Source organism: Arachis ipaensis, chromosome B10, assembly GCF_059453495.1.
Source record: "Arachis ipaensis isolate K30076 ecotype BB chromosome B10, ASM5945349v1, whole genome shotgun sequence".
Lineage (NCBI taxonomy): Eukaryota > Viridiplantae > Streptophyta > Magnoliopsida > Fabales > Fabaceae > Arachis > Arachis ipaensis.
Genome location: NC_142435.1, coordinates 7,435,166 through 7,507,254, shown reverse-complemented (window position 1 = coordinate 7,507,254; position 72,089 = coordinate 7,435,166). Strand labels below are relative to the sequence as shown.

At 31.1% G+C, this 72,089-nt stretch overlaps 4 protein-coding genes and 2 long non-coding RNA genes across 13 annotated transcripts in view; 2 read left to right on the top strand and 4 right to left on the bottom strand.

Annotated features, from left to right (window-relative positions):
- LOC107622361 (MADS-box transcription factor 23) overlaps nt 1-7,906 on the top strand; it is a 10,464-nt gene extending 2,558 nt beyond the window's left edge. For 2 of the 7 annotated variants that reach the window (XM_088504982.1, XM_088504980.1), the window contains exons 3-9: nt 4,450-4,528; nt 6,103-6,155; nt 6,789-6,888; nt 6,987-7,028; nt 7,115-7,195; nt 7,345-7,499; nt 7,589-7,906. In XM_088504982.1, coding sequence (XP_088361108.1) covers nt 4,450-4,528; nt 6,103-6,155; nt 6,789-6,888; nt 6,987-7,028; nt 7,115-7,195; nt 7,345-7,499; nt 7,589-7,604 — 526 coding nt within the window. In that variant the 3' untranslated portion in view covers nt 7,605-7,906. Of the gene's footprint in view, nt 1-4,449; nt 4,529-6,093; nt 6,156-6,788; nt 6,889-6,986; nt 7,029-7,114; nt 7,196-7,344 lie in introns of all 7 variants that reach the window. The other 5 variants (XM_088504975.1, XM_088504977.1, XM_088504962.1 and 2 more) reach the window with 3 other exon arrangements.
- Nucleotides 7,018-7,558, bottom strand: LOC148579074 (uncharacterized). The gene is made up of 2 exons (XR_015905193.1): nt 7,424-7,558; nt 7,018-7,320 (listed from the first exon to the last, which is right to left on the bottom strand). It is a non-coding gene; the product is annotated as an uncharacterized LOC148579074 (long non-coding RNA).
- A 5,392-nt stretch (nt 7,907-13,298) lies between the features above and the next one.
- LOC107622362 (uncharacterized) lies at nt 13,299-17,036 on the bottom strand. The gene is made up of 3 exons (XR_002356638.2): nt 16,898-17,036; nt 16,685-16,773; nt 13,299-13,421 (listed from the first exon to the last, which is right to left on the bottom strand). It is a non-coding gene; the product is annotated as an uncharacterized LOC107622362 (long non-coding RNA).
- A 3,386-nt stretch (nt 17,037-20,422) lies between these two features.
- Nucleotides 20,423-26,815, bottom strand: OPT4 (oligopeptide transporter 4). The gene is made up of 6 exons (XM_088504956.1): nt 26,155-26,815; nt 25,134-25,231; nt 22,503-23,069; nt 22,001-22,253; nt 21,694-21,876; nt 20,423-21,199 (listed from the first exon to the last, which is right to left on the bottom strand). The coding sequence occupies exons 1-6, from the start codon at nt 26,767-26,769 to the stop codon at nt 20,585-20,587; spliced, it is 2,331 nt and encodes a 776-aa protein (XP_088361082.1). The 5' UTR covers nt 26,770-26,815; the 3' UTR covers nt 20,423-20,584.
- An 18,701-nt stretch (nt 26,816-45,516) lies between these two features.
- LOC110267401 (uncharacterized) lies at nt 45,517-55,533 on the bottom strand. 2 transcript variants are annotated; one of them, XM_088504940.1, is made up of 7 exons: nt 55,337-55,533; nt 47,785-48,175; nt 47,046-47,280; nt 46,756-46,971; nt 46,563-46,655; nt 46,364-46,465; nt 45,517-46,096 (listed from the first exon to the last, which is right to left on the bottom strand). In XM_088504940.1, exons 5-7 carry the CDS (start codon nt 46,572-46,574, stop codon nt 45,677-45,679), a joined length of 534 nt encoding a protein of 177 aa, XP_088361066.1. In that variant the 5' UTR covers nt 46,575-46,655; nt 46,756-46,971; nt 47,046-47,280; nt 47,785-48,175; nt 55,337-55,533; the 3' UTR covers nt 45,517-45,676. The 2 variants fall into 2 exon arrangements, with proteins under 2 accessions (XP_088361066.1, XP_088361077.1); XM_088504951.1 differs by having other exon boundaries at nt 55,243-55,497.
- Nucleotides 49,640-50,914, top strand: LOC148579073 (uncharacterized). The gene is made up of 2 exons (XM_088488392.1): nt 49,640-50,374; nt 50,460-50,914. The coding sequence occupies exons 1-2, from the start codon at nt 49,723-49,725 to the stop codon at nt 50,912-50,914; spliced, it is 1,107 nt and encodes a 368-aa protein (XP_088344518.1). The 5' UTR covers nt 49,640-49,722.
- Nucleotides 55,534-72,089: the final 16,556 nt, after the last annotated feature.

The window sequence follows — 72,089 nt, the reverse complement described above, 5'->3', positions numbered from 1 at the left end:
CGAGATATTAAGTTTATCAAATTTTGATGGTAATATCTCTTGATCAAATCCAAAATCATTTCCTCCCACGATAGCCAAGAGATTCAAACCCAAGACTTAATACCATTAGTTTGGATCAAACATTTACTAATAGTTTAAAAGTTGTAGTTTTTACAAGCTTGTATTTTTTTTTTAAATAGTTTTCTAAAAGGTGCATGCTATTACATACACCATAAACCAAAGGTGGAAATTCAAGTGCAGTCGACTTCACGTGAAATTGATACTTGAGAGCCGTTAGATGATTTGACTGATTTAACTAAATTTTCATCTAACGCTCTCAGATATCAACTTCACATGAAGTCGATTTCACCTGAGTTTTCACCTAAACCAAAACGTTAAATATCAAATGTTACAAGTGACATTAGTGAAATAAAATCCCAATAAAAAAATTAGAGTCTGATTGGTTTTTTTTTTTTTTTTTGTTATTAGGATTTCGTTTTTAGTATTTTTTTAAAAAAACTTTCAAAACAGAAGATATTAAAAATAGAAGTAAAATAAAAATAGAAATCAATTAGGCTTATGTTGATGAGAATTTGAGATGATTTTATATATAGTTCGAATGGAGTGATAAAAACATATTAGCTAGTGTCTCAACATTCATAGCTTAGTTAATAAGCACCAAACTTAAAGAATTTAGATTCTCTAAGTAAGAATTTAAATTTTTTAAAGTCAGAAAATTAGTAAAACAATAAAGTGATGAATTAATTACTATTAAATTTAATTTGTAACTTTTATAAAATGTATATTCTATTATTTTAATTCAATAATAATTAACTTCTCACTTTATCGTTTTATCAATTTTTTTTTTTCATTTTAAAAGATCTTAATATGTTAAGTTACCTTTGTTTCATTGAATACAGCAATTTATTAGATTGTTTTCCTTTAGAAAAATTCTATTAACTAATTTTATTGGTATGTAAACATCTTAGAAAAATTATTTCTTTCATTCTCAAATTTTTTTAAATTATTCTGTGTTCTTATAATTTTATTAAATTTGTAATTAAATTTTTATAATTTAAAAATTTTCAATTGACGTAATTACATTTTTGTTATAATAAAAATATTAGAATTAATAGAATATTTTTTTTTAAATTGAAGATACCTACACTTTAAAGACTAAATTCTTAAATCTAAATGTCCTCTTATTTTTAGAATATTTTATTAACTCAAATGTTTTCGGCATATGACAAACCTAATTATAAAATTCAAAACGGTGTAAGAACCTAATAAAAAAATTTAACTATAGAGACTTAATTACAAATTTAGTAAAATCACATAAATTGGTCGAGTAATTTAAATATTTTTTTCAATAATCAATTTTTTTCCAAAAAAAAAAAGGAAAAAGGAAGAGAAGAAAGCTAGATACAACTAACTTATATCAAGGTAGTAAGTTTTTTTTTTTCTAATAAGAAATTTTTAATCTTACTTTTTGTGGCAAGCTTTTGTATTAAGTCGAATTGAATTATTTGAATTGATGATAATATAAAGTTTAGATACAAGATATTCTATTGAGATCAAAGGATAAAGGAAAAAAGAAATATTAATGGCGATATTACATGACACGCCTTTAAACAAGTTTTAAGGTGAAATATGATAATGACACTCTCTAATAATCCATATAATTACTGGTACCATCATCTAATGTTGCATGTTATTATTGTTGTTGCATTCGTCACCAACCTTCTCATTAGCCAGTGTTGACATAGACGACATAATTGTTGATGATATCAATTTACATAATTCAGAAAATAATAATAAGCACTTAAAATGATTCTTCCCTGTGCTGGCTGGGCGCAAACACTTAAAAAAGATATTATTAATGCATGCAATGCAAGTCATTATTCTTTCATATCTGAAGCAGTGAAAGAAAGTGGTGAATTGAGTCAACAATCTGGTGGGTTATGCTGCCTCATCAAGTTCGTTATTTATAGGCTAACTCTATTTCATCCATTAGTGGGTTTTGCTCGCTTTAATTTTATATTTCCCCCTTTGTTTTAATAATATGTATAATTAGGGCTAAAGAGGCCACTGTAAGTCTGTAACAGGTTAAATTAAAAGTTTGAGTAAGAGTTAAATGTTAGAATGAAAACAAGGTTCCTGTTTTCCCTCTGTTAAAGGGAAACATTATTTAATGCATTTACATTCGACAATTTGTTTGGATGCTTTTATGGACTGATAGTGTTTTGTTTGTCTATGATTTTCTTGCTGAATGCTTGTTGCTATGAATGTTGAGTCACTATGTTGATGGCTTAGGTTCAACAATGGTGATACTTAAAGCTCTCTGTTCAAAGTTATATATATTGTATCTTTAACCGTTGATCTTGCGTTATGGAGCTCATAAACATAATTGTCACACAAGATCAATAGTCAAGGATATGTTATATATAAATTGAAACCAACATTTTGATATTCAAATACCATTGCTTGTACCAATATAATAGTAAGAAGTAGACAGTGAGTTAGATCAATTTTGAATTGGACCAACATAAATGATAAAGTCAATTAAGACAATGAATTCATATATAATTTGATACAAATATTATGAAAACCAAATAGGATATTAAATTAGTTATAAAAATAGCAATTCAAGAAAGTTATTAGTTGCTTTTTAAAAGTAATAATACTCAACTTGTTTATTTAAAATTATATAAAATTATATTTTTCCTTTGTGTGAAATAGTGAATAGATAGGATTCTGAATGAGTAAATGTATCTTCAAAAACTATTTTTGACTCGGTTAATTTGAAAAGCTACCTACATTAATCTCACAAGGACATCAATCGGAAGTTATGCTAAAAATTGGAGGGTGTAACTGAACTAATCAAATCCAAACACTTCATTATGTTGTGTTTTTTAGAAAGGTGTTTATATTTTTTAAAAGTATAAGTATTTTATTTTGTATTTGATAAAAAAAAAAAACATGTATTTTTCTTTGTAATTTTAATAAATTGCGAGTACTTTTCAAAATTTGCTTGTTATTATCAAAACTAACACTCTAATGTAACCTTGTATACAAATAAATATTTAAATTTATTCTTAATTAAATTATTGATGTCAAATTCCATTACGATCAATTTTTTTAAAAAAATATTTATTATGATTATTTTAAATTTTAAAAATTATTTTATCAAATACAATCGTTATTTTTGTGTTTAATTAAAACCAGTTTTAGTTCGATTTATCAAACACACGTATTATAACTATTAGAAATTTTTTTTTTTAAAATTAACTTTGATAAACTATTCATAAAAATAAAAAATTTTATCAAACCAACGTTAACTAACTTATATGAGCTATATAACTTGTTGAAACAATTATGAAAATCCTAATTTATCAACCCTAAAAAATTTTGTCCACCTAACTCAAATTCAATTATGCTAAATGAATACAATAAATCAAACACTTGTAAGTCACTATATAAATTAAAATACATAGTTGATGTTCATGAAAGGATTGGATTATTTTGATGGTAAATTGTTTGAGTTAGAAAAATATATAAAATATGTATAAATATATACAAATAACTTCTTCTTTTTTTTTTTTTTTTTTGTTTATGAAGCATTTTTTTTACTCACATTTGCTAAGATTCCGCAACTTATGGTTTGAAGTTTAGCTTTTGACTTCATGGTGTGGCAAACAGGAGTTAAGAGTGAGTCAAACTAACCAGTAAACTACACTTAATCGAACAAATCAATAGCCGAATAAGCTAATTAGATAAGCTCAAGTTGACAATTAAACCAAGGAGTTGAGCATGTTTATTAAACTGAGTCGAATATTTCCAACCTTAGAGCTCGATCGTGAGCAACATCTATATATTTGGAATTCTGAAAGTATCCCGTACCCCTTACATGCTACTAGCGATGAGAGAAAATTGCTAATCCAGTTATAATCGCCTTTAAAGATAGTTAGGTTGATCTTTCGACTGATATTTTCTCTGAACTCAAGTCTTTCTTGTAGTATACATATGCTACTATGCCCCATTATTTGTAGATATTTTATATGACCTTTCTGGTCTCCCAAGTCCCAAATCTTTGTTCTCTTCGTAATATTTAGTCTATTTGCTCAGTTATATTTAGTCTTGTGGTATTTGTGAACAATATATTATTCTTATTATCATTTTGATACATAAGAATGTATCCAGATTCCAGTGGGAAGAGCGGTTTTTGAAAAATATAATACAAATAAGAAACAAAATCGTTTTGCCATCAGTGCTCTCAGTATGACAAACACAAGAACTGCGTGTGAAATTACTAATACTGTTAACACAATTATACGAGTGAATAAGTGATCTTTTTGTTCATTTTGCACTATAATCTTTGCTGTTTCAGTGTGGATTATATTTGCTGAAAATTCTCCTTTTCACTTAAAAGTTGCAAATATGCTCTTGTACTGAACTTCACGTGTATGACAGCATGAAATCAATTATTGAACGCTACAACAAGCTTAAGGAAGAACATAATCAGCTGATGAATCCAGCTTCCGAAGTCAAGGTAATGGCACACGCACCTCTCTTCCAGTAGCATTCAGCAGTTCAAACTTTTGCTCCTCACTATACTAAATTTCCTTCTTTGTTTCCTTATTAGATATGTTAGACTTGAAATACTTTCCAAGTTTCACATAATAGGCAACTCAAGACGCATTTCATATATTGGAAGGAAAAGAAGAGGCTAAAGAAAAGGAGTTGTTTTAACAAAAGAAAAGAAAAGGAATTACCAGCTGAACTAAATAATAATATCAGTTGTTTACTTCTTGGCACACATATTCTTGCTCAAATCCTAGGTACTTTGCGAACAGCAATATCACTGTTATTTTGCAGGAGAAGATACAAAAAGCTACCAAAGAGACTAATAATGCCCACATACCACCACCTTTGGCAAAACTCTCCTTAACCCTAAACCTCACAAGCTTTATGACAAATTGGCAGGGGGTAACATTAAACCGTAGAAATATGACTTAGGTAGTACAGCATGCATTTAAGTTATATCATGGATTCATCGCCTTGATGTCCCCCAATAGAATGAGAGTCATTATCATGTCTCATGCCCACATATGGAAGTGTTTCAGAGACCCTAAACGGCTATACCTGATATGACACTGCTATCTTGATAAAGCTAAATACTAGTGCCATTTGATAGTAGCACCTCACATGCATATGCTCAGTCTTAGCTTTAGTATGCCAAGGATTATCTTATCCACCTGCATGAACCTCTCAACAGATATGATTAGCTGCACAAATCAAGCATTACTGTATTTGCAGACAAATAGCCCTCCCCGGTTATATAGTGAGTATTATAAACCCTCACACACGAAGTCCTGTCAAAATCTCAGCCTCCGCACACATATAGTGTACTCATAGCATGGCTCATGACAGCACTAAGGAAAATGCAGGTTCTCTTTTGATTGGTCAAGAAACACAACACAACTTTTGAGATCCTCCTGTTAGGCATCCAACCACCATTACTGCACGTAGGTTTTTATGTAATTACCATAGAAAATTACATACTTTCTGAATTGTAATACATAGTTAACCGACTTGATATATTACATGAGAAATCCATTAATGGACACATTTTGACTCCTTATATAGGAACACAATTAAATTGGTGGAATCGGTAAACAAGCAAGTGTATTAAGCTGATAATATTCACTTTTATTGTATGCCTAACCATGAGGTGTTAGACTTATAACCATACAAGAACATCTCGGTTGGGGTTACAAGTTCAGAGAATCCACTTGACAAAACACATAAGAAGCGTAGATCATAGATTTTACTCTGATTGAGCCAATAATGAATCTCCTACAAGGTGAACACCAATACTTGGGAAGTTAGAATTCACTTACATTACAAAGTAAGCAAACCATAGATTGCATTTCTACTAAAAAGAGACCAGCATCCAACTCAGGCTTAGATTAGTTTTGCCTGAAGAGCACTCCGTTGTTACTTCTCCATATTTTAGTCCTCACATTTACTACCTAACAATTCTCGCATTCAAAATATTCCATTTTTGTAATAATAGTACAATATACGTTTGACATCTGTATTTCTACTTGCTAGTTTTGGCAGAGAGAAGCTGCAAGCTTGAGGCAACAACTGCAGCACTTGCAAGAATGCCACAGGTAACAAACAGTCAAATAATATAGATAATACTTGAAGCAAGAAAAAATATACGTTATACCACATTTTCCGGCAAATAAAAACTTCACTAGAACATTGACACAATTACTGATGTCATCGGCCTTTCCCAACCCCTTCCTAAACCTCAACAAAAATAAAAAACAATATCCATCCTTGCTTCCTATCCGCTACTCCCTCCCATGCATCCCCATGCATAAACTTTGCACCTATTAGAAAGTATCCCTAGTAGTCTTTTAATTAGTAAGTCAAATACCTCAGCAACCACACAAATCAATAATTTAGAGGAGGTTCAATTAGTCCCTAAGGAAAATACAATAAATTAGAAGCAATTTTGAAAGAATATTATATTGATAATAACTAAGTAGTATAATATTCCACATTGTTTCTTAGCTATGATGAGATTCTAACACTCTTTTGAACAAAATGTTAATCAATAGCACGATCACAACAGATAAAATCTTATGAAACTGTCAATAAAACCACTATATTGAAATGTGTACTGCTAATCCAAAAACTTAGTAAATTCAATAACTCTAGCTAGCAAGAGTCCAAACCTTATGAAATTTTCCAAAAACGAGATAAGGCATTTCATATTTTCTTCTTGGTAAAAGCAGGAAACTGATGGGCGAAGAGCTTTCTGGACTGGGTGTTCAAGAACTACAAAATCTTGAAAACCAACTGGAGATGAGTTTAAAGGGTGTTCGCATGAAAAAGGTATCATGAGTTGGTGCAAATAATCTCTCTTCAATTAGTTTAAAATTTCACCTTTTTTGACTGCATGTTCAAGACCTTACATCATTATTTCCCTGTAGGATCAAATTTTCACAGATGAGATTAAAGAACTACACCAAAAGGTTTCAGATATTTCCGATTTTTTCTCTTTGCATGCCTTGACTTAGGCTTTCCCAAATATGACAAACTTCCATTAACACCATTGTAGGGAAATCTCATTCATCAAGAAAATGTAGAACTCTATAAAAAGATGGAATTCTTACAAAAAGAAAATGCAGAGCTAAAAAAGGTAACTGACGAAGAAACTCTGTTCATAATTTATGAATCTGTTGTTCATCCAAAACAGATTCCAGGCATTTCTTAGGCGAACTATTTATCTTGAAGTTAACGCCTTCAGCTTCACTATAGCTAAACCTAAAAAGAAGATTTTCATGTCAGGTTTATGAAGCAAGGAGTACAAATGGAGAAAATGCAGCATCCAATCCTCCATACACTATCGGAAATGGATATGACTTACTTGCACCTATCAGTCTCCAACTAAGCCAGCCAGAGACTCAATACACTGAACCACCTGCCAAAGCAATGAAACTGGGGTATTTCCTCACACCAATAATAACACAGTTCTTTTCTATACATTTACTTTATAATTTCGTTAAAATTAGAAACCAAATTTCTGCATCAGACTGCAGCTGCAATAACAAAAACTGTTCAAGAATCGTGGATGATTACCATTTCTGAGCTGCTGTCAACAACTTGTACTACTTATAATGAAGCTTTTATCAGTGAGATCTTGTACTTCAACAATCACATTTATTTGATGCAACAATACAAAGCATATTGGTATGCAATTATCTATCTAGAAGCTTGCATTGCCTTCAAGGATCAGACAATGACTACCTATGTAAATTTTATGCAATAAAGATATCAACCACTGTGCCTGGTAATGTTTTATATAATTTCTACATTTGTTAAAATCAATGGAATGGAATTCCAAACACCACCACCTGTGCCTATACCTTCAATCAGCAATATAAAACATTAACAGAAACTATGTAGGCCATAGTTGTTTTTGTTTTCGCATCAAGTAATAAGTATGAATCATGTCTTTTCAGAACAAATTTTTAGCAGTACTGATAACTACAAAGAGGGAGCCAATATCCTGAATCAAACACAATAATCTTGTATAAACCAACCCCATTACATAATGCAAAAATAGAATTCCTGAAGAAATAAAGGATTCAACTACAAACATCAACTCAGCACAGTTGTCTAAAAGATAGTAGGAAAATCTCAGAGACAGAAGCACACAAAAACATATATTCACATTTTTTATTGAAGACTTTTTACCATTGATTCTAAACAAATTTAAATAGATTTTAGGCACCTTTTAAAAGCAAGGTATAAACCTTTGCTGGGGCAAGCATAAAACACATGACTCGAGTATCAACAATTTCTCATATAGATGCAAGATAACTGATGTTACAAAAAGAGAAGGAATAGTTGCCACAACTACATACCTACTCTGCTGCAGATTCTAAAGTAGAAATAAGGGATGAAAAACAATTCACCAATCCACACATGATGCTGTGGGTCGCAGAGAAGCTGTCATTTCTGACATTCATCCAGAACATTTGCATTACAGGAGGCAAAGCAAACTAGCCATATGGTGAATCACTACTATCATGATAGCAACAAAGATAATCATAATCTTTCTCTGTTATTCTTTCTTTCTTTTTATTTTTTATTTTATTTTTACTCTTTTTTTTTTGGTGACCGCGGGGGAAGGGTGACAACTGTGCATGCACACAGTGGATCATGGCACACAATGAATTTTCTTAACCTTAAGTCAGAAAATATTTGGCATTCTACAAGCATGCATCATATGAGCTTCTGTTTAAAGTTTTGCAGACTTCCTAATTAATTAGACTTCTAATGTTAGAGCTACATGTCAAGTGCTGAAACTCACACGAGAGTGAGTATAAATTATAACAAGACAGAAAATTAGAAATGTCTTCTAAAGGTTTATCACTTAGCATCACAAGCATGCAACATATGAGGTTCTGCGTCAAAGTTTTTCAAAAGGTTTAGCACTTAGAATCATTCAAATCAAGGGCTAAATACAACCATATCGGAACTAAGAAGAGAAGTGGCAAGACAAATTACTGGATCCACATGGTTTATGAATTATTCGCAACACAAATTGAATGCAATTGCCATCACTAACCTAAAACTTCTTCTTGCAGATGAATCAAGAGTGCAAGGAGCAACATGGAAAGATGATATGCATCAACCCTGGATAAGCTATAAAGCTCTATTCCACAAAAAAGCAAACTTCAAGCAGGAACACTCAAGATAAGGCACCACGTAAGAAGAATTCCCAAAAAGGAACTTATAATATGAGCAACCCACAATTTTGTGCGTACCTGTTACGCCAATTGAGATTGTCAACCGATAACCCTCAATTACAAAAACTCCTAATATAATTACTTGTATGACCTCAATTGACATTTCACGCACGGAGCAGAAACAAATTATTGATTTGTCAGTGCCAAACTCTCAACAGTAGACACAAATATTCACATTATTCCTATGCCTCCTGATGATTGTAGAACAGTATGAGCTTTGGAAGTAAACACAGAAAGTATCCCTCACAGCATTAAGCTATTAAAATTACACATTTTAAAATGATATTAATCAATGGGACCGAAAAAGGTTAGTTAAGTTCAAGTCCTCATTAGAATTTAGGAAAAAGCAGAAGTCCAAGAGTAAATGGAATTCTAACTTTATGAAAAATTCAAGACTGGGGACTTGTGAACAGGGGACAGGCAATATAAAGCGAACTTTATATGTTATGCTAATGTGAGCAGGGAAAACATTGAAACTTGATCAATACACAGCAGGTTTTTCCTTTAAATAAAGCACAGTTTTCAAAATCCAGTTTGTTGGTCCTCAATACTTCCTGCCTACCATCTCCACTATTATGTTTATAAAGGACAATGTTGTAGCGAAAATTGTAATTATAAACAGCTGATCTGAGGATATATATAGAATAAGGCAACCAAAAGCATGTATATCAAGATACAAATCCTACAAACACCTTTCTCATAAAGACTACATTTATTTATACACTAAAGTGGAAAAGTACAATATTAAGTTGTATAGGTACCGGTATGAGGATCAGACAGAATACAATATGCACAAAAGGAAAAAGAAAGAAAAAAAAGAAGATAATCTAATCAAAAGAAAACACATGTAGAGGGCAAAGATTTTCTGTTTTGAGAAAGGTAAATATATATATTTATATGCTATTTTCCACATATAGTAATACTACTCCATCCACTTCATGATATCTGTTACTTTGGAGAGGGTAATGATTTGCTATTTTGAGAAAGCCAAAAATGCAAGAATGAGAATGTGCCTCGCCACCAAACATAATGATTTCCTCAAATAGTGAAATTTATCAAAAATTATAGGGACATACGAAATGCAAAAGAATTGTGCAAGTCTACAGATGCATCACATAATTTGGAGTGTGAGCATGATTGAACATTTCAGTGTACCTAGAAAGTCTTGCTGCCCAATCATTGTCAACTCCACAAAGACTTTGCCAACAGTCAAGAAACTATGCTAGGCTATGCATGAACAGCTTCTCTTGCCCAACACTAACAAGCTTCATTAGAGAAGCCTATCACTCTAAATACTCTAAATGGATTTAGTTGCATTGATAGAAAACTACATCTTGATCCTGGACCACAAATTTACATAGCCAGAGACACAGGCTACCTACCCAACATTTGGAAGCATATTTACTTTTAATCCCAAACTGAAAGATGGCAGCCAAGTGCACGAGACTTCCACTTCATATGGTCTGAAAAGGGAGTATGTAGATAGCCTTATTCTCACAAATAGAGGATATTTCCAAGATTTGAACCTGTGACCTCCAGGTCATAAAGTTACCTTATGGTTAAACAAAGACCTATTCTCCAAGACTCCATGAATATACATTTGATCTGATTTCCTTACCAGGCCTCTACAAGTCTTCTTGCTACATGTGTCTGAACTACCTAAGATGATATTCCAACATCTTATCTACAATAGGGGCTATCCCAAATCTCTCTAAGGCACTCCTTCCCGATCATACCCTTAAGCTTTAATGATGCTTCCGCCAAATGCAATTGTATATATGAAATATAATATATCTAAAACCCTGAAAATATGCATTTTATATCCATTTAATTTACCAATTATAAGCTTCAGCCATTTAAGACTGGAAACCACAAATAATCTATTTGTTAATTCTTGATACATAGATAATTCAATTTAGTTTAACTGGTCAAGAGCTTATCACAAATTGTGGTTCATCAACCTTCCTTTCTTGCTATATAGATAAAGTTTTAGAAACTGTCATGCCATTAATAGACAAAACTGCTGGCATGTGAAGGTAAGATCCTTACCATGTTGTGATCACGCAGTCTTTCTTGCTATATAAAGTTTAGAACTGTCATACCATTAACAGACGAAACCACTGACATGTGAAGGAAAGATCCTCACCATTGTTGTGATCATACAGCCAGCCAACCTGAAGACAACAATGCAACTCATAATGAATCTTTTCTGCAGTAGAATAAAAAGAAGGGGGATCATAATTTCTTATCAATGATTATAATATAACTAAATATTAAAATTATAGATATGAAAAGATGCACGAGCTAGTAGATGAGCATAGAAAAAATCAGACCCTAGAATGTAATTTCTCTTTTGCAATAAAAAGAACTATTACAGTTAGATCAGAGCCTTAAGAAAATAGGAATCAGAAAGCAATCGCTTAAGCACTAGACGGAAGCTATGTTTCATAGCAAGGGTTCAACTAAATTTGTTTAAAGTTTTGATATTCACATTCAGCATAAAAGGTAACACTGCACCTAGTTAAGGCACCATAGGACAGGATATTGATCCTATCGCACGTTAAGGGTGATACTTGCCAAATAAAATCCAACACGTATATGCAATAGAGTGGAAGTATGATTCCTTTTCACCCTTCATTTTTTTCCCCTACAACAATAAATCATAATTTTGAGGATGTGGAAGGATTATTTATAAAGAAATGGAATAAGTTTCTTCCCATACATATCAAGATTTCCCACTATGCAATAAAGTCTTTAATGTGATTGACAGTAACAGCTGTAAGCAGTTTGACGAAGATCCTATTTTTAGAGAAGTAAACATCAAATAAAAGTTTGAAGTACTAGAGGCATAAGTGATTCAAACCCCGGTCCTCTTTTCTTTCTTTCCTCTCTACCCTAATAATTCTCAAAATGCACTAAATGGATACATGAATATAAATTTTAAGATTTTAACCAACTAAACTAGCAGTAGCATATAATCAAGAGTCAAGAGTATGGCTCAACTATATAATTGCACTATTGCACTGTTATGATATTACACTTTACTTATGCTCTATATCATTATTGAAAAACCACTTAACAAAATGATCAATTAATTCAAACTTAAAGACTACAACTCGTAATAGCAATGCATACACCAAAGAACAGCTGCTCTTAGGGTTGTGTGACTTTGCTCATGATGAAAATCTACTGATTCAATTAAATAATCCACAATCCATATGAATAAAGCTCAGAAGCCAACCAAATTCACGAAGCCATGCACTCTAACAAGTAACTACCGAATTTGATTCCGCATCTGCTTATTATTCCAACCGTGTTCATTAACCTAAGCACCTCAAATTCAGTACTTCAAGCAACAACTCAACAAACACAATTTATATCGCCGAAAAAGACAATCATGCCACCACGACACACACGCAGGCACAATTATTACAAAATAACATCATCAAGCTGGATCACCTTCAAGGAGCGAAAATTAAAATATGAAAAACGAGGAAGAGCGAGCGAGAGATTAAATCACTACAAAACAACGGCACCTAAAGTCATATTACCAATTCGATGAGTGGCTTCACATAAAATGTTGATTGAAAAGAGCAAAACCGCATAGAATTCATATGAATAAAAACAGAAACGAAGTGCAACCAGCGGATAAAGAATAAAATAATCAAAACCTAGCGAGAATCAATGCATGTTAGGCAAGAAGAATAATAGCTTACGTAGAGATCGCGGCGATGAGAAGAGCTGAACATAACCATCACCGTGATCTGGTGAAAAACGAACGAGAGGTGGAGGAGCTACGCTGAAGGAGGAGGAAGAAGAAGTGAAGAGAGAACAGCTCGCGCGCTGGAAAACGTGAAGAGGAGTAGTTTGTTGGGCTTTGGGAGGAAAGAGGAGAGAGTAGTAAGCAGTGACGCACCCACTGCCGGCAGCCCACAACTTGCCACGTCACTCTCGCTCGCACCAAATATGTCTTTTAAGACGAAGGAAGGGGTTCTTACTTCTTAGCCAATCAGAGCGCATGAAGAGGGTAATTTTGTCAATTCATCAAGCGCTACCAGACGGGCACCGCCCAATCGCCCATTGCTCTCAAGTCTCAAGTCTCAACACTTTCTGCACGTGGTTGGCACGCATCTAACAATTACTTTTTGGTACACTTGGAAGTTTTAAGGGTACTTTTTCTCCCTAAAATTCCACACAAATTTTAAAAATATTCTTAAATTTCTTCTTGTTTTAATTTTATTCTAAAGATTTGTATCAAATATATCTTAACAGTTAATTTTTTAAAAAATTTAAGATTAACTAAACAACAATTTTATAATACTAATCTCTCAACACAAGTAAATTAAACATAATTGTCATGCATTATTGTTATATTGGTCTTAAATTTTTTGAAAATTTAGCCGTCAAGAATATATTTGATACAAATTAAAAACTTTTAAGACAAAATTAAAACAAAATAAAACTTAAGAGTATTTCTAAAATTTTTATCAAACTTTAAGAAAAAAAGTATATTTTTTGCAAGAATTATTTTTAAACTTATATTAAAAGAAAAAGATTTAATTACTATATTAATTTTTATAATTTATTAAATTTTTAATTAAAATTTTATATTTTTTAATTAAAGTTTATACCGTTTTAATTTTGTAACTAAATTTTTTATATTAAAAAAATTAAAATTAATAAAATATTTCTTCTAATAATATATATAATCAAATATTTAATTAAATTTTTAATTATAAATATTTTTAATTTATAAAAAAATATTTAATTAATTTTAATATTTTTTATATTAAAAATATTTAATTATAAAATTAATATTAATATAAAAATTTAATTAAAAAAATATAAAAATTAATAAAACTATAAGAACCAACCGATTATATATATATATATATATATATAGGAACAAATTGGAAAAGAAAGATAGCATCTTCATCTATTATTTAAGATGAGTTATAATTTGACTTTAATTATTTCTTATTTTAAATTTATAATTGATGAAGTTAATTACTATTATTGATTTAATAACTAAATAATTGTAATATTAATGTCATTTTTTAATCTTATATCTATAAAAAGTAAGCATTTTTTACATCTAAATAAGAGAGGTCATATGACAAGTTTTATAAATTTTATAATATCTAATATTTTTATATGAATTTACATCTTTTAAATGAAAAGGTTTGTAAAATAATAAATACCATATTAATTACTATTAATTTTATATATCTTATAAATTGTTCAATAATATTTTATATTTATGTAATTATTATATCTCTTAAATATTTACTAATTTTGACATCGGATACCTTTTGCAAGTACTTTAGAAATATACCTAGCAAGTTCGACTTCATCAAAACAAATAAAATATCTAAATGTCAATTTAATAAAAGGAAAAATATATATAATACAATCATTTCAAGCATATCAAACTTGTTTCTTATTAGAAATAGTTTGTTTTTAAGATCGATGTGCTAATAGAACAATAGAGAAATCATTAGTTAAACTGTTACAAGCTAGAGATGATTTAGATCAAATAAGAGATCATACATGTTCACTGACTCTCAATTATTTAGACATATGTGTGCTAAGGATATTAGTATTAATTATCATAAAATCGTCCTTTGATCTGTAAATAAAGATTTTGTGAAAAATGTCAATCGTTGTATATTTATGTATATAGTAGTAGGTAATTAACTTATTAACTTATATAACCAAATAATGAATCTAAAAATCATCATCTGCTAAATAAAAAGGCAAAACTTAAAAATCAAGGTAAGGAAAGATAATCTAATATTTTTATTGATTTAATTTTTATATTTTTTCCTAAAATTGTCAATATAAAAATATTTTATACAGACAATTAATCATGTATATTAGTATATTACTACATTAATAAAACAATTAATTATAAAACATTATTTAAAAAATTATTTATACACATAAATTTGATTAAATAACGGCATGCATACTAAAATTAAATTTTATTTTTATGTTAAAATAACTACATTGTATAGTATATAGAATATAGTATTATTGTAACTTTATAGTTAAGTGATTCAAAATACATGAATTTAATTTTGATATACTAACAGTGTAAAATATTTTATATAATAATAATTATTTAATTATATTTATTCTTTTAAGTAATTCTTTATGTGATCAAATATAAAATATAATTATTTTTATTGATACAGTAATACATAATTAAATATATGTATAAAATTATTTTATATTAAAAATACATAAAAATTAAATTCTAATATATAAGACAAACTTGCAAAACCGCAAGTATAGTGTAAAACTTAAGAGAAGTACATATAGGAACAATTAGTGGTTCATATATGCAGATCCATATGTAAAAGTTAGTTGTTGGACAATTCTCTTTTTATTGTATGTGTTAAACTTTATATTCTTTTGTTATTATTGTTGGATTACTTTAAATTACTTATATAATACATCTCAAAACTTATGTGGTTTAATTTATTTAATAATGATAATAACTAAATGTTTTTGTACAATATGTATTTTACTTCTATATGTAAGAATGAAGAGAATAGAAACACAACATTAATAACGTTGATAAACAACTATTCATCAATAACTATATCCAAGAAAAAGGAAAATTAAAAAGTACATGTCTCAATTTTTTTTTGTCCGTCAACAAAATAAACCTGTACTTTACCCGACAAGATCCAGGCTTAGATCGCCTCTAAAGCGATGATGAACTTGGACAGCTTATTTCTTTAATTAAATCGTCTAGTTTTAATTACCAGCAAATTTTTCTTTTCTTTTTTTTTTTTAGAAATATTAGAAATCATAATGGTCATCATTTTTAGTCATTAATTTAATTCTTTTTAATTTAGTAATTCAACAGTATATTTTAACTCATATTTTTAAATAATAATAATTAATTAATCACTAAAAATAATAAATTTTAATGGTTCTTTATCGATTCGTTACTCTTCCTTTTATGTATGTTTAACTGAAAACGCAAACCAAAAACCCACCACCGAAGCTTAGTTAAGTGACTATACTAATACTAACAATATCTAAAATGAACGACGACGATCCCAATCAAACACAATTGAAGAGGATCCTAGCTAGTAGCTACACTCTCTAAGCATTTATATCTTAATACACAACAACGTTATTAAAAATATAGTAGTGTTTATAGAAATATATTGGCCTCAACATATGGATTTACTCTAAGATACTACGATCTAAATAAATTTAAAAAATCAATTAATATAAGAATAATAAATGAAGCCAATTAAAGAAAGACTTGGACAAAAACTACACATACAATAGCAAACCCTATCCAGAAAAACGAGACATGTAAATATAGAGTAATTATCATGAGTATTACTTACTAATGAAAAGAAAAACGAGATCATTTTCCATGTATGTAGTATTTTCTTCGTTGATCTCCGTATAATATAATACCAGCATCTACATGAACCTGTTTCAGAATAAGCAAATAAAACCGTAAGCTTAGAGGACAGAAGAAAAACAAAGAAATTAGGAAGGTTGATAGAGTAGTTGAAGTAGGAGAGAAACAAAGCAAGAAATGAATGGTTAATTACTTTGTTCAATATTCATGTGTGTGTTGAGCTTGAGCATTATATTGATTGAATTGCACAGCGTTAACTTTGGTGTGGTGTGAAGAAAGGCATGATGAGGGGGGTTGCAAATTGCAATAATAGAATGTAAGGAGGCGGCAACGTGGTAGAGAGAGAAAAAAATATCTAAGTTAGAATGCATTAAATTATTAGCAAATAGGAAGCGGAGGGAATAACTTGTCCCTGGACAGCTGTCGATTCTGGATTCGCACTCACCATACATTGTATTTTTCTTAATAAAATAACCATCATGTTATATGATTAAATTATTTTGATAATTAAATTTAATTAAGTTAATTCAATAATTTGTTATTTTAATAAAAATTAGTTAAAAGAATACGTAAGAAGAAAAAAATTATTAGACTTTATTAGTTTGTTCACCTAATATTTTTCATAAAATAATTTAACACAACTTTTTTTCCACAAGAAGAAAGAGAAAAATATATAATTATGTAGCTCAATGTTATTATTAATTATTTTTTAAATGGTTTAAAATTTTTCAAACAATTTAATCCCAAATTATCATCTTACAAACTTTAAAATTTTCTATCTTAAATATCCTTAACAAATGTATTTATAACTAGTCAAAATGTTCACTTTGCTATTCCATCCTTCTCATCATCTCTTGAAATGAAATAAAATGATACCATTTACATATTTTTAATTTATTTTACTAATAATTTTAAGATATATTATTTTCATTATTATATGCATTATTTATTCATTTATATTATATTTTAATATTTGAAAAAGGTAGGACATCTTACATCGATCATTATATCATGCCTTATATTAGTTTTAGTCTTCAGATATTCATATTTCATAAGCACTAATTTTGGAATTAAAAATAGTGTGGTATGTTAGTTTTTTCTATTATTTTATTATTATGTGTGATGCTACATTAAGCTTTAAATTATATACAAAATAAAGTTAGTGTAATCTTTGTGTGAACCCTGTCTATATTTTTTTTTTAAATAAAAGTTTGTCACTGAATATTTTGATGCACAAGAGGCCTTATTAAATGGATAAGGTAAACTAACATTATAAAATAATAGTATATCAATAGGTATTTAGTGTCTATTACTTCATTCTTTTATTTATTAAATATGTATAAAATTATGAAAAGGGAATCATTTGAGTTAGGGGTGTCCGCGGATCGGATCGGATCGGATCGGATATGACCGAAAATTCGATTCGATCCGCACAATTTCCATCGGATCAGATCGGATATGATATCCGCACTTTTTAATGCCGGATCCGATATGCACATTTGCGGATCGGATCGGATATCGGATATATCCGCATAATGAAACATTCTCTTTTTAATCATATTTCTATATAAAAGAATTCGATAAAAATATTTCTTTCATACTTTTAAACTTATTTATTCCTAAAATATTTTTAATCAAACTCTCTCTAAATAACAAAAATAAAATAATACAATATATGAATAATAATTACTAACTAAAACATACAAACAAGTAAATATAATACCAAATATATATATATATATATATATATATATATTTTTAATTATTATAGTTCGGATTTGCGGATTCGTGGATCGGATACGCGAATGTAGAGTAGATATCCGCGATCCGATCCGATCCGATCAATTTGCGGATCGGATCATATCCGCAATTTTCGGATCGGATGCGAATATTTACCGCGGATCTGCGGATACGATCCGATCCATGGACATCCCTAATTTGAGTGGCTTAAATTTAATCAAAAAATTAAGTTCAAGTCTTAGAAATAGTAAAAAAAATTTTGATGAATTATATATAACAAAAATTATTTTAAAAAATAAAATTAGACATTAATTTATCTTATATTTTCAAATTATTTATAAAGTTATTATATTATTATCCAATTAAGTATAGCAAAATACATACCAATTATAAGACACCCTTGAAAGATATAAAATAGAAGAATACTTGCTTATTTTGACATGATTAATTTAATATTACGGTAATATTAGGGAAATAATATTTACAATTATTTTATATAATGTAACATTTATAATTCTATATATACAATACAACATTTGTAATTATATATTTATTATATATAAAATTATATAATTATTTTAACGATAATTAATGAATATTAAATAAAATAAATTTAAATTAATTTTAATTGTTTCTTAATTATTATTATTATTATTATTATTATTATTATTATTAATATTAATAATGGTTGAAATTTGTGCAATTATTTATTCATAATGGCTTCTATAGCTGAAATAGTACCCAATAATTATTAATATGTGTCATCGTTTGGCATTTTTTTATATGTGAAAACTTAGGTGCAGTCGACTTCATATGAAATTGATAGTTGAGAACTGTTAAATAAAAATTTAGTCAAATCAATAAAATCATAGAGCTATAAACTTCACGTGAAATCAACTGCAGTTGGGTTTTCACCAACTTTATATCAACTTAGTAACTTTAATACGGATGATTTGGTAACGCTCGCGTGTGTAAGAGAAATTAGACAAAATCAGCTGTAATGTAACAAGGGACAGATTCAGAAAATTCAGAATATTATTACCTTTTTACCCTGCTGTTGCTTGTACTGTGTTTATGCAACGATGTCGTTGCAAGTGGGCAGCTTGTTGCATGGGATTGGTGATTTGTATGTGGACCATAATTAATTAATCTTTGCGCGTTGGACACGAATCATATGCTGCTTTTCACTGCTCCATATTTCTTCTTCCTCATCGAGACTTTTCTTCCCACTTGTGTTATCCAACCATGCATTTCGATAATCTTCATCAATTATTATATATAATACACCAATTTGCTGATATATCTTTTTGGTCATGCAATTTGCTGATATATGAAGAGAGTTATTTTATCCCCCTTTCTTTTTGTCGGATGTTATTTTATCCCGTTTAGTAATTATTTTGTAATTTCTGGTGTTTCTTTCATGGGCTTTTTAAGCCCCGTTCTATTCACGAAAAAAATGTTAACTCGGTTACCCAAAAAATAAAAATGATTAAATTGCCATTACATAAAAAAATTTGATCAAATTTAAATTGAAATAACTATGTTAACAATAATCCATCAGCACATGTCAAATTTGTTAATTGCAATAATAATAATACGCATTATTAAATAGGATTACTAAACTAAGGAAAAGTATAGATAGATAATAAAAATATTAAACAATGCGAATAATGGATATATCGGATGTTTAATTAACTAGGTGTACGGATGGTTATCCTAATATTAAAATTTAGATGAATAATTTAGGTGTGCAGTGTATTTTTACTTTATTGGGCCAAATTTAAAACTCATTGTTCACAAAAACCATTATACCTAGCAAATCCGCTAAACTAATTACTGCATCCTCTTAAACTTTAATTGTATGTATTATTCAGAAATGAGAAGCCTCATTTGTTTAGTCCTTATTCCTTTATCATACATTCCCTTCTCCATGAACAAATTGAGAGTCATTTTAACATTGAGACTAGCAAACAATATATAACACCAACTATATTTCCTTTGCACAATAGATTCTGTTCAGCTTACTATATATTACATTGACTTAATTTGCAAGTTTCATTACATAATTTGAGTGCTATTGTTGCTGTGAATAGAAACAATTAAGGGTCACATTATTACAGTGATAATAAGAACCAATTACTTAGTGTGTTGGGCAACCATCAACCACAATGCCTTTGGCTGTTGGACAAGATGCTAATGGACAATGTTCACCATCATTTCCCCACCAACTAATACTCTTGTTCTCCAATCCCAGAGAAAAGAACAGCAGCACAGTCATAAACGCCACCCCGGCATCAAGGGCGGCCGATAGGACGTAGTTATATCTCTGCCACCAACCCTTCCTGTATCGGAACACAAAGAAGTTGAAAATGGTTCCAAAGAAAATCCAGGCATTGTAGTTCAATGGTGTCGCGGGTGGCATCATCCCGGTTGCTCCAAGGAGAACTGGGAGGTTGATGAAGGGTATCCATGATTGTTTAGGGAATGCCTTGTGCAATAGCCAAACAATAACTGGCCCTATTGCACCACCAAGGAAGAACCAATTCATTGCACTGTAGTTTCCTTTGGAGCCAAAGATTCTCTTTGGTCCTACCAATCCCCAGATTACTGATGCATCAAAGAATACACGGTCACCGGGGCATGTCCAGGGACTCCCTTCTGGAAGGAGATCATCATGGCATATGTTTTTTATAGAGTTTAGCAACCACCATGCTACCCCTATGTTGATAGTTCCAGCAAGCATTGTACCTATGAACTGCATATATTTATGAATATAATGGATTAAGAATTAGAGAGAAAACACAAAACATAGGACACTTGTAATACCATTAGAGTTGGATTTTACATGGCATGATATATTCAATTACCATCTACAAATATTTAGTATGTCAAAAAGTCTCTTTTCATTGAGAAAATCTGCTTCTATGATTGCATCCTTAACAAGTCCTATAAAATGATAGAGCTCTTATACTTCATTCAAATTTAGATAATAGATACTGTGATTATTCTTATCTTGAATGTAGAACTATATATATGGGCAATATAATGCAGAACTGAATCAATATCTCCCTACCTATGCAACAATTAATATCAGCTTATGTGCATGCATTTTTCCTTATGTGTCATTTCTTCTTTCTTGTTATTTTTTTATTGGATCACAGTAAATAAACAATTATAATTAAACTAACATATGAACTCTGCAAAACTTTTTGATGAGGAAGGGACTGAAATTGTTCATAAAGAATATACCTGCACCAAGAACATTGATCTTGGGGGGATTTTCATGTAGTGTCCAAGCTTGAAATCACTGAGAAACGAGACGGCTTGAGACATGCTGATGTAGCCATAAGTTTTGAAGCAAACATTTGCAATTGGTCTTCCAGGGTATATGAGACCAAAGACATACTCGGTGATGATATTCAACCCTGGTGTCTGTTCAAAGAGCATAAACATATTTCAGTTATGTCTCTTTGCTTAATAAATTAAACTTCTCCAAATAAAAAATAATTGGTACTTAACAGTTTCCCTGTTCTTGGGGAGTGAAGATTTAACTCACCTGGTTTGTGGTGGCAGTAATGATGCTAATTGGAAGGGTAAATCCAAAGGCTAAGACCGCGGCAAAGAGAAGTCCCCACCATGGCATTTGAACTTGGTTTTTTAAAAAGATGCATAGTGCTAGAGAAACCATTAAAGCAACACCTAGTAACAAATGAAACCACCAAGATGGTATGTCTTTGTATGTCTTCATCAGTTTTGTGTGGATATCTTCTTTGCCTTTGAATGAAGCACGATAACGTTCCATAATCTCCCTGCATTTTTTTTTTTTCGGAGATCAAAATTCCAACTTCAAATAATTTTGAATTATAACTAAGAGCTATGGAAATTTACATTGCAAAGTGATGAGAAAATAATCTAGAACTCCATCCTTGAATGTTAATTATTCATTTAAACACATTTATCTTTTGGAAAACCATAATAGTGTGTGGAGTTTGGAACATATTGCTGCATTAAATCAAACATGGTTGCAAATTAAGATAACATAAGCAGCATTGTATTACCTTCCATAGAAGCAAGCAACGTGTGTGATGGTAGATGCAATGGTAGCAAATCCAAAACCATAAGTGAGAGCAAAAAAGACACTAAGATTGATTCTTCCTTGCTCTTGATACTTGGCAATATCCAACTCAAACTTGTCATTAACAATAGCAGATATGTTATAAGGTTGACCTTGAGATGTGAACAAATGTGATGAAAAAATAGGGAATCTATTTGCATTATACACATTCAAACCCCAATATGCAATAGGAATAACCACATATACTATCATTGCATAGCCAACAAAGACATTGACAATGGCGAAAAAGGGCGAGATGAGAGGGCTGAACAAGAACGATGCCACGGCGCTCCAATCAAGTGTGATGGCTCCAAGGCCTAAGCCTCTCATGCCTGAGCCTAGTTGTTGAGCTGTTACTGATTTGGAGAACACCCAACAGACCCATGAGATGTTTGTTAGCGTTGTGAAGAAGAATCCAGGTACCACGTACCATGAAAAACTGCACACTAGTGCAATGAAGAAGAACTTTGCCCGTGAAATTCCATGGCTGTTGTCTTTCTCATGCAAAGCTCTGCATACCAACAAATGTTTATACGTTAAACGTCATCATCATATGAAAAATGTTTTGACATTTTGTTTTTTAATTTGAGTTTAATTTTGATGTGGTAAAGAGTTATCCACTTCATCTATTTGAATTTATAGATTTTTAAGTAGTAAATTTAAAAATTCATTATTTTTATCATATAACACTATGTGATTAGATATATGTAATTTTTTTTTACACAATAAAGAATTTAAATTCTTTTAATTTAATTGAACTTATCTATTTATCATGGTATAATAGTCAAAATAGTATGACTCCTGTTTTAATTTAGTGTTGTAGATGCTTCAAATTGGTTTGAATTATGAGGTGTCAATTAAAAAACTAATTTATTGATATTTTTTATAGACCAATTTAAAACGTTTTCTGTTGTTTTTTTATCACTCTGATTATTAACCCTTTTAATTGGTAAGTATTATATTTTATACAATTTTTTTTCGATTCTTCCATATACTTTTTTTTCACGTTACATCCTAACACACACATCCTCTCCCCTTCTCATGAGTTTTATATAGCAACTTCTTAGTCATAGTTAAGATTTGAATCTGGTATAGTTTTTAGCAAGGTAAATATATAAAAATTTAATTTAAGTTGACAAAAAATAAATCAAAACATGTCCCAAGCGCAATATTTTTTTTGGGTCAAGACCCTAACATAGTAACATACACACTTCTTTTCTTTTGTTTTAAATTTCATATAACAACTTTTTAGTTATAACTAGAATTTGAACTCGAATGTACACCGCTACAGGCCTTGCAGTGCAATAAAGTTAATATTATCCTGAGTCATTTACCAGTATACAAGTCAAACCTGTTTAGTAGTCAACAAGGTTCTGGCCCATTTTTTAATGCCCCAGATATGACCTCTTGTTTTTTGTGTTGAAGATGCAATTCAGACATTTTTAGTAGTCAACAAGGCCTGGCCCATATTTTAATGCCCAAAATATGACTTTTTGTTTTTGTTTGAGGACCCGGAACAATAATTAACGGATCATAGCCAACTACTTTGTGCAGTGTGAAGGGAAAGCCTTTTTCTTCTTTCTTTCCTTGTGGTCTGGGTGTGAAAGGAGATTTTAAATAGTTGATATTAAGTTATTAACTCTCTCGTTATTATTGAAGTCAACTGGGTTTGTCGGACTATAAGTCTTCTCTTCCTTTTTTTTCTTTTCCACAAAATACGCAAACATACTTATCAGTTATCTCCTTGTCCCACAAGGTCACAGTCCCCTATTTTTTAGACTTCATATGAGGAGAGAGAACGAAGGTTCGGCTATTTCGATGCACAATTTTTTTTATCTTATATCAATCAGCTGATTATTGTTCACACAAGTCATTTTTGAGTCAGTTCTACTCCATTTTCTAATATATTTAATATTATTAAAAACTTAACTCTTAATTGACGGTTCATGCCATTTGAGAATGGTGATTGCCACTATGTCTAAAAAATAATATTTAATTTATTAAAAAAATTAAAAATAAATAATTTTTAAAATTTATTATAAAAATAAATTAAACAAAAATTAAATATTGAATAATAACCACCATAAAATTGACTTTTGAAAATATCTTTCAATAATGCAAGTCAAAGTTACTTTGCAAGTAACTGGATAACAATAATGTAAAAAAAAGTTAACTCATATTTTAATTGATCTGTCATTAATTAATTGCTATACCGAATTTTATAAGAGCTTGATATCTAACTTTCAATTTATTTAGTCGCCCCTAATAGTTGACGTAAAATCCTAGGGTAGGAATATCCTAACAAATTAAGCCTCTTAATAGTATATCTTTTGGACTTTTTTCTAAAAAAAAAATATAGAAAGTCAACATTTTTATTAAAATTTAGTTAGTATTTAATTAATAAAAAAAATAATTTTTTATTATTAGATAAAATCTTACACTATTAAAAATATTATTGATAATTAATTAATAACTATAAATTACAAAATCTACTGATTTTCTAATATTTTTTTTTGTCTAAAATAAAATATAAATAAATAAATAAAGATAATAAGAAGAAGAAAAAAGTGAATACCGGAAAAGTGAGACTTGAACGAGAGTGCCAGGCCACCACATATGAGCTGGTTCCACAACGTACTTCCTAAGCAACCCAGCCCATCCATAACCCAGAACCTATATAGTATATACTCAATATTATTATTATTATTATTATTATTATTAATAAGTGAAAATTCTTAATTTCATTTATATAACTGCAGTTGAAACTTTATTTTACCTTATTATTATTGAATATTATAAATCAGGAATGTTAGGAGGCCAACATTTTTGTTAAATTCTGGCGATCACTTAACCATCAAAAGAAAATTGAATGATTCTATACCATTAAATGCAATCTCACACCATTAAAAATATAATTAATGACTAAAAATTACAAAATCTACTGGTCCCTAAACTTAATTTTTCTACTATAAATTATTCTTTTCCGAAAGCCAAATAAAAATTATTACAACAATTGAGAATAAAAATGAAAGCTAAGGATGACAAAAAAAACAATCACGACATAAGCATGGAGCAAGAAAAACGCATAAGAATTCCTGCTTCAAACAGGAATCTATCGAAACACAAGAATCGTGATCTCTAAATAGCTCTATATATCTTTTAAAATCAAGTTTCACTACAAATAACTAATTAAATTCATTAAAATAAGCAAGTACGTGCATACACATACATACATTTATACTACAATAAACCAATAATAGAGTTAGGTTGTAAGTTGTAACTATCAATCATCAAACACAAGAATATAATACATCAACCGCAATCTAGAGCAATAAAAAGTATAAATCATTCATAGATAGCTCAAACTTGTCATCATTCACAAAACACAATTTAATAATTGGGAATTGGCAACGACAATCATGAGACTTTGACAATTGACATCACCATGAACCAAGGTATATATATGGCAAATAAAGACTTAAATCATATTTTATATAATTATTTTTTTAATTTTAAATTATAATAAGATGGATATAAAAAGTAATTATTGTTATTACTAATAATGAAGTGGATAATTGAAGGAGGAAGTGATTAACCTGAGTAGTAATGATGAGAAGCCAGGAAGCAAAGAAAGAGATGCTGCGTCCATAAAAGGCCTTAATTATGTTCACAATACCCACCGCATAGGGCGACCCGGACCCGAAAGCGCTACCCGCATTCGCGAATATGGTTATAAGCACGTGCTCCTTCATGTTAAAGGGGCCCGGATTAAACGACATCGTTTTGGATCCGAGGCGAAACTTTGTAGTTGGCAGCACCGCCGCCATGAAGTGACCGATGGGAAGTGTGGCGACCTGAACGGTGATCTGAGTTATGATGAGTGGCTCCGTACGGTAAGCGAAGAACTGGTTGAGGAAAGATAATAGCGCGCATGAGATTAGACCTAAGAACCACATTCTGAAGGTCCACACTGGTTGGCTTGGATCGTCACTGTTCGAAACCGTTAGTCGCACTTCTTCAACCGGCGACACTTCTTCTTCTTCTTCTTTTTTCTCTTCGTTCTTCTCATAGTCGAAGCTTGTTTCTAATTTCAGCTTCTCTGCCGGGTCTGTGGTAGCCATGGGAGAGAGAGAGAGAGAGAGTGGTGTTTTTGGTTTTGGCTTTGGGGTGTTTTTGAAGAGAGGTGTTGTTGTGTGTGGTTTTATTTGCATTAATGGATGGAAGGTGAGGATTTTGGCTTCATGATCAGATTATTCTAAAGCCTTATATTTAAGATTATAAATTAAAAATATACAAGATTTAAATTATTAATTTATTTAATTATTTTAAAAAATTAAAAGATTATTATTATTATTATTATTATTATTATTATTATTATTATTATTATTATTATATGCGCTTAAATATTTTTTAGTTAATTTTTTTTCTTTAAATATCACCAATTTCTATGGTCCTGGAATTAAAAATGTTTGATAACTAAAGAAAATCAACAAAAAATAGTCCTAATTTATTTTATTTAACATTTATTAATTGTTGTGACAATTAATTAATATTAAATAAGATAAGTTCTGACTATTTTTTTGCCTGGTGAGCATTACCCTGAGCTGTGAGGTGTGTTTGTTGTGAAGATGGTAATCATAATTAAGTTGCTTAAACGTATGGGGAGTCTTTAATTTTGTCCTTTCATTCATGATTTGTGCACAGTATTGGATCCAAAGGATAGGTAAAATAATGTTTCTTTTCAAAATAATAACTATCTTTTAATTTTTTAATGTATTAAAAAATTAATATATTTTTGTACAAAAGACATAAATTATTGCTACTAGCGGATATTCAGCTATTTTTTTTTATACTGAAGATTTGGTGTATAATATATAATTGTTAAAAGGTCAATTTTATAGTGTTTATGAGTTTGTGTCTAAATTTTATCTAATTTATTTTTTATAATAAATTTTGATTTTTTAAAAATTATTTATTTTTATATTTTTTAAATTAAATATTAATTTTTAATTTTTTTTAATAAGTAAATACTACTTTTTAAGCACTATAATATTAACCTTGTTAAAAAGATTGGTATTTTTTTAATATAAAATTAGTTCTTTTTTAAATTATTATTGAACAAATTGGATGTTCGGATTTATTAAAAAAAAGAGAAAAATAAAATATAAAAATTCAATTTGAGTAAGATATACAAATTTAAGAGTTAAATTTGTGTTTGAAGCGATAAATGTGATGATTCAATTTGTACTTTTTATATTCTAATTAAACACATCATATTTCAATAATGTTATAAAATATTATGTTTTTTTTCCTTATCAAAAATAAAATGTGTAAATAATAAATATTCATAAAAAAAAAAACAAAAAGTAGTATTTTGTGAGTACGTGACAGATGAATTTGTGTAATAAACAAATTTTCTACGGAAAGGTTGAGTAATAAAAAGTTCTCATAATGTTAAGAGGATGCCTCGGTTGAATTTGTGATGAATTGTAGACTTAAATAGTTAAATTTGGTATTTAGATATTTAATTTATAATGTATAATAAAAAAAATATTTATTTATAGGCTCAAAATTTAATATAATTTAATCATAATGATAAAATTAAATTAATATAAAATCATAACAAGATATAAATGTCATATTCATCTATAATATTCTAAAATAAATTTTAACAATAATTAAGTTGGTTAAACATTGGTGGGAATCTTTAATCTTGTTCGTCATTCATGATTGTGCTTGTTGTGCACTTTATGGGATCGAAAAGGTAAGTCAAATAGTAAAATACTGCTATTATTAACCTATCACCGAATATCCGTTTAGTTCAGTCCCAATAGTTCAACTTAATAATATTAATTAACCATAAAAGTATAAGTATGGTTCCAAGGCCACGACGTTTGAATCAGATCACTATTTTTTAGAGTAAATGTCTAAAATGTCCTTAAATTTCAAATCGTTATTCAATTTAGTCCTCGACTTTTTAAAATAACCAATTAAATTCATGAAATTCAAAAAAGTGTATCTTTGTTAGTCTTTTGCAGAAGTATCGTCTAAACGTTGATGATGCGGCATTCCAATTGTATGCTGATGTGTACCAAACTTGAATTTTATTCAAATTGGTATCTGAAATTGCTTAATAATATCCAAATTAGTCCATTTTCAATTATAAAACCCTAATCCCCAAATTATTGTCTTCTCTTATTGTTGGGTTGGAGAACTCTCGACCACCGGAGAGATTTTGGGGAGGAATCAAATGAGATAACATAAGATGAGAAGACACCACATCCAACTCAAAATCTTAAGGTAGTAAGTTAATGGGTCTCTCATCTTATAAACTCCTCACTCTTCCTTGCTTTCTTTGATGTGGGACTAAGTTCAACACTCCTCACACTTGCAACACTAACAATCTCCCTCTCAAGTGTGAGCCTCCACATCAAGCATCAACTCCCCTCTAGCTCTTCCACCACATATGAATATTCGTCCATCACACCGTCGCAAAACACCGCGGGACACGCCGCCCGAACCACCTTTGCCGGAAAGACTTTCGATGCTTCACCTTGAATACCCCTTAAAACCAGACTGATTAAACCATCGGCTTTGATACCATTTTGTTGGGTTAACTGTGGAGAGCTTTCGACCACCGGGGAGATTTTGGGGAGGAATCAAGTGAGATAACATAAGATGAGAAGACACCACATCCAACTCAAAACCCTAAGGTAGTAAGTTAATGGGTCTCTCATCTTATAAACTCCTCACTCTTTCTTGCTTTCTTTGATGTGGGACTAACTTCAACACTCCTCACACTTGCAACACTAACACTTATGGCAGCAAAAGAATGTGCAACAGGGGAGGTAAGAACGCCGTTTTCTGTAATTGCAGACTTCGGATGGTGATGAAGTACTCAACGACGACAGAGAATCCTGATAGACTATTTTATGGTTGTCCACACTATGAGGTAAGGTTATGGCTTTAAAGAAAATGTTAAGATAGTTTCACTTTGAGTTTGGATTCACCTGCGTTTTTTACTTTGCAGTATGGAATCCATTGTAATTTTTTCTGTTGGGTTGATGGAGGTGAAGAACCAGTTTGTGCAACACCCATTTCACGAAAAATTTTGCATGAGTTCAATTGAAAAATGACAAACTTAGAAAGTGATGTTAAGACCTTGAAGATGATGACAATGGTTACCTTCTTAAAAGTGGAAAATATATTTTAGCTTAATGGACGAACCTGCAAGGATACATATAATTTAAACCTGTGTTGAACTTAAAATTAATCCAACCACATTAATTTGTAATTAAAATAGTTTTTAGGTAAGTGTATTGATGTTGTAGTTTAGGATGAATATGAACTGGAAGATAGCGGGGAGAACGAAGAAAAGAAGAAGACAGCAGAGAGATCGAAGAAGAGAAGACAATAATTTGGGGATTAGGATTTTATAATTGAAAATAGATTAATTTGGATCAATTTCAGGTACCAATTTGAATCAAATTCAAGTTTGGTACACATCAGCATACGGCTGAAATGCCACATCATCAATGTTTAGACGACACTTCTGTAAAGGACTAACGGAGATGTACTTTTTCGAATTTTAGGGATTTAATTAGTTATTTTAAAAAGTCGAGGACTAAATTAAATAGCGATTTGAAATTTAGGAACCATTTTAGACATTTACTCTTATTTTTTATGAGGAAATGGAGTAAAAGTATTTTTTAATTAAGTAGTATGAGCATATGCCATATGGTATATGAAATGATTTTATTATTGTTATTTAAATTTTGTTGACTAATTTTCAGTTCGATTAATTATTTTAGGTTCGTCGAATAAAATTAAATTTGTCTAAATACTAAAATGTTGTCACATATTACGTTCAATGGCGGATTTAAAAGATTTTGATAGTCGGCAAAATATATAATAATAATAATAATAATAATAATAATAATAATAATAATAATAATAATAATAAAAATATTATGTGTATATAAAAATCAGTTATCAAATTATTCATTGATTATTATGACAAATTTTTAATATACAGGTAATTATTTTTTATGTACATATAACATGATTAATTTTTAAAATATCTAATTATAAATTAAAATACTAAAATAGTAATTTAAATAATAATATATAATTTAAAATTTTATTATTTAAATTTCATATTTTAAAAAAATTAAGTAATCTTTTTCTTAACAACACAATCGAAATATCTGTCTTTTTATATATAAGATAATGCTATATATTCATGTTTTTTTGTTAACCAAATCTACTCGAGTTAGTCTAAGATAACAAAAATCAGTTATGACTAACATTATTTCAAATCTTATTGTTTAACTTGATTAGACTTAGTTCATAAAAAGACTTGAATATGTAGTATTACTCTTAAATACTTATTTAAAATTTACTTCTCATACAATTAGAAGCCAATTCTTATTGAGATTCATAGTTGAAAAAGTTCTTTCAATTAATACAGTTGTTATAAAAAAAATTAAAACTAATATAAAAAAAGATAAATAATACTTTTTCGAGTCGATTTTTAAGAAAAAATACAAATTATTTTTAAATTGAGAATTTATAATTCTAATGACATCTAATATAAAATCTTTAAATTAATTATGAAGTATCAAAAATTGAGTAAAAAATTATTATGGGATCAAATTCAATAATTTAGTAGAAACAAATAAATATCATTATCATATATTACTTAAAAAAATTTTAAATTGTAATGGGCAGTTGCCCTGCAATCATATACATACATCTATCTCTGATTACATCCTTATTGTTCAAACATATTATTTTATTAAAAAGTATTTTTTTTTCTCTATTATATGAAAGCTATGATGCACGGACATTGACACGGACACGGGACACGACACAATATGGGACATGCCGACACACAAATTTTAAAATCTTACATGACACGGGAACACGCATACATATAAAATATAAAGTATTTTTTAGATAAACCGTAATGATATTTTAATATTTTATTGATATTAAAATATAAATTAATTTTTAAATTATTTTTAATGTCTTATTTTAATTATATCAAGTATTTAAAATATTTTTTGTTTTAATAAATAATAATATATATTATATCTAAATTTATTTTAAGAATATATATTAAGAATAAGACCAGACACGCTGACACGTGATGGTATTTAGATGTGTCAAAGTATGTTCAAAGAAAAATTTTTTTATTTTTTATTGAGACATGGTTTGGATACAGAAGACACACATGTCGGACGAATGTCAGCGAGTGTCTTATGTCCAAAATATGTCTAACACGCAGAGACACGACAACTCATCAAAGTATCTATACTTCATAGTATGAAAGGAATTGCTCCGTAGACTTAGATTCAGACAAACTATTTCATTGACTATGCACTATACTTTTGTAGTTTCGTTACGATTTAAAATCCCACCAATAATAATGATCTCCTCGGAACCATGTTTGAATAGGAAAAATTGGTTTCAACAAAAACAACAGGTTACGCATGTTTTGATGGCATGATTATTGTCATTTGGTTAATAATGAAGTTTGCTGAACGTAAAATATAAGGTCCAAAATAGCCGGCTATGATTTCTTCATGCATTTCCCATTTCTCATTTTTCTTGGTATATGCTGACCATTATATTGTAACTTTGATGGCTATTTGCTTTGTTTGTGTGAAGTGTGAACGTGTGCACATGCATAAAGATTATGACAGAAATTATGTGAAACTAATGTGATTTCGTCCAATAATTTGGTCAATTTTTATCGAATAACTAGTGTTTTTGTCAGTAATAATATTACGAAAATATAAATTTTTTAAAATTATATTAATTTTGTTTTGATATTATAAATTATGACAAAAAATTAAATATTTATATAATTAAATTACTTTTATAAAAAAATTATATAAAAAAAATTTTTATTAGTTAAACTATATGTAATAAATATTTGAAGAAAGAGGAGTAAAAATATAAATTAAAAATATAAATAGTGAAAATTTAAAACTAAATAAAAAAACTAAAAAAGTATGTATATAATAATAATAATAAAAAAATTATTTATGTAAATAATATTATGGGATCATTTTTTTAATATATTTAATATAAATTTAATGTATTTTTTTATAATTTTATGAATTTATTTAAACTATTTTATTTTATTAATTTTATTTTTTGTAAAACAGAAATGTAAAAAGAGATAGAAAATGTGAGAGAAAAGAGAGAGAAAGGTAAAGAAAAAAAAAAAGAGTAATACTTCAAATAGGTCCCAAAGATTTGGCGGTTCGACAGATTTGTCCCCCAGAAAAATTAACTAGGTCTCAAGTCCCTAAGATTACTAGATATATGTCATACAGGTTTCCAAGCCAGATTGAATCGGTTAACATGACACTCTCTTTTCTACGTGGAGGTTGTAGGTGTGACGTGTCAGGTAAAGCAACATGTGTCACGCTCATGACAGATTAGTCCCTGAACACGTGGCTAAAACGACGTCGTTTTGAGACAACGCCAAACGACACCGTTTTGAGGGGACAGATTCGTCCCCATCTTTGTTCCCTGGTTCTCGAAACTTCGATTTTTAAAGTCAAATAGGTCCCCAAAAATTTTGTTATAAGTCAAAAAGGTCCCTGAATTTATAGTATATATATCAAATTGGTCTCCTCGAATTAAGCAACTAGAACCATAATTAGAATAAAATCATGATAAAATTATCCAAAGTATGTCAAAATATGTAGGCTCAAGCGCATGAAATGGCAGATCTCAAATATAATTACAGTCAAACAATTAAAATTCGTCAGTAGGTACCTTGTATAAAAAAATGTATCCTGTCCCTTTCTCTTTGTAAAATTACAAGTATCCAAAACCCTCACATAGATTTTACGACCTAACCCTTCATATTCTTCACCTCCATTAACGTTTATCCAAGTTCGTAATGGTGCTTTGACAGTGTGAACAAGGACTACTTGGTGGTGGTGTGTCGTGCATATCGCCATTGTTCGAGATAAGTTAAATTAGTTTTTGCTGTATTAAATTGGCAGTAAAGAGTGAAGTATGATGAACGTGCATGTGACGTATGTTTAGAGTAGATCAAAGACATTTTGTTGTAGGTGTAGCTTAAATGAGAGATGTGAAAGTGGTTACAGATAGATATTTGATAATAACAAAAACAATGTAGGTATTTGAATTTTTTATTCTATTATGATGTTGTATTGTGTTGGTTGTTTGGTTAACTTATGATAGAGTTTTTTTTTTTTTTTTTTGTATTAAAATGAGTAAAGACATGGTACTTGTATTTCACCGTAGTGAAAGTTTTGTTAGAGACAACAAAGGGGTACTTGTGTACATTAATGGAGAAGTACATTGACTTGATCTGTTTCTTTGACCTATAGACATTTTTCTTGAACTTAGGTTACCATGACCACAAGGCAATGTATTAGTATGATCCCACTTCTAATTGTCTGACTGTAATTATACTTGAGATCTGCCATTTCATGTGCTTGAGACTGCATATTTTGACATACTTTAGATAATTTCATCATGATTTGATTCTAATTATGGTTCTAATTGCTTAATTCGAGGGGACCAATTTGATATATATACTATAAATTCAGGGACCTTTTTGACTTATAACAAAATTTTTGGGGACCTATTTGACTTTAAAAATCGAAGTTTCGAGAACCAGGGAACAAAGGTGGGGACGAATCTGTCCCCTCAAAACGGCGTCGTTTGGCGTTGTCCCAAAACGACGTCATTTTAGCCATGTGTTCAGGGACTAATCTGTCCTGAGCGTGACACGTGTTGCTTTACCTGACACGTCACATCTACAACCTCCACGTAGGAGAGAGAGTGTCATGTTAACTGGTTCAACCTGGCTTGGGGACCTATATGGCATATATCTAGTAATCTTAGGGACTTGGGACCTAGTTAATTTTTCTGGGGGACAAATCTGTCGGACCGCTAAATTTTTGGAGACCTATTTGGAGTATTACTAAAAAAAAATAACAAAAGAAGAGAACTGAGTTTGTTAATTTTGGAGGGAAAGAATATATATCTTGTGACATACTTTAGTTTATCAACTTACTAATATAAAATATAAAATATAAATTATAAGTTATATATAGAGTGAAAAGTATAGAGAGAAATAGAAAAGAGAAGAGAGGTATATAAGAAGATGAAAGAATGGAATTTATTAATTTTGAAATAAATATTTTATCTTAATTTTAATAAGAGAGTGTTATGTGAGAACTTTTTCTTTTTAATATTGTATTACTAGAAGTGAAATCCTTCATCATGAACCAAACTATGTGTTGAGCACAACTATGGCCATTTACAAAACGTCAGTGACGTTTTGTGTTTCTTCAATTAAAATAATATTTTTTATTACAAAACGTCAGCGACGTTTTGTTCTTTCATGATTAAAAAATTTTTTTTATCGCAAAACGTCAACGACGTTTTGTGTTACTACCACAACCGTGTAGAACACCAAAATGATCAAATATTTTTGTATTTCACATTAAAATTATTCATATATAAAAATTTTAGCCGTTATGTGACATATATTGATTGTTAAATAATAATATAATATAATTATATTTTAATTTTAATTTTAATTTAATTTTAATTATAATTAGAAAATATCATGTTTTATATTTTAATTGTCAAATTTATAATTAACCATTCATAATGATATATAAAAATAATAGAATAAGTATAAAAATAAGAAAGATAAATAGGCGAAAAAACGAAAAAGATAAAAAAAAAAGAAAAAATTTTAAATTTAAAAAAAGATATAATTTTAATTATAATAAAAAATAATATATAATATATTTAAATTATAAAATTAAAATTATTAAAAAAAATTATAAAATTAGTAATATATACCCGATTTTGACCATAACTTTTCCTATCTTCAGGATCCAAGAAGATACAAAATTAGAAAAAGAAAATTCAAATATGATACTGCAAAGTTCAAACAAAAGTGTTGAGTTGTGTTTCCAACTTTCCATTGAGAAATGTTGCGTGTGAGAATGACGTGTAAGTGCGAGTGCTAAGTGCTAACAAATTGGTTTAATGCGTAGCTGGGCCTTCTTTGTCCGTATATTAGCCATGCCGTTCAGATTTTTATTTGTGGATAAGGATATATAAGAGGAACATTGACAAAATCCAGATTTTATATAAAATTTAAAAAATAATTTAAATACATAAAAAATTATAATAAGATTTAAATTACCAAATTGTTAGAGTTAATATGAATTCTATAAAAATGATTGACTCTTTAAAATTATAATATCAATAATTTTTTAAATTAAATCGATATTTTAATTACTTTATAAGTATATTCGATATTTTTAATTTACGTGTATTTAATTTTTTTTCAAGTAAATATTGTGAAGAAATAAATTTAAAAAACATTTCAATACCAATACAAACATATTTTTGTTTTCATATTTTTTTCTCAATATAATCTTAAATAAAAATACTAAAAATAAAAGTACAAACTCAACAAATTGTATATTAATTTTATTTTCAAATCATTCTTCAATCATAATTTCTAAGAATATGATAGCGTCATTTCAATCCAATTTTTAGTAATGTCATTTTTCACGTGGTTTTTTTATATTGTATTTTATATGAATTTATAAAATAATAATATTATTAAAATAGGAGAAGCATTATCATCTTTTTAACTTCTAATGTCTCTTTTTTTGTTTTTATTTTGTGTGATATATATATATATATATATATGTGTGTGTGTGTGTGTGTGAATCAATTATTGTATAAAGTTGTTGTTTGCTTGATTTTTGTTTTATTTATTTTTATGAAAGCATAGAGAACTACGTACATGTGGAGTGTACATACTAAAACTATTGTCTTAGATATGTTTTAGAAGAACTTTAGGTAATATAGATATTTGTAATTTTGTATTGAATCTTATCCACTGCAGCCCTGAATTGGTGGCTAGAAAATGATGTTACTTATTATTAACTGAGATTAGCATAACTGTGTGACCGCAAGTGATAAAAAGTGCAATGGAATGAAATGATGGTAATAATGGTATGGCATGCTATATTCAAAGTTTGACGAGAATTTAATAAAGGTAAATGTTAGAAAATTATTAAAATTTATTATTCTTTTATTAATAAATTATTGATATTTAAAGTGTGAGTTAAAATATATTATTGAATTATTAAATTAAAAGAATTAAATTAATAATTAAAAATAATAATAAAAATAATAAATTTTAATTAAGAGATAGTTTTTGTTTGAATTTTTTATAGGAAGATTTTAGCGTGTTGAAGGAAAATTTTTTTCTGTGTTAAAATAAAATTGGTATAATATGTCAACATCATGAATATTAATGATATTAGTTTAATTTGCTTTTAATGATGATAATTTATTTGTTGGGCTTTATTAGTTTTGAAAAGCTTTGGTAGCTTTGGATTTTTTGTGAATATTATCTAACGGATAGGATTATAGGAATTGTTCCATAAAATAGTAAATTAAAACAACAATAATATCCTTTTAAATTAATAATAATAATAATTTAATTTTTATTTAAAACTATACTTTTGTTATATATTTTCTCATATTTAACTTATATAATAATAAATATATTTTTACCTTTAAAATAGAAATGAATCCAAAAATTTAGTAAAAGATAAGTTAAAAATTAAAATATTATAGAATTAAATATAATATAATATTATATATTTAGTAATATATATAATCATAATTAATATTTTTTAATTAAAAGATACTAATAAGTGTTTGTTATATAAAAAAATTATCTTAATTTTTATAATTTTTTTTTTTATTTTGGATTCAATAAAATATAAAAAATTATCTATTTTTTTGTTAGTTTACTTTGTTGAATATTATTGTAACAGTAAGTTATATTTTTATACTTCATATCATAAACAAATATGCTATAAAATAATATAAATAAATTATTCTAATACTTTGTTATATGCATTTAAAACATATTTTTAAATAAAATATATAAAATATAATTGTTTTAATGAAATTACTTAATATGTTATAATTTTAATATCATGAAAAAAAAAAAGTTTAAAATAATTTACTTTCATGCATGTACTACTATAATATGTAAAGATTTTTTAGTTATTATAAATATTAAAGTATTTTTATATAATAATAGGTGTGAAAATTAAGAAAAAAAATATTTAAAAAGAGAAAAAAAAAGTTTAAATTTTAAAAATTTATTTAATCAAAAAATGATTGAAAATAATATTTATCTCAATTTAAGGATTATTACTTGCTTTTGAGTTTAATAATTTAATTATTTATCTAAGATAATTACTTATTCTATTTTTCAAATAAAATTATATAATATATAATAACTTTAAATACTTAAAATTTTTAACTTTGTTCAAAAAAAATATGCTTGTTCTCTTTTAAATTCGTCCCTGCTTCAAAAAAATTTATTCAAAACTAATGAATAATGTTATTTTTACTCTGTTTCTTTTTATTTTTGAGTTTATATTTTTTTATAAAATTAGATGAAAATCTATTGAACAATTAAATGTTTTTCTGGAACATTTTGGTTTCGCTAAATAATTTTTTTTTTTAAATACGTTTCATCTAATTTAACAAAACCAAAATTTTTCAGCACAAATTTTAATTATCCAATAGACTTTCATCTACTAATTTCATAAAAAAATATAAACTCAAAAATAAAAATATAATAAAAATAATACTAATAATTAATTTTGAATATTTTTTTAAAACTAAAAATATCTTTATTTTTTATTATTATACAAGTTAAATATGAGAAATATATATATATATTTCGGCAAAAAAGAAAAATTTGAATAGTGATATTCTAACTCTTTCTTATTATTATTATTATTATTATTATTATTATTATTATTATTATTATTATTATTATAGAAGGATAGATATTATTGTTGTTATTATTATTATTTTATGGACCAATTTCTACTTGTTAGATAATATTCACAAAAAATTTAAAGTTGAACGCTTTAAAAAACCAATAAAGCCCAACAAATAAATTATTATTGTTAAAAGCAAATTAATCTAATGTAATTAACATTCATGATGTTGACATATTATAGTAATTATACTCAATTACTCACTTTATTTTTTGACACAGAAATTGTCCATCAATGTAGAAGCAATGCTAACACTCGTCACCTTTGTTCTAGTGCCACACCTCTTCAGCACATGAGAAATTTTTTTTCTTTCAGCATATTACCCTTTTTCATAATATATTAATTTGATAAATTAAAAACTAATCATCTACAAATAAAAAAAATCAATTACTAATCAATACATTGTTATATACGTACAGTATACACCATGCCCCCAATTAAATGAATGAATGAATTGACGATTCTATTAATGCAAGCTGGTTGACGAAAGATGTTTATATATATATGACCCTTTTTTAGATCAGAATGCTTTGGGACAAAAGGTAAAAATAAATGGAAGTGAAAGCTACACAGAATCTGGATGAAAGATTCTAGTTCTAGATGTTTGCTCCATCCTCACGTGACGATAATGCTTTTTTTCAACAAGGACAGGTATGCTTATATGCAAATTATTGCAACATGCCTCTTTTAAAAACAAAAAAAAAATCCAATTGCCTCCTTTCGGTCAATAAACGCAATTGCGTGCCACCGATTTCCCATATATGAGCGAAGGCAAAATTTATGAGGGATTTGTTTATTATTCAAAACTGGTTGTCTTTTAAGTCAAAAAAAAAACTAGCTGTCTTTTGAAATAATTTACTCCGGACAGGTTTTTAGCGGAGTGAGAATTTTGGACGGAATGAGACAGATCGAATTTAGATAATATCTATATATATTCGTCATGATATATATATAATAATTACTAGTGAAATAATTATTAATTATAATATTATATTATATTTAAATTTTTATTTTAATTTATATTATGTATGTAATAATAGTATATAAATCTTAAAATTTAATTTAATTTATTAAATTTTAGTAATTATAAAAATAGATAGAGACAGAACGAATATTTGTAGGATGAGTTAGAATTTAATTTTATATTATTTATAGATCAAATATAACGAATTTTATGTATATTATTATAAGGCGAAACATGATCAAATAGGATAAAAGTCTACTTTTATTTGTTCCATTACCACTCTTAGACAGGAGTATATATTAAAATCAACACCAAATTAAATATTAATATAAAATATATATTAAAAATAAATTAAATTTTATATATTTATATATAAATTAATAATAAATAATTTTAATAGTTAATATATATTATATATATATTTTGTAATTTAATATATCTTACTATATAAATTATTTTTAAATGTATTTAACTAGTAATATAACATTTTTTAAAAAAAACTTCAACTATAGTTTAGAAAAGAAGAAAAATAATTTTATTTTAGAAATCAACTAGTGTATGTTTTCGTACTGTGTACGGGATAATACATAAAATTATATAAAAAATTTTATTAAAAAATAAAATAAAAAATATATAATAATAATTATTATAAATATTTTATAGAGTTATAATTAAAATCAAAGTCTAAGAATTTTTAATATTAACAATAATTAGTATTTGTCTTAACCAATTTGAGTTTATTGAGTGATCATCTCACTCTTTCGCTTAAGCAAGTATTAGGAGTTCGAATCTCGTCTTGCATGCGTAGTAATTAAGTGGCTAGCGGTTAATCATTAAAAAATGGAGTATCAATATATGATTAGACTTTATAGGAGTACCGAAATTCACGAGTACTTGATCCATCCCTGCCTGATCAGGATGGGCAATAACCCGACCCGAGGTAGGGGTGGGTTTCGTTCGAGGCGAGTATTCAAGCGAGGCATGACATGGTCGGGTTTAGGGTGTACCCGCCCTTGGGTATATACATAAAAATACTTTTAGAGATTAGGATTTGTCTCACATCACATATTCAGTGATTCACAGTCTTAGTCCATTCTCTATACCCATGCCAGAGAGATCCAGTCATCTTCTTCCAAAGTCTTCTTCTTCTCGGCTTCTCTGTAGAAAGTCTCACAGCCTTGTTGTCGTCACGGCTCCTATCGTCTCGCCACTGAACCCATCGTCGTTGTTATTGAGCCCGTCATTGTCTACCTTCACAGCTCTCGTCGTCGTCACTGTTGAGCCCGTCGCTACTTTCTTGTTGAGCCCCTTTTCTCTAGGTAAATTTCTTACACCCGTCGTCGCCTTCCTCCTATTGAGCCCCTCTTTTTTAGGTAAATTCCTCTCCATCTCTCCCTCTTTCTCCTTCCCTCCTTCCCTCCCCCCTTCCCCTTCTCCTTCTCTCCCCATCACATTATGAGTCTGTTAAGTTCTTTTATTCTTCTTTCATAGACTCATCACTTGATCGTTGCTACAATTTTATGTGAGCTTATCATCAGAGCTCCTTTTCCCTAAGCACGTCGCTATCTTCCTCTTTTATCTCTCTGTCTGCAGATAAGTTTCTCTCTCTCTCTCTCTCTCTCTCTCTCTCTCTCTCTCTCTCTCTCTCTCTCTCAGAGGGCAAACACACAATGAATGACTCAAAGGGATCTAACTGGGCAGAGTTGCTAAGTGGAGACGTCCACTGGCAAGTGGTATCTAACTGATATGGGTTCGTCCATATGGTACCCTGTTTCTCACTGAATGCACATACTGTAGCAATTATAAGATTTTGATTTTAGCCTAACTGACACGGGTAAACTCGTGTGACTTTGGTATCTGACTGACATGGAGACACCCATGTGATACCCGTGTTGACTAATTCAGTAGAGAAATTATATTCAGAATTCATTCCGGGTAACGTCGGGCTGCGGATAGACAACCGACACATGAACTCATAATCTGCGGTAGGAACAGGCATGCATTATCTTGTTTGCTCATGTGAAATTCTTGTGATTGTTTACTGTAATTTTGCAACTGTCTATGACTAATTTTGGTTACCTGTTGTACGTTTATATTCTGTTGTTTCTATGTGGCGAGTTTCAATTTAACGAAAACTTAGAGACAAAAACTCTAAGACCCCCTTTTCACCTTGCTGGGAACCTTAGGTTCTCACTCTTCTTTTCTTTCTTTTTCCCTCCCCAAATGGGATCGACAGTGATATTCCTTAAGATTTTGCTTGTCTTGAGCTATGAGGACCCCTTGCGGGGCGAATTCTTCATGTGGAGCACACCTAAGACCCACATCTACGTTTCACGCGACTGTAATTTTCGATTTACATAGTCCGCACTTTTGATCCCAACATGACATATGAGTTTATCTTATCCGAGCTATATTACACTAAGGCCAGTTCCCTTCTCACATTTTAAATTCCGAGTCTAGAGCTAATTAGGTTTTTAAGCCAAACCAAGCAATAGATAACCCTGATTAACTCCTTTCGTTCTTCCCTTTCTCAGCAATACAACCAACCTTAGTTCCACCTCTCCATCAATGCATTGCTACCGTGTTGAAGAGAGGAGAAGACACAAAGCCTTTATAGCTTTAATTTCTCTTTTTTACAAAATACACATCAAATAGAGAAAAATGTGAAAGGGCCAGTGACAGGAGAAGGCGAAAGAGCAGGGAGGAAGAGGACTTAGTGAAGTTGTGAATTTGTGTGTAATTTTGTTGGTGAAGTTGTGAATTTGTATTGCGATTTTGTTTATATACGTGCAGGGGGTCTAATATACATTTCACTAATTTCTGTCCATATTATATACTAATATTTTTTATGATTGATTCTAAGATTATTTTATATAAAAATAAATGTTTCATGAATGATTTTTCATTGAAGGGTGCATCTTCTTATTACATAAATTTCATTTTGCATTTTTCATTTTAAATCGTTATCGACTTTGAGTTCTAATTACTGATATCGGCATGTTGTAATAGTTTATATATGTTGATTGAGAATTAGGACTTTTGTGATTTTGCTTAATTTATATATGTGCAATGGGTCTAATTGCCGATGTTGCAATAGTTTGCTCAATTTTTTCAATAGGTGCTTTATATATGGTTTGCTTAGTTTTTTCAATATTTTTAATATAGCTGCTTTAAGATTATTTCATGGCTAGTAATGTTAGAGAAGACACACAAAGTAACAGTGCTGCTCTTAATGCTATTGTGATTGAAATTTAGAGTAATGCTAATCCACTTCATATTAAATTTGTAGTGATCATACATTAGTTTTTTTTTTTAGTTTTATATTATTTGACATTATATGAATTTTATATTTATATTTTAATTTATGTATGAATTTTATTTTTTTTATCTTAATTTATGTATGAATATGTAAATTTTAAAGTGTTATTTAATTGTTATAGGACAGATAGGGTGGAGAGGGTATCCGCAGGAGAGGATTAGGGTACAACATTCTATGCATTCTATTATCCACAAGCATCGGTGGAGTGGGTAGTTGAGAAGTTTAAGGACGGCAGGACACGGTTATGTAGCGCAAAAATTCACCCCACTGCCAACCCTATACATGGTGGATTAGTTTTTGACCTGTTCAGTTAGGAAATACCGTAAAAAAAAATAATAGTTATCTTTAAAGTAGAATAATTTCTCATTGATAGCAATATTTAATTATGGAGATTCATTTTTGTTGAAATTTACATGCGAGAATTTTATTTGTTAGTATTATATTCATTATTGAATTCAAAACAATATGATCAATATTGTTACCTGTTAAAATTTCACATTTTATGACATGATTTTCAAGTTTACAAACTTATAAACTTATGTCAATACAAAAGCTATTAAGTTGGTTAATATTCCTTGATAACATTACTGAAACATCATCGTTGAGTATTAGTTTGTGGGAAAAGAAACCAATAACAAATTTGTTATTTAATATATAATTTATTTTATTGTAAAATAAATTAAGGTAAAGTATACTTTTTGTCCGTGAAGTTTGACAAAAATTTTAAAAATACCTCTAAATTTTATTTTGTTTCAATTTTGTCCTAAAAATTTTCGATTTGCATCAAATATACCCTTGATGGCTAATTTTTCAAACAATTTGAGACCGATTCAACAATAATTTCATAAGAACAACCCCTCAACACAAGCAAATTAAGCATAATTTTTATGCATTATTGTTAGATTGATCTTAAATTTTTTGAAAATTTAGCCGTCGAGGATATATTTGATGCAAATCGAAAATTTTTGGGACAAAATTGAAACAAAATAAAACTTAGGGATATTTTTAAAACTTTTGTCAAACTTTAGGGATAAAAAATATACTTTACCCAATAAATTATTATTTGTTGAATTAGTAAATACATTTTCTCTAATTTCTTACACCATTTTATTTGGTAATGTTCTCGTGCAGTACACAGGATAATTAATAAAATTATATGAAATTTTTATTAAAAAATTAAATAAAAAATATATAATAATTATTATAAATAATTTGTAAAGTTATAATTCAAATCATAGGTTAACAAAATATTAAAAATAATTAGTATTTATTTTAACTAATTCGAGTTGGTTGAGTGGTTATGTCACTCGTCCACTTAAGGAAGTACTAGGATTTCGAATCTCGCTTTCTGTATGTAATAACTCATTGGCTAGCGACAGATCCTTAATAAATGGAACTTCAATCCGTGGTGAATTAGTTCTCGGCTTGCCGAGTTGGAAAATACAGTGAAAAAATAGTATTTGTCTTGAAAGTAGAACAATTCTCATTGATAACAATACTTGTGGAGATTTGTCTTTATTGAAATTTAAATATGACAACTTTATTTGTTGGTATCATATTCACTCATGAAGTCAAAACAATATAATCAACGTTGTTACCTGTTAATATTTCACATTTTATGACATGATTTTCAAGTTTCCAAACTTATATGCTTATGTCACTACAAAAGCTATTAGATTGATTAATATTCCTTAAGAATATTACCAAAACACTATCGATGAGTATTAGTTTATGCGAAAAGAAACCTTAATAATTTTTGTTGTTCAATATATAATTTATTCTATTGAAAAACAAATTATTATCCCTAAATTGATAAATGCATTTTCTCCTATTTTTACACCAATTTATTTGACAATAATTACCACTAAAAAAATGAATGACTACACACTACAAGAAAAACACCCATTCAGGTACACTTGAAAAGTGTAGCCGAAAATGAAAAAAAAAATGATGCCTTAGGAAAAGGCTACACTTTTTAGGCTTCGGAGACGCTTTTGTAGGCGATGCCTATACTAGTGTTGCCTATTCTCAAAAGCTACACTTTTCTATATCAAAGGCTACGCTTCTGGCCTTTGAGAATAGGGCGCGCTTTTTAAGTGATACTGTTCAGGACCAAAGGCTACGCTTTTCAGCACTAATAGTTACGATCATTCTATAGAATAGGCTACACTTTTCAAAGCTACTGCATCACTTTATAAATGTAACAAATAGTATACCTATAGCTACTCACTACAAGGTAGCCGAAAATTGGCGGCGATTTTAAATCGCCGCAAAATCAAATGCCGGCAGTTTATAGAAACGCCATGGATATGGGCGCCGGGATTGGGTTTGGCGGCGATTTTCATAAACCGCTGGTATAGCCGCCGCTAAATCAAAATTTTGCGACACAAAATTGAAAACAGCCGCCAAATGAGTCTTTCACGGTTTCCTTCATATTTACCGGCGGTTTTCAAACCGCCGCAAGTTGGCATGATGAATCCAAGTTTCCACAAGTTTAGCGGCGGTTTTAAACCGCCACCAAATGGGACATCAGTTTATGTTAAAAGTTACCGGTGGTTGCAAACCGCCGCCAAATGTAACGGTTTTTGTTATATCTGAACCCAAACCGCGGCGGTTTAAAATCGCCGCTAATTTAATAAAAATAAAAAAAATTCGATTTTTCAAATAAAACACGCATAATTTATTTAAAATATTATTGAATTATTCTTTTTAACTATTTTTTATTTTTCATTATTATAAGAGTGAAAATTTTCAACAAAAATAGAATATAAACTTGAAGCAAAAACAAAATTGAAATATAAGCAAAACAAATTAATATATCCATCAAAATACGAAGTAAATAAATCTCTTTCGTAGAGTTGCTCAGTCTAATTCAATAAAATGTTTACTTCAATGCAAAATAACTCCAATCCTAATATTCTATTTTCGCTCTATCATTCCATGAAACTCATCCCTGCAGCGATGTCTGGTGGTAGCTCCACACCCTGCCTTTGAAACAGATAAATCAGAGCACTCTCCATTGCCTTCATCTTTTTCTTCTCTGCTACTGCCTCGTCCTCCATTACTTTCATCTTTTTCTTCTCTGCTGCTGCCTCGTCCTCCATCGCCTTCCTCTTCAACTTCTCGCCTTCCAGCTCTACCTGCAGTTCAAGCAGCCTCCTCTGGGTCTCCTCTAGTTGGACTCCGTTGCCAGGCGCATGTGAATTCGGATCGAAGAGTTGACTAGAAGTCGGTCCAAAACCCACACCACGTACTCTACCCGATTTTTCTTTTTCGAAAACCTGAGCAATGGAGTCATTTTGAGACAACATTCTGGCAGACTCATCCTGTTGCTCAATTTCCTCAATTCTTTCCTACATGCACAAATTAGTAATCTCCTTAATTAACTGTATCACTTACATCACGATAAAAAACACACAAATATAGCAGCATAAAAAGTTAATATTACACATAAACTCTATATACGAAATGCATGGTACAGCATTTTTTAAGCTTGGAGCATGCAATATCATAGTAACATGGAAAGATATGCACTATCAACCAAAACCACAAAAAAAAATAGGGGTAATTCTCCTAAATTGACTTGTGTTAACCTTTATCAATTAACAAGTACTACTTACACCAATTGCTCTTGCTTCATCATTCATATATGAGCCATCCTTCTTTTTGTGCACCTTGATCCATAACTCTCCTCTACCGACTATCCTTCCTTGTTCTTTCGACTGTAACAACAAAGTTTTTTCATTAAAATTTTCCACAAAATCACTGAAAATTTAGTCACAGAGATACTAGCATAACTAAATAAAACAAGTATATTACCTCCTCTTCCATCCGCAGTGCGAAGCTTTTCGAACCGCCAGTGTGGGTATATTGTTGTTTTGATCGATTCTCCGTGTTTTTTCTGCACTTCTCCTATTGGTCCATCAGAGACAAAGGGCGATTAGAATCTAATAGAAAAGGACTCAATGCAGCATAATTGGTATTCTTGTGTAACAACGATACAGTATATTACCTTCGTCTCAGGTTCGGCGCGATAGTCAAGGAACCATCTCCAATGCTCTCGATCAATTCCCGGCAATCGATTCTCAAGATTTTGATCAGTAGTGAATGTTGGCTCATAAAAACGGTCATACAACCTCAGCCTTGTTTCCTTCTAAGCCTTCCCCATACTTTTCAAAATATTTTTCTTAATAGTTCCTTCGCTGTCTTCATCAAAGTGGAAAATTTGCTACTCAGATAATACAAGTTGTCAATAATTGTAAAAATAAGCAAATTTAATTTACCCGGGATATAAACTTTTACCTTGACACATTCGTTATAAACCTTGTCTTTAGTGGTAATCTGATGCAACTTTTCCTACAGATGGAAAATTTTCCATAATCAGATCCCAGCAGACCAAGCACGCCACTCAACAGTCCAGCTTCGTCTCCAATTGCTTGCTTTGCATTGTTGAACCTGAGCACGATCTTCCTACCATTAGGCCGTGCCATAGCATCCCTCACGCTTAGTTTTGCCGGCTTGATTGTGCCGTCAGAATCTATAAGCCAAATATAACATTTGTGTTGTGGACAGCATGCGAGAAAATTTATATATAACATAATAATATTAAAATATTACCTTAGTATACACCTAACAAATGAATTATGATGGATCAATTCAACATATAATATGCATAAATTGGTGTAGATTTGCAACACTTGAAAACAAATTTAAAAAAAAAATTACCGACTTTTTATTTAAAAAACTAATAATAAGAACAAATTTACCGCTTTATTTGAAATGTAGGCAAAAATAAAATTAATATAATAAATCAGAATCTTTTATAATTATTTTGACAGGCCACAGAATATATTTTATCCAATTAAAGATTATGATACAAGAAATTAAAAAACCACTTTGCAAACAAATGGAGAAGATCAAATGTCATTGACCTATTTTGCAACTGAAAGCATTTGGGATGAACGAATTTCAATATTGTGTAAATTAATAATGGGTGGAGCTTAAATGATGTTGATGGAAGAAAAATAATTTGGAAAGATACCTATGATCTTAACAGTCCAAAACTATGTAGTCTTACATCCTCTGCGACTCTGAACCACAGGAGCATCATGGAGCTCGTCAACTTCTTCTTCAACAAGAGGTTCCTCATTAGCATTAGCGTCCAAGTTGAGATGGCCTGTCAGCGAGTTTTGGGTACTATTTGTGCTCGTCTGTGGAGCAGGCCTTGGTTCACTTCGCGGGGGACGGAAAGGGCGTGAAGTAGCGGGGACACTATCACCATTAGCGGGGACACTTTCGCCATTAGTCGGAAGAATTTGAGAGCCATCATGGTGGGAGTCCAAAGTCGCATTCGCTCCCGTTTGAGGTTGGTGAGATCCTGGTCCCAATTTTGATTTTTTCATGAATCGACCTTTCCGAGCCATCGTAAACTCCTGACGCCAACAAGCACCCAAAAAATAATAAATATAGTCATGGTCCATAACACATGAATTAGTTAACAAGATAACTAAGTGGGCTTGGAAGAATGCCCTTCGTAAACACACATTCAAATAATCCTCACAAACAGGCTCCTATAATCAAATTACATACTAATTGAATAGTAACCTTCAAGGTAAGCCTCATAAGGTGTTAGTTAATCATAATAATCAGGTGGAACACTTGGTTCATGACAGTAATAAACAAAGTGAAGATGACAACTGAAGCTCGATTAACCATCATAATCAGGAAATTCAGTCATTTATACCACGCAAGTCTCAAATCTCAAAGTGAAATCGATTCAATAATGAAGCAAAGTGATCAGATAATGTTTTGTTTCAGTAGTGCACCAAATAAAAGTTATATGTTTATTCTGATCAAGTATTCAAGCTTTTCTTGCACAATGTTGTGTATATGGATTATGGTCCCAGCCAACAAGATATATACTCACATTAATAATTGAGGAATTAATGCTGTTGAACTAATTTTGATTAGTGTCCAATCTTAAGAGACAACATAAAAACTAATACAATAACTTATAAAGAGTGAGCTGGATATACATCTATGTTTAAGGTCCTTATATACTACAAGTAGTAGTGATTTGGATTAAAAATTGGATATTCAAATTAGAGGTAATGACCAAATCAGTACCAGAAAGATTAAAACGCTGACATTGCGGTACCTGACTATTGTAATCGACAAAATGGTACCTGGTTAATTTTAAAAACTGACAAGCGTGTCCATAAGCTTGCCGGACCAAAGCTCCGGTGAGGACAATGCTTACTTGGACACCGGATTATGCTGACAAATCATGTTTTAATTGAGTTGTAATTTCTAATTAATTAATTTGTTAGCCTAGGTAGAAATTAGATCAATTGGATTTCATTTTGCCCCCAAATCAGAACTCTTTGCCCTAATCCCAAATTAACAAGTGTTGTTACTGCTGGGTGACTTACTGTGACTTAGTGTTTCACTAAGAGTAAAACTAAAAGGTCACGTAAAGAGGGAGAGATGTTGCTCTGGTTACTTGGCGCGAAGAAGAACGAAGAGGAGTTGAGAGACATTGTCGAAGTCGTAGCGTCAACAGCGAGGGTTTGCTAGTGGCATCATCGCGACCCCAGTCTTTGCTAGGAAGAAACCTACGAAGAGGTAAGTTCGCCTTCACTCCATCCTCTCATTTACGTGGCTTTTATCGACAGCATTATGATCATTTTGATTGTTTTATTCATTGTATCTTCCCTCTACGATTTTTTAGATGGATCGTCTAGTTACCTTTGTTTATCATCACATGGGTGCCTTGAAAAGGGGTGTTGACGGTAATGTGATATACGACGGGGGTTTAGTAACTGAGATACACAGGGTGAATGTGGAGACATGTAATTTATTCTTTGTTGAGGGTTTATTTCTAGACTTGGGTTACCCTGGATACAATGAGGTGTACTGGCTAGAACCTGGTTTAGACTTAGGTAAGGATCTTAGAGTGCTTAGGATAGATGCTGAAGTCATGAGAATGTGTGAGAGTGCGATGAAGAATGACAACACTGTCCACCTATATTTTGATCACCCCATTGATGCAAACCCTGAAATCATTGATGAAGAAATCGTGTCTGATGGTAGCAATGATAGTGTGGTTGAAGTCAATCCAGGTGGTGATAATGTCAACGAGGTTGAAGTTACTAATAAGGTTGACGGTCAGGCTAATGAGAAGGAGAATGAAGGTGTGAATGAGACCAGTGGTGAGGTTAATGAATTGGATATGGTGTTGAGTGTGGTTATGAAGGAGAATGTTAATGAGGTTGTAAATGAGGCCACTGTTGATGTTAACGAGTCGAACAAAGGTGAGAGTGATGCAGGGGAAGAAGCTGCGAATGACGGGAATGAGGAGAAAGACACTGAAGGAGCATCAGCTCTGGAGAAACCTGCTAAGAAGGTTAGAAAGAGACATCCAAGACCACCACCTAGTGGTTTACGCCGAGAAAGAAGAGCTGCCGAGAATGAGGTTCATGAGAGTAATCCTCGAGAAGCTGAAGCTGTGAATGAACCCACAGAGGAGACCAATGCTGATGATGTTGCTGATCTGAATGAAGGTTCTGATTTTGGAGAACCTTTTGTGGATGAGCAAAGGGCAGAGGAACCTGTTACAGAAAATCCAACAGGTAAATTAGATTTTCTTTTTTAGTTAGAGGATATGTGAATAAAAATTGCATCAATTCTCATGTATCTCAAATGACTCTGCAACAGATAATGTAACACAAACAAGTGAGAGAAACAATGCAAGGAGAAATCATCCAAGACCTCAACCGTCTGGGCAAAGAATTGTACTTGGAAAGGAGGATGAAGCACCAAGGGTAGAGGTGCCTAACCCGAATAGAGAAGATGGCGATAGTGAACCTGAGATGTACCAATATGAATCTGAAGAACTCTGTAGCCCTCCTGCATCTGATGATGAAGAGGAACCTATATTTCCTCAACATAATCCCAACACGCCATATAGAAAAATAACTCTGGAGTTGAATATGGAGTTCGAGACCATGGACCAGTTCAAAGCAGTAGTGCAGAAGTACAACATACAAATTGGGAGACAGGTATTCTACCTTAGGAATGAGAAGAAGAGGTGTAGGGTGATCTGCTATGATCCAGCTGCCCTTGGTTGTGCTATTGTGCCAGGACCAACTATCCAGCATCATTTCAGATAAAGACATTTGTGGACGAGCATACGTGCCCCAGGAGCAACAAGAGTAAATCAGTTTCATGTGCTTGGGTTGCTGAGGAACTGGTCCCAAGCTCAGGATCCATCCCAACATACTGCAGAGGGAGGCACAGTAGTGGTTTAAAGTGGAGTATGACATTTCAGTCAACGAGAGGATGATGTATAGGGCTATGGACAAAGCCAAAGAAGTTATTGAGGGAACAGAGAAAGATCAATATGTAAGGCTCAGAGACTACCTTAACGAAATCATGAAGGCTAATCCTGGTTCAAGAGCCAACATGGGGACTACTCTACAGCCAGAGGGGTTGCCTAGGTTTAGGAACTTGTACATCTGTTTGGCTGCTTGCAAAAATGGCTTTAAAGCAGGGTGTAGACCATTTATAGTTTTGGATGGGACGTTTTTGAAAGGGTACTTTGGAGGGCAATTACTAACAGCCGTTGGTCAGGACGCGAACAATCAGCTGTTTCCAATAGCGTATGGGGTTGTTGATGCAGAAACAAGGGACAATTGGAGATTCTTTCTGGAGGAGTTGCACACTGACATTGGGGACTACAATGAGAATGGCTGAGTTTTTATGTCAGACCAGCAAAAGGTGATGTGCATTATGTTCATGTTTTTTGAGTTCTTGTATGTTTCTATAAATTACTTTTCAAATGTCTCCTAATTATTTGTGGTTACCATTCAATGCAGGGACTAATACTAGCATTACAGGACGTGATGCCAAGGGTGAAGCACAGATTCTGTTGTATGCATATGTAGAGAAATCTAAACAAGAGATGGAAGGATAAGGAACTTAAGGCAACATTTTGGCAATGTGCAAAAGCAACTACTGATCAAGAATTTAATGATGCAATGGGAGCTGTGAAACGGATCAACAAACAGACCTGGGAGTATTTGTCAAAATTTGAATAAGAACAGTGGTCGAGATCAAGGTTTTCAGACTGGCCAAAGGTAGACAGTTTGACAAACAACAACTGTGAGTCATTTAACTCAACAATTGTGGGTCTTCGAGGGAAGAGCATCTTGACAATGCTTGAAGAGCTTAGGTTCTACATCATGAAGACAATGGCAACTCATAAAGACTCACTGATAGCTTATACTGGACAGATAGCCCCTGTACAAATTAGTAGGTTAGAGAAAGAAAAAAGACAAGCCAATTACTGGGAAGCACAATGGTGTGGTAATGATGAGAACAACCAGTTTGAAGTAACAAAGTGGCAACATAGAGTGAGAGTCAATACATGAGAGAGGACATGCTCATGCAGAATATGGCAGCTCACTGGACTACCATGCTGTCATGGGATTGCAGCAATCCAAAGAAAGAATGAGAAGCCTGAAGACTATGTCCATCACAAGCTCACCATTGAGGCTTATAATAGGACTTACATGTTTCACATTAGCATCATACCGAGTCAGGAGTACTGGGAGCATCACGAAGGGATGCCATGTCTGCCCCCTCCATACAAGAGGCCTATTGGCAGACCTACAAAGAAGAGGAGAAAGGATAGCACTGAGCAAAGTGATGGCAGCCAATACAAGGCCAAGAGAAGATACGGACAGATAACATGCCAAACCTGCAAAAGGGTAAGCAAAACAAAAACCATTAGTAATATGTATTTACTTTACCTTTTATTTCCTATCTGTAATTTTATTAGTGCTGATTTTCCTTACTCATGTGCTTTTTGTAACGCTGGACATAATAGCAGAACTTGTCCTGACAAAAGAACTGGAACAGCAGCTGAAGAACCAGATCTTGATGAGGAAGAAGCTAGGGAGCAAGAAGCTAACTTGGAGGAGACCATGGAGGCTGCACACGCTGCACATGTTGCAGATGAGGAAGACCTCACTCAAAACCATCCACAAAGTCAGTCTGATCAGGTGAAGAATGTGATTTATTTTACCTTCTTGTTTTAAACTGTTGGATCTGTTTCTAGAGAAGATGTGTTCTCATGAATGGACAAAATGATGCAGAATAATATCAATGATAGCAACACTACAACAAATGCTTCACCCCCTAATGTAGACACCATACCAGCAGCAACCAACTTCGTTGGTCCAACAGCTAGTTCAGAACCAGCACCAGCACCAAAGAGGAGAGGCAGACCATCTTTTGTAAGGGGCAACCCAGTTCAACCAAGAGGAAGAGGCAGCACCACTAGAAGAGGACTGTCAGCCACTACAACACCTCCAACTCCAGCACACAATGCAGCAGATGCACCACCACCCCCTGCTCAACCTAGGGTTGTCAGGCCTGATATTGGGTCTAGATCCCAAATTCCTGCATCTCCATCCAATGTTGGGTCATTCCCTCAAGGTCCATTACTTAGGCCCACTCTTCAGGCCCAACCTACAGCACCATTTAGGCTACCAACTGTGACTAGGGAGACCATGGCAGCAGCAAGCCCAGCCACACAGAGCAGGTTCACAGGCTTCATGCCCACCCCATCCTTGAAGAAGAAAAAGCCATCCGGACCACCAGCATCAAAGCCATCAACAAAAAACAAGAAATGAGCTTAGATTCTTGAGTTTTTTAGTCTGTTGTTATTTGCATTTTGGACAGGATATACTTAAAATGCACCCAACTGCCATTATGGCATGTAAGTGCTAACCTAGTGTTTCTGTGTTTTGTTACTTTCATTTTGGGTCTGTAGCAGTTACTATGAACATGTGTCATTTTGGTAGCCTTATTTGGGGCCTGAACTTTCTTACTCTAAATAGTTAATGGTTATAACTTGATGTTATTTTGGTGTTTTATTCAGATTCTGTTCACAAAACTATTTTACATGGCTTATATATATTCCATATATCTTGATCAAATCATAACAACAATAACTCAATCAAAGCACAAGAAGAACACAGCATACATTAATTCATCTCAATTACATTGTGGACAAAATTACAAAATTTCAATTTCTCACTGTTATACTATTATACTGTGCAATGTCTACCTACTTAGCCAAACTAAACATAATCAAAGCCACATTTAACCCAATCAAAATACACATAAAAATTAGGTACAACTCAACCCTCTTCAGATTCTCCTTCATGTCATTCACCACAGATAGTACCATCATCATCCTTTGAATTTTCTGGCCATCCCCACAGTCGACATTGATTCTACCTTTCTTTTTGGGTTCTGATTTGCCCAACATATTACTGTTCTCTGAAGAAACTTCTCCTTCCACACATTTTCCTTGTATTTCATCCAACCATTGGAAATACCCGCAACGCATTTGTGTGTTCTAGCACAACACGAAGAGTTCAAAGATCAGAGAACAATCGAATACTAAAACTGAATAAGAACAGACGACAAACCAAGAAGGGATATTATTCTACATCCTCACATATTCATCAGAATTCCAACCTTACCTTCCACATAGGGCAGCGTAGAAACCATCTATCAGGGTTGCTACTTGTCTTCGATTTCAACAGAACCACTGGAAGGGGACAAAAGCAACAGCCATCGTAAGTTTTGTTCACAATGCCCAAAGCACCATCCACGTCGAAGGCTTGCATCGAGGACTGCCTTCTCAGCGTTGCAGCTTTTCCACGAGCCCTTGCAGTATGCATCGTCCAATCTTGGATCCTTCCTGCAAATGAACGAATAGAGAGCTTGTTAATTTGGGATTAGGGCAAAGAGTTCTGATTTGGGGGCAAAATGAAATCCAATTGATCTAATTTCCACCTAGGCTAACAAATTAATTAATTAGAAATTACAACTCAATTAAAACATTATTTGTCAGCATAATCCGGTGTCCAGGTAAGCATTGTCCTCACCGGAGCTTTGGTCTGGCAAGCTTATGGACACGCTTGTCAGTTTTTAAAATTAACCAGGTACCATTTTGTCGATTACAATAGTCAGGTACCGCAATGTCAGCGTTTTAATTTTTTGGATACTGATTTGGTCATTACCTCTTCAAATTATACATAACATTCATTCACAGCAGTCCAATTACTACCTAAATCCTGGACTTTACCACAGTCCTAGGAGCTGCACAGTAAAAAAAATTAATTAGCCCAATTTTATACCACACTAATTAGTGTACTAACCATATTTCCTGGTTTCTATTGAGTAGTGTGATGATTACTGATTGATTCTCAGAGAACCAAACCACAACACGAACGTATAGTTCCGCACTTCATTGATCATAGAAGAACTTTCTTTTCAAATCTAAACTAGCAATACACTCAAATCTCTAACCATCTAAGTAAATACCACCTATTGGGCTATAATCACTGACCTAGATTCAAATAATGAAGTGGGATTTCATCAAAAGATGAGACATGAGTAATTAGGAAAATCAGAATCGTACCATTATCGAAACATGCACAACCTTCATATGCAGTAAGAACGTCCAATCAAAGAAACATTATACCATCATAAATTGATAGAGAACTGGTGATTACCGCAGTAGTGAGAGGACGATGTAACAGCTGGCCCGAACGGATGAGCTAACAGCAGAGAGGACGACCTAACTACGCAGTCAAAGACAATGAGGTGTCCGAGCGCAAGGGTTGAGAGCTCCTCTTTGGGGGTGGGGCTTCGTTCACTGTATTCAGGGCTAAGTACTGTGAGGTAGGGCTGGGTGTATTAGAATTGAGAAGAGGTTTCCCATTCTTCTTGACAACGGCGTTGATTCTGACTAAAGAATTCTTCCTGGTCTTCTGCTTCCACCTGGATGCCCCACACCGTTTGCATCTAGACAAGTCTTGGTCTGTACCCTGGTATAGCATGCAGTCATTTGGACATGCATCTATCTTCTTGTACCCAATACCGAGCTTCCTTATGATCCTCTTGGCATCGTGCAAGGTCTTCAGAATCCTTGCATGCTCAAAGGCATCCCCCAGTAGCTCTAGAATCAATCCGAAAGCCTTGTCGCTCACTCCGCACATGCACTTTATATGGTACAGCCTAACCAAGAAAGACAGCTTCGAGAATCTTGGGCATCTCGGATATAATCCCTGCTCGCCGTCCTCAAGCAAGTCGTGAAAGGCACGAGCCTCGCAGCTAGGTTCATCAGATAAGTACGGCAACCCCTCCGCAATGTCTCCGACATGCCCATTCATCGAGTCTTCATCGTCACTCTGCAGTCTCAGGAAGTTGAATGCGTCGTGGACCATGTCCCGCATTTGATCTCCTAAATTTAAATTAGGTTCTAGTTCTTCCCTAGTGCTGGATCTCTCGTCTACGATCCTCTCACCGTGATGTAACCAAAAGGTATAGTTAGGGGGAAAGGGTTTCATCAGAAGGTGATCGTATGCGTCCTCTCTAGTTTGGTAACATCGGAACCCACACAAAGGGCATGGACAATGTATCATCCCATCGGATGATGCATTGGCAAATGCGAAGTCAAGGAATCTATTCAGACCATCCCTATATTCTGCACTCCCTCTAGGCTTTGTAATCCAACTCTTATCAATGTTTAAATGAATGAAATAGCAGAAACAAATAAAAAAATAGTAAAAAAATACATAGAACTTGTAATAAAATAAAGAAAAAAATGGGGAGTGTGTCAAGAGAACCAATAACAGTTTATCACAATTATGAGATGGGAGAGTGCCATACGTAATAAACTTGACAATATATTACAACCAAAACCATGTAGAGAGCGACAGAATAACTCAAAACGAAAACAGAAATAAAAGTTACTTGCATCCCAAGTAACATGTAGCACACGGAAGGTATTGGGGAGGAGGCTTACTCATTGCAAAATTCTGTGCTTTCTAAATAATTACTGGGTGAAAGAATTGCTGGTTCCAAGTCCAAAAAGTGAAAAGAAAATAAAAGCTTTCTTAAAAAAAGAAAAAGAAAATAGGATTGAAAGTTAGATTTAAAAAATAATGAAAAAAAATATAACTAAACAGTCATAATGGATAGAGAATAGAATCTTGAAATTGTAGACATAAATTTCGTAGGTATGATTATGCAAAATAATTGATTATAGTTTCTCTATCTTGTCATCTACCATAGAGGTACAAATAATTGGTTCAATGAAAAATAACATAAAAAATAATAACAACACGAGCAACTCAGGAAGAGTGACACATAAGAAAAGGGTTTGAAAAAATCAAATAGCAATTCAGTACTAGAGTAGCATGAATGACATCAAGAGAATCATGACCAATTAGTCCAGTGTCACAGTAAGTATAGTATGAACAAAAAGTAGTGTCTTTTTCACATGCAATGCAATTTGGTTTATAAGAATTAAAGCCGATAGGGAGGCAATAGTAATCTGAGAAAGAAATAAAGCCAATAAGGATTTTGATTTATAAGAATGAAAAAGACGGATTTGTTTGCACTTTGCAGCAAATGAGAATGGTATTCAACAGAAAATAAAAAGGTGCATTCTATGGTGCCTATCTATATTTGCCTAACTTACTAAAAGAAGATAAAAATTAATATTTAAATTAAAAAATATATAAGTAAATAATTTTTTAATATTTAAAATTTACCATACAAGGTAAGTTCGGCAAATTCGGCACCAAAGTTATAGGCACCATAGAATTTGCCAAATAAAAAACCCAACAAACAAACAAACCTACATATAATCCCTTCAAAGAAACTCCATGTAAACTAACTCCACTACCACCAAACAAAATAGAAATAAATGGAACACACTAAACATAATAAAACCTTGCACCAACATAATAAGTAAACTATCATTAACGGAAAACTATCTTCCACCTTTTTTCAAAATTTTCTTTAATGACATTTCCTCCCTTTTACTCCATAGCACCAAGGAGCAATTGAGCCCTCCATGGACCATCAATAAACTACAATGACAGCTACATTAGCATCCCACTTAATGTAATCTTCTAAGCTCATGATGCGGTCAACGAAAGCATATTATAACTAGAAATGATTGGGTGTGCTATGCTGTACAGAATTGCTAACAACCATAATTCCAAACTTATTAATGTTCAGGATTAAAGTGTCCTCCTTTTATTTTATTATTTTATTTTATTTTTTCCCCTGAGAATAGTAGAACTTAAGTGAAGCTCAATGAAGTGGCAATGGTCCCTTTTAAGTTTTAGCCATTACTCTCTACACATGTGGAAAGTGAAAAACTAGCTCATTTGAAGAATAGGGGAAAGACACAAACTTTAAGTACCCCATGTCTGAATATGAAATTTAAAATCCCAGATCTACATGCAGTGTATCACCAAAACATCAAAAGAAAGCAAAGCATTTAAATAAAAAAAGTATGAAATTGAAAGAGGATACAATGTACAACCCAAGTGTTGTAAAACAAAGAAGTAAAAAATAGAATGAAAATAAAGACAAAGTTACTTTTTTTAAAACACTCAAATAGGCAGAAAAATGACATATTTGGGAGACGAGAATGGAAGAATCATAATGAAGATAAAGGAAACTAAGCCAAAATCAACAAGCCCAACTGTACAAACACACCAACAACCAACCTGACTCAGAATACTATTATAAACAATACACAAATGATAAATATCAAGCTTTTGTCGTAAAAATATGGGAAAATGATAACAGAGTTGAACCAATGGAAAGTGGCAAAGAACACACCACAGCTATGAAACAGCAGTTACCAATGTCCTGTACTTTACAGGATAAATTTATCAACAAACAAATTATTCAGATTAGTGCGTGCAAAGTTTCTCAATTTCTCCTGTGCAAGGGAGATGCAAACCAAAGAAACACATTCTTGGGTAATTAAAAAAATAGGAAGTAGATGCAAGAGAGATGCAAACCAAAGAAACTCAACCCTCTAACATTGATAACGATCCTTTGTTAAAGCTTTCTACTCTAACTATCACTTTTAATACAGAGCACCCATTAAATAAAAAAAGGGGTACCTTCGAATTCCAGTATATGAACAACGGCCATTAACCCCAGTTAAAGACAGATATAGATAAATATTTTTACAAAATTCTAACCAACAATGAAATCAATAAGAAAAGATCACAGTGTCAGGACTAACCAGTGCCAGGGGACTGGTCGCGAAGGTAGCTGCGCAACTCGACAGGGGAGAGTATGAGCTTCAGGAATTGTGGATGATAGGGGAAAGCTTGAAAAATTGGGGGTTTCTGCAAAATTGGGGTTCTCGATTAGGGTTCTCAATTAATGGTTGTAACATGAAAAGGGAGAATTGACAAGTCGAATCATGATAAAATCCTCACCTGGGTGGGTTCTTCCTTGATATTTCTTGGCTGTGCTCCCGCTCTTGGTTGGCGTGCTACCAAACTCAACTCGCGGGTTTCTGCAGAATTGGGGGGAAGTAATTTTGAGTTGTAAGATAAAAGTGGAATTGAAACACTGATTTGAAACTCACCTAGTGGCGTTTATTGAAGAAGTCGCCGGGTGGGGTGGTTTTGTTTGGCGCCTCTTCCCCCGCTTTGTTCGCACCAGGAAGATACTGTGAAACGAGGAAGCCTGAAGATATACTTCCTAATTTAGCAGCGGTGTTCACTCCCCAGCCGCTATCCAGGGGAGTTTTGTGGCTTTTACCTGAGCGCCACACATCTCTGCCAGGATCCTTCTTGATTAGCGGCGATTATGGTCACGGCCGCCAACCCCCTGCCGCTACTCTCCGCCTCTACGGTAGTGACTCTATATAAATGTAGCCTTTTGTCCCTCATTTTTTTAAAAGATTTTTGTTTATATATATACATATATAAAAACAAAAATTTCTAATAATTTTTTTATCTAAAATCTAATATTTGAGAATATAATTATATATATAATCTTGTATTTTTAATTAAATTAGTTAATTATTATAAAATAAAAACAAATACATATATAATAATACCATACAATAATCTTTAAATAATAAAAGTTATACTGAAACAAAATATAATTATATAATGAACCAAAAATATTGAGATGATCATAATTTTGAATATTCATACATCTCAAACTAGAATAAACATACTCATATAATGCATTTAGAGTTTACTACTAATAAACTAGGAAAAACCAAAATATTATATCATATAAATGTAGCTTCTAATAAAAGACATCATCATCAACCATACATCTTTCAATTTCCATCTATGTCAATAAACCATCATGATAAACATTTCAATCTTCACTCACATCTTTAGAATTATCCTGCATAATTATATAGAAAAATAATTATAATTTAAAAACGTACAACAAGAAAAAAGTAATTAACATATTAATAACACATACAATATCAAAGTGGCATAAGATAATTCAAAGTACTCTTCTTTTTATATCACCAAAAACATAAAATAAGAAACAAAACAATACTATGCTTGAATAATAAAAAATTAAATAAACCAAAGTACTGTATACCCTTTTGCTTTAAAACAACAATCACATTCAAGGGGATACTATAAGTCACCATAAAGGACATAACTAAAAAACCGACTAACACAACTTCATACCAAATGGGAACTAAAATCAGAAACTCAAGTGCATTGTGCAAGTGACAAGCAATAACATTTTTCTTCTTTTTTGATTTTAATATTATAAGAAGCTCAAACTTTGCCCAGTATATGAGTAAGAAGGCACCAAAATAGAGTATCCAACAGTATATACAATAACACAACAATGACCTTGGAGCAACACAAAGGCACAAAAGAAGCCACAAATATTGGTCCACCCTGATAACAATAATAATAAAATTACATAATGAAAAAACAAAACCAAAAAAACCAAATCACAGCTTCCATATCTTTCAATTTCAGTTCAAATTAAAAAGATTTGGCATCCTTCTAAGTTCTAACAAATAAAAATTTTAAACTCAACAGCAGATATTCAGAATCCTAATTAAATATGGTATGACCAGAGCCACTTGTACTCTTCCGAAATTGATCGGCCCCATGCGATGTGGAAACTTTTGCTGTTCTTTATGTTTCTTGTTTTTTTTCACTTATTGACTATAATTGAATAAAAAGTTAGCACATAGAAAACAGAGAACAATATAATTAAATTTTGCTTCAGCAAACAAAATTACAGCAACCAGAATAGCAGTAGATATAATTCCACAAAATAGAATTACAGAAAATAAAATTGCACAAAACAGAACTACAGAAAATAGAATTGCAGCAACTTAAAATTACAGCAAACAAAGTAGCCAAAAATAGAATTGTAAAAACACAAATTTAGAAGTTTAGAATGGAACTGGCATCAATATATCCTAAAAAAATTCAATTCAGTTCAAGAACCTACATCAGAATGGATATGTGTTTGTACAGCATGAGAGGACAAATTCCCACATTATCAATTGAATTTTCATTATTTTTTTTATGTCTTAACAAACAGTAATATATTTGCAATTAAAGTACCAACTATTTTACCTGGATTGTAGGATGACTCCAATAATAGATCAATTTTATGAATTGACTTTTTGGAACCTGTGTCGGTCGATTTTTTACCATATCTTCGATGGTATCAAAGGGAAACTATTTGATGTACTTTGCTTCTTCCCGAAAATATTCTCAACATTTTGTAGCATCTCAAAAATTTCCGTTCCTTCTATAACAGGTGGAGGGGGTCTTAATTCATGCTTCCCATTAAAAGACCTTGTATTGGTTTTCCATGGATGATCTATGGGTAAAAAGATATGATGGTCCATATAAACTGTTTTCCGACTATGTTTTAGTTGTAGAGAAGATGTATTTTTGTTGCAACAAGGGCAAGCCAATTTTTCCTTGGTACTCCACCCAGACAACATAGCATACGCAGAAAAATCGTTGATTGTTCACAAAAGAGCTGCTCACATTTGAAAGGTCTCATTCTTTGATGCATCATAAGTTTCCACCCCTATTTCCCACAACAACTTCAAGTCTTCTATTAATGGTTTTAGATACACGTCAATATCTTTGCCAGGTGATTGTGGCCCAGGAATAAGCAAAGAAAGCATACAATATTCAGGTTTTATGCACATCCACGGAGGCAAGTTGTATACCATCAATATCACGGACCACGTGCTCCATAAAATATTCATGCTATAAAATGGGTTGAACCCATCACTTGACAAGCCTAGTCTAATATTGCGTGATTCTTTTGCAAAATCTTCATCCATTTCATCAAAGTTCTTCCATGCCAGGCTATCAGCAGGATGCTTTAACGTCCCATCTTTAACGCGCTCCTCATCATGCCACCTCAGACTAGCTGCTATTTTTTAGCACATAAATAATATCTGAAGTCTTGGAATTATAGGAAATTATCTCAGAGTCTTTGCAGGAATAGGATGACCTTTTTTGTGAGGTTGGTTCTCGCTATTATCATTAGAATTTTTAGTATATCGAGATGTTCCACACACACGACATTGTTTTTTCATGCTTGTCAATTTCTAATTTTAATTCTCTAGTTTTTATTAAAGAAAAAGCTAAGATATACATATAGAATGTCTAGTGTGTTCAAATTATAAAATTTTACAACTGATTTAGTAGAATTGAAAGAAAAATAAACTATAAATTAGTACCAAGTCTACGAAGGAGACAGATAGAGACACTATGTTATGTTATAATTTGTGAATTCATAAAATGATTATAATTTAGCAAATAAAGTCAAGTCACGGAGGGAATTATATATTGCAATTGCATCCAAAACTTTCATCATTTCACAATTGCACCTCTGCTATAATTAAACTAAAAATCCTTGATTTTAACTACTCTTTTGCACTCATCTGAAACCCCCAAATTCTACACCCTTATTATTATTACCAAACCCCTCTTCCATCCATTGACTAAAGCCGAAATAAGAGGACCAAAAGCCACCATTTTACACTCATCTCTAAAGGGGTTATTGTTGGTACCACGGAAAAAGAATTCAAATCCACCACAATGTTTTAACAGCTTTCACTTCCTAATTCCCATCTCAATATAGAGTAACGAATTGTGTATTGAAACGAAATTTGTTAACTATGCCACATGGTATCAACAAGGAATTAAAATGAAAGTTGACTATATACATCACTCACCTGCGTAAACGGAATGAAAATCCCAAATTCACGAGTTCTCCTGCGCCGCAACAATCCAAAATTCACAAGTTCTCCTGCGCCGCAACAATACCAGAATGAACCCCCAAATTCACGAGTTCTTCTGCGCCGCAATATTAGCATGCATGTTCATCAATTCACGAGTTTACAGGTTTTTGTACCAAACCCCCAAATTATAACCCTAAAATCGGAACTCTACCCTCTCATATTTTAGAAACCAAATGAAGGTGAATACATACCTTCTTCACGATGGTGAGTGAATGAAGAGAGGCTTTCAATTGAGCGTAGAGTCTTCTTGATGTGAGCACACAGCAAACAGAAGTGACGACGAAGATGAGTGACGAAGATGAGTGACTAGTGGAGATGGTGAGTGGTGAGTGGTGACCCCGTGAGTGGTGACTGGTGATGGCGATCCCTTTCTCTGATTTGCGGGTGATGAGTGGCGCGAAGAAGGGAAAAGCTAAGGGTAGTGATGATCGAGTGTTATGTTTTCAGTGGCTAAGTGTTATGTTTTCTAATTTGGCTAAGTGTTTGTACGCGTGTATTATTTGGTGAAAATTCAAAAAATTTACTAAGTGTTATTGGACATTTGACTCAGATACATTAGGCAACACTTTTAAAGTGCACCTGAAACATGACAAATAGGCTACACTTCAAAAGCACTCTCTTTGGTGTAAAAAGTGAACCCATAGCTCTTAAGATAAGGCTACGCTTTATAAGTGATATTTATAATATCTAAAGAGACACTTTTCAAGTGATGCCACAAATGTGTTTCTTATTATCCTACAAAAAGAAAACACGGAGAAAAGTGTAGGAATAGGCTACGCTTTTCAAATATAGCTTAAAAAAAGTGTAGCTGAATGGGTATTTTTCTTGTAGTGACACTATTTTATAATATGATATATAATTTTTTATTTTAAAATTAATTCTAGTCAATAAAATAAAATAAAAATATTTTTTTTACATAAATTTAAGTTTGACTTTAGAATTGATTAACAACTCATCTTTTTTAATTTTAATAACAAAAACAAAATTAGTTAGCTACAAAAATTCGGTATCTAATAATTTCAATCATTTAAATTTTAATTCGCAAAAATTGAATTAGAAATTAATTATAACTTAATAATTGATTACACACACGCATGCACGCGCGCACTCGCACACGCACACGCACGCGCACACACATATTAATTAGTACGTAAATAATAATATTTAATGTATAATTTATTTATTTTTTTGACAAAATTAATGTATAATTTATTGAGAATTGATTTTGTAACAGCCCAGACCACCCGCTAGCATGATATTGTCCGCTTTGGCACACAAGGCCTCACAGTTTTGCCTTTGACGATAGGGATGATAGCCAAAACCCCCACACTCACTCGTCAAAACGCGTCATACTAGGGAGAGGTATCCACACCCTTATAAAGCATGATTCGTTCCCCTCCCCAACCGATGTGGGACCTTACAATCCACCCCCCCTAAGGGAGTCCAGCGCCCTCGCTGGCACATCGATCCGGGTTCTGGCTCTGATACCATCTGTAACAGCCCAGACCACCCGCTAGCATGATATTGTCCGCTTTGGCACACAAGGCCTCACGGTTTTGCCTTTGACGATAGGGATGATAGCCAAAACCCCCCACACTCACTCGTCAAAACGCGTCATGCTAGGGAGAGGTATCCACACCCTTATAAGGCATGATTCGTTCCCCTCCCCAACCGATGTGGGACCTTATTGTTTTTAATCGTGCTCTTGAAGTTCTGTGAGCTTTGTCTTGGGTCTGAAATATTCTCTTCTGTAAACCTCATGCTTCCTCGACTCAGCTTGAGTTTGTTTCAAACTGATGCGCTGGTTTTCTTCTTATTGATCCTATTGAACTTCTTTGATCTAAGGGTTATCTTTGTAAGTTGTATGGTATTTATGGATGTATGATATCGGATGAAAGTATTTTTGGATCGGTATTGCGACTTAAAGTTTTAAAGAGGCTCATATTTTAGTATCAAATAATATAAAAGTCGTCGTAATGTCCGAACTATCAGAGTCGCGTGTAACAGCCCAGACCACCCGCTAGCACGATATTGTCCGCTTTGGCACACAAGGCCTCACGGTTTTGCTTTTGACGATAGGGATGCTAGCCAAAGCCCCCACACTCACTCGTCAAAATGCGTCATGCTAGGGAGAGGTATCCACACCCTTATAAGGCATACTTCGTTCCCCTCCCCAACCGATGTGGGCCTTACAATCCACCCCCCTAAGGGAGTCCAGCGCCCTCGCTGGCACGTCGATCCGAGTTCTGGCTTTGATACCATCTGTAACAGCCCAGACCACCCGCTAGCACGATATTGTCCGCTTTGGCACACAAGACCTCACGGTTTTGCTTTTGACGATAGGGATGCTAGCCAAAGCCCCCCACACTCACTCGTCAAAACGCGTCATGCTAGGGAGATGTATCCACACCCTTATAAGACATGCTTCGTTCCCCTCCCCAACCGATGTGGGCCTTACAGATTTATTATCCAATTTTTTTTATAAATATTGTAGTATGTGAAAATAGTGATCTTATTTTTTTTACCATTATTTGAAAATTTATTCATAAATTTTTTATTATATAATTAACTTAATTAATAACCTTTAATTATTATTTTTTTCTACCAAAAAATCATATTTATACTATTTATATATTTTTCTAATACTAATAAATAAATTAGTACTTATACTGTTATACATTTATACTTATTGTCCTAGATAATATTTTAACTTGTACGTTAAATAATATAAATTATATTTTGTATATTAAATTTATTAAATTTTACCAATATTAAGAGAAAAAAATTATGTAATAAATCATATATTATAAAAATTAATTGATTTATACATAAATTAACTTTATTAAAAATAAAAAATAATTTATCATATATAATAATCTTCAATATATGTAGTATCATGTATATATTAGGATGATCTATTTTAATTATGTGAATTTTTATTATTATTATTATTATTATTATTATTATTATTATTATTATTATTATTATTATTATTATTATTATTATTATTCATTTTTCATTACGTTAGTAAATAATATTTAAGACTAAAAAAGAAAAAAATATAATTAGAATCTTTTTAGTTTGATTAAAAAATCTCTTGTAAGCATATCCAACTTTTATATATACTAAATGTAATAATATTTAATAGTATAGTATTTATTACAACAATGACTAAAAACATTAACTAAAGTGAGCAAGATTAACATAGGTCCATTGTTCGAATTCCAAATCCGAATTAAGTTCATTATCTTAGGAGTCAATACATATGAAGTCCATGTGTCCTATCTCAAAACGGCTCAAATTGAATTTCTATTGTTACTTGTTAGCTAGAGATGGTAATGGATAAATTTGGGTGTAGCGGACTTTTTTTCCCGTCCTTTACTCCTGTTTTAAAAAAATATCTTCCATCCCCTCTCTATTTTTGTCGCAAATCCCAATTTAATTATCCTTTTAGGGAATGCAGATACTCATAGTTATCTACAGATATTCTTTGAATTTTTTTTAAATTAACAAAAAAAAGTTATAATATAATAATTATAAAATAATCAATTTAATATAATTCAACATAATTCATAATATATTCATTATAAAAAATAACATTTTCAAAATTAAAGACATGAGAAGTGTTAATAGCAAATGAGAACTTAAAAGTATATGTGAGCAAATTAAAATGATGTTTTTAATGTGATTTGTAAGGAAAAATTCTCGTTATTCAAGTATAATATACGTTTTATTATTTTGTACAGAACAATATTAGTTTTAATTTATATATTATTATTATTATTGAGTATTAAAAATAAACAGTGTTTGTACTATTAGTATTTTTTGACTTTCCTCAACTTTAACCGTGATTAGGTCTAAAAACTCGCTCACCTCATTAGAAACAAATATAATATAATAAATTTCTATCTGATAGTGTTATACATTGGGATAATCATAAGAGAATTAATTTTAACGAGTTAATGGTACGGTGTTTAGTCACCATAGGAGTGTTTTAACACAAAATTATCAATCAATTATGTATGACTTCTGATGAAAATAATATATTCAACATGAATAGTGTTTATTAGGTAAAAAAAAAAACAAATTGACAAAGAAAAAATTATTACAATGCGTATATTTATTTTAATAAATATTTTTTTTATCTAATACTATAAAAAATACACTGATCACTCTAATTACTATAATCTAACTTCCATCAACAACGGTAGAATGCTTAAATTAAGTCATTTTTAAGTTATGATATTCGTCAAACAAACAATCAATTAAATATTCATCCATACATTCTCATTTTTGGTACATTTATACATAAAAGAGATTATATATACACAAAGAAAAAAAAAAGAAAATAAGTAAAGAAGAGTTCAAATAGCAAGAGCGATAAACATGATGATTCTTAGAGCAACTCTATTAGGATCAATTTTAAATATCAATTTTGACATATACAGTAAATGAACTGATTTAAAATTGAAACTTGCATTGGATACCATTTTTGAAATGATACTGATATAGTAAAAAAATACCATATCACTTTAAAGAAAGAAGAGTGAAATGTTGCCACTTGTTTAAACTCATCCATTAAATAAACACTAATAGTGTTACTGTAACGTTGTTTTATTGTAATGTTGTAACAAGACTCCATTAAAATTTACTCAAATAAATTAGATGTACTTATTTGTACTCTGTATTTTATTACTTTATTTTTTATTATCTTATCAATTTGGTAAAAAAAATTGATCTAAATCAAGTTAACTTAATTTTTTTTAATTATTTATAAAATTCTAATTTTTCTTTCAATCTAACTATGGTATATAATTATTAATTTTGTAATTTTATATTTTTATTTTAGTTAAAATTTCACCATTTAATTAAATTTATTTAAAATAATTAAAAATAATTTAAAATTTAAATTGAAATAAAATTAAATATTGGAGTGACAAATTTTATATTAAGTTTCAAATAAAGTCTTATAATATATAGTCCACAAATATTTACTAGACATCTTGAGGATCTAAAATAAAATAAAATTAATACTAAGCATTAGAGATACTCTTATAAGTTTGTTTGACCATTTATATATAAAAGACCAGAAAAGCATGATTATCTAACAAAATTAATTTGTATGTATTATATTCAATTTAAATAAGTAAAGAATCATCTTATTTTAGTTTGGTCTTTAATTCACATAATTTGAAATTTACTCAATATTTCAATAAATATGATTTAATTTGATTTGATTATTAATTGAAATATCTTAGTTGCCTATTTTATTCATAGATTTATTATTTTAATGACTAATAAATTAATAAAATCAATTAATTAATATAATAATTGTTATAATTATTTTGATTTAATAAATTAAAAAAATACTATCAGAATATTAAAATAAATAAATTGAAAAATACTACTAAAATAAATTAATTATAATAAATTTTGTGATATTTAAATATATAATCAAATCAATTAGTTGATATAATTAATTTATTGTAGTAAATTATATTTAATGAATTAAAAAAATAAATCAAAAACATTATCAGAAACATGTCACATAGTCCATCGTTAAACTCAGAAATTCGATTTTTATATAATAAAATAAGTAGAATAAATACACTCTTACAACGTGTTTTTAATAAAAAAAAAAAATTCTATTAGTGGAGTAGACAATTTGTTATTGAGATGATTTCTTTTCTCAAAATTGAAATCCAAAATTTCTAATTAAGAAATTAAGGAACCTAATCGTACATTGGCACTAAATATTATTTGTTGAAGTCTATTTCATAGGGAGTAGGGATCCGATTCATCCTTAGAGTTAGAGATTCCACTTGATTAAAACTCAGTGCTCATGAAAAAAGTAATGATAATGTATATTGGTATGATGGGAATTCATATATACGAAAATGAGAAACTCGTGCAAAAATTAATGAAGTTAGAAATAAATTATTATTTTCAGTCTTTCACTCTTCCTTGTGAGGCCGATACCGTGATCAGAATAAAATTAGTGCCGTTAGTTTTTCTGGTCATTTCCACTCCGTTTTATTTGGGCCAGATATTCTAAGAATTTGGTCAAAGTACAAGGCTAGCCCAATTCATATAAGCATCCTACTGAAGGATAATCGTGTCTGGGTTACTGTAAGGTCTGGGCCTCAACCCGAATGTAAACATATTATGTTATTAATTAATTAAAAACAACTCTGCCTGACCAAAAAAAAAAAAAGAACAACTCTGAAAATCAACTAACTACCAAAAAAAAAAAAAAAAAAAACTCTGAAAATCAACTTGGCTTGGATGAGTTCTCAGTGTTTACTAGTTCACTTAAATAAATATATTATTAACCGACCAATCAAGAAAAAAAAACGACTCTGCTTTCTCACCCCGGTTCCGTTGCTTAAAAATAATGAGTTTAATTAAGTTGGTTTAATAATTTTAAAATTAATAATTAAAAATTTTAGTAAAAAAAAAAAGGAAGAGAGACATAAAAAAATTTAATTAGATTTAGTTACAAAAATAATTTATTCACTTAATATTTTTTAAATTTAATTTTAATGCACTGTCAGCATAAAGTAATTTTATATATGTATCTAATTACGTAATTTCACATTAATAAAAATAACTACCTTTTATATTTATTGCATGAATAGTCGTCTAAAAAAAAGAATGTAATTGCACGACTATGCAAAATATTTTACACTATCATTACATTAAAATTAAACTCATATTTCTCGAACACAATAATTCTCTTGTAAACCCAAAAAATAAAAAGTGAAAAATATTATTACCGTTATAAAATATATGTTGTGCTATAAGACGCTTTTTAATTTTAATGTGGAGGCAACAATGGGGTAGGACACGGATATGGAGAACACGGGTGCTTAACATGTGTGTGGTGTCAGATTAACAGAAATCGGACGGTGCGAGTTCCTGGCTGCTAATCGGACGGTTTGAGTTGCTGGCGAGAAAACGGACGGTCCGAGTTGTGAAGGCCCAGCCACGTGTCGCGCAAGGAACTCTCCCCTCAACGGTGCCCTTAATCCCAACATAACACCATGCTGAACCCACATCCACCATTCGATATCACTTTCACCTTCATACCGAAGACCAGCTGGTCCATCTTCTTCTTCCTTTCTCCACTGCTTCTTGTTCTGCGTGCTAGAAGAAAAATCAAAATGCTAAAAAAACAAAAATTTATATGCATTATCTCAGCCATTTTGATCTTGATTATGTAAGTTTTTTTTTTGAAAATTTTTTTATATTTTATAATTATAATTATTATTGTTAGGAAGTTAATTATTGTTGTTAGAAATTGAATTTAAGAATATAAACAGAATGATTATTATTATTATTTTTAAAAATTTAGGAATATATTTCAAATAATAGTTAGAATATTTGTTTAAATGTAGTTAGAGAATATTTGAATGGATGATAATATTTGAGTTAGACTAATATGATAGATTAGTAAAAAATAATACATGGCTAAAATTTTTTGTAATAATTTTAAAAATTATAATTATTTAATTAACTTTTATAATTAGTTTAAAAATTATAATTTTAGATATTATAACATTTTTTTGTAACCGTAAATAAATTAACAAGTAATTTAGATCTTGTAATATTGTTGAGAAATTTGATTGATGATGATTCGGTTTCGTGAAATATATTTAAATATAGTAGATTTGTTTTTTTGGTAATATTAATTTGGTTGTTGTTAGCGTTTTAGTTAGAAATAAAAATGTTATTGTAGTTGAGGTCTTAATATTAAAGAAGAACATTATTAGTTTAATAATTGGAATTATGTATTAGTTATTATTATTAATAGTTAGTTATAAATAATTTTTAGGATTATTAATTAAATTTAGAAGTTAGAATTATTTGTTTTAGTTGGATTTAGTAAAATAATTTATGATAGTTGTGTGGTTTTAATTAATATATGTTGTTGAGTTAGTTGTGCAAATTTTTTAATAATGAGATTTAATTAATTGGTAGGTTAGTACATGGTGATTACTAAATTTTGTAATTAACAATAAGTTTAGCATGAGTTTAATATTTTAGTTGCTCTAGTTAGAAAATTATTATCTTTTAATAGTAAATTAGTAAGTGTTAATGAGTTGACTAATAGTTTGTTATGTTTTTGTAGAATTTAAGGATGTTGACATGTGATCACCTAATTCCTCCGGATCAGTACAATGATAGGGTGGAGGAGCATTTACGATTTACTAATTTTTATCATGTATCTCAGATTGGAGTAGTCCAATGTCAGAAAGCACTGGTGAATGCTCTAATCGAAAGGTGACACCCAGACACACATACCTTTCACCTTCCAATCGGTGAATGTGTTGTGACGCTTGAAGATGTGGCTATAATTCTTGGTCTTCCGACGGACGGTCTTCCAATCACAGGGATGACAATGAGTAGTTTTTAAGTCTTGGAGGCGGAGTGTTTACACCAATTTGGAGTTGCACCGAGGAAGTCGGACTGTAGAGGAAGCTGCATAAAACTGACGTGGCTGCGGGATCTAAAAGAAAATTTACAGTCGACTGATGAAAACATTATACAGAGATACGTGAAGTGCCACATTATGTTGTTGATCGAAACGATCTTGTTTAGGGACAAGTTTGGGACATCTATGCACTAGAAGTTTCTACCTTTGCTGCGTGATTTTGGCAGTATTGGACAGTACAGTTAGGGATCGGCATGCCTAGCACACCTCTACAGGGCGTTATGTAGGGCATCTCGTTTTGATTGTAAGGAAATCGATGGTCCACTAACACTTCTGCTCGGTTGGGCTTGGATCCGCTTGTCATATCTAGCGCCGCTTCTTAGGGAATCCCGCAGTTTTTCGCTTGCAAACAGGTAATATTATCTTACATTTATCCCGTATCTTCATATTTAGAATCCAATTGTGTTAATGAAATAAGTTATGTTAGGTGGCGTAACTGGGAGCGTGGAGACCGACGCTATAGATATCTTACGCTTGCTCACTTTAGGAAGACTTTGGATGATCTTCAGGAAAGTCAGCTGTGTTTTCATTAAAGTATTTGTTTCGGGTTTAGCCTTAGTGTTAATCTTATTGTTATTGTTATTGTTATGTGGATTGTAATCATGAGTTTCTTTTATTTTTTTCAGTTTGTGTGGGTTGCTTATGCTGTGGATCGCGTGGATCCGGACATAATTCC

Coding starts and splice junctions, on each gene's coding strand:
- OPT4 (XM_088504956.1), bottom strand. CDS start 26,769: ATGCAAATAAAACCACACACAACAACACCTCTCTTCAAAAACACCCCA. Junction 21,877..22,000: donor TTACTGCCACCACAAACCAG/GTGAGTTAAATC, acceptor CTCTTTGAACAG/ACACCAGGGTTGAATATCAT. Junction 21,200..21,693: donor GATCAATGTTCTTGGTGCAG/GTATATTCTTTA, acceptor AAATATATGCAG/TTCATAGGTACAATGCTTGC.
- LOC148579073 (XM_088488392.1), top strand. CDS start 49,723: ATGAGAATGTGTGAGAGTGCGATGAAGAATGACAACACTGTCCACCTA. Junction 50,375..50,459: donor TGTTACAGAAAATCCAACAG/GTAAATTAGATT, acceptor ACTCTGCAACAG/ATAATGTAACACAAACAAGT.
- LOC110267401 (XM_088504940.1), bottom strand. Junction 46,097..46,363: donor ATGAAGCAAGAGCAATTGGT/GTAAGTAGTACT, acceptor TTGTGCATGTAG/GAAAGAATTGAGGAAATTGA.